A 72,089-nucleotide genomic window follows, 5' to 3' on the forward strand; every position below is an offset into this window, starting at 1 on the left:
CACACATTTTCATCCCAGTGACAAGCATGTCCATCTTGTCAGACTTTACTGATAAATATTTTGATGGGAGAATAATTGATAGATTAATGTTGCAAATGGGAATATTTAAGCCTAAAGCATGTTATTGTTTATTTAATTTGTGTTTGGTTTATCAAAACCTAACTGAGTCTGGTGCCAGTGAATAAAAAAACAAATTAAAAAACAGAAGGAAAACAAAGCAGAACAAACTATAAAACACAAAGCTCCCAAACGAGTCAAAAATCCTGCAAGTTAAAAAATGACTCTCTATAGGAGAAAGAAATGACAAGTTCAGAGACAAAGAACACCTTGTGTGTGTTTCTCTGTGACGACAACAGCTTCTGACAAAGCTGAAATATTCTGTGCACTGCAGTGAGAAAGGGCTGCAACAAAACTAGTGTTTCTGGAATGATTCCATTGACCATTTTTACTTTCAGTTTAGAATTTGAGAATTGTGCAGTATTCCTGTTATTGACCAAATGCTGTCAGTAGAAACAGCACTTTTACTTGGCTGTGTATGGGTTAAAATGCAGATTAAAAAAGTTGTAATAATATAATATTCAAATAAACTAATAAAGTGAAGCTTGCAGCCATTAAATGGTACATTAAAACCCATGTTGGGTTTTAGCTCAAAGCACGGTACCCAAGCAGAGCTTCTAGCACATTTTCTATTTATAGAGTGATTCAGATCATCTGCAAAATTAACATGTGGCATTGAACATGAGCTAAATAATTCCATTTGTATTCTTCTTCTACTTCAGTTCGGAGTTTCAAGAGCTCAGCTGTCATGTAAAGAGGCAGGGTACACCCTGTACAGGTTTCCACTGTGTCACAGGACCAACACATAGACAACCATTCACACTCATACTGGCCCAGTTAGACTCACCAGTTTACCTTTATACTGAGGGAGAAAGCCAGAGGGAACCCATGAAGGCAAAAGTCCACATAGAAAGGTCATATATTCTCGCTGTGAGCTGACAGTGCTAACCACTGCACCACTGTTCCTCCTACAAACAGTACTGCAAAAGTGAGCATATTGAATATTTTTAGTCAAGAGTATCAGGTGCTAACTGTAAAAGTACAAAAAAGTAGATGCATAAAATGTTTATTCACCATTGTATCTGCAAACAGTGCACATCCTAAACAATGCTAAACATCTTCTGAATGTCTAACCACGTTTATAATAATAATAATAATAATGGATTGGATTTATATAGCGCTATTCAAGGCACCCAAAGCGCTTTACAATGCCACTATTCATTCACTCTCACATTCACACACTGGTGGAGGCAGCTACAGTTGTAGCCACAGCTGCCCTGGGGCAGACTGACAGAAGCGAGGCTGCCATATCGCGCCATCTGCCCCTCTGGCCAACACCAGTAGGCGGTAGGGTAAAGTGTCTTGCCAAGGACACAACAACCAGGAGCACGTAACGTTACGTTACGTGATCGAACCGGCAACCTTCTGGTTATAGATGCGCTTCCCAATCTCCTGAGCCACGGTCACCCTATTAAGAGTTTCCAATTATGATGGTTTAAAACAGTCATATCCTGAGAATTCTCACAGGATAAGCGGTGAGTGTGCTGTGAAGTGATGAGTAGATATCAGAAGTAATTATGCTCCTGAGAAAACAGTCTGGCAAAAAGACTCAGTCATGAATCCATCCAAAATGACCTTGTAGCCTTCCGCCAGGAACTGATGTTTTAAACATCTAGATCCTAACTGACATCACCCTGGTTTGTTTGAACTTCTCTCACCTGCTGTTACAACAACCATCTGTGCTGCTCATCGCTGTAGGAAAAGCTGTTAGCTGGCTGACAAAATGGATGCAGTAATTCAAACAAAAAAGTAGAAACTTCTGCACATTTACTTGGATGATTTCAGGTCCACAAAAGTACATTTCTATAAAGCTAGCTCAAATCTGAGTAGTCTAGAGCAACTGATTAATACTATTTTATATTTAATGAAATTGCACGCATTTAGGCTCATCTGCGTTATATCGATGAAATCAGAGTGAGAATGTGATTAGGAGCACATGCACCAGTTTAAATTATGTGTGAGTACTATTCACGCACTGGTGCTATTTGGAGAAAGAGACGAGCAGAAGTGCCCAACTTTTGCAGATAGATGGGGTAAATTTCTGTCATAGTCAGCAACGCTGTTATTTTTGGCATCTTAGAATCAAAGCTATTTAACAAGTCAACAATTTCGTCTTTTTCTTCATGAGAAAATAACATTTGTGTGGAAAACAATCCCCTGCAGAGCAGCACCCTGGGAAACCATACAACTAAACCAGTATGAACATTTCCACAGGCCTGGAGGTGAAATGAGCTCTTATGCAGCAATTACCAGAATTATAGCTATATCAGTGGACTACCAATGCACCGATGTTATACCAGTGGTATAACATGTCATAGTACCTGAACAGAATAGCTGCTTCATAGTAGTATGAACAGTTCAATATATTTTCTATTAATTTAGTGGCTCATAGTAACCAGGAATATCTTCTATATACTGATATTTAAGGAAAAATAAGATGATTCCTCTACCAGCATACACATTCAGACACAAGTGTTGATTAGAAGAGAATAACATTTATTATCTGTTCTTTCACTGAATAACAATTCAATAAGCAGTGGAAGTATCGGTACAGACTGAAAACACTCAGCAATGCTGAAAAAAGATTTCAGTTTGTAATTTTAAAAAAGGCATGAAATATAGTGACAATAATGGACAATGGAAAACGAGAAGCTAAATTTCCTCAAGACCCGTCTAAGTTTCTGCTCTCAATAAGTGTATTTATGGCTTTCAAAAAATCTGCAAATGTGCCCCCACACTTCTAAGAATTTTCGACAATGTCCAGTAACAACAGAGGTGTTTTGACAGCTTGTCAAATTTCTCCCAGTGGGAATATCTATTAAAAGTCTGCGGTGTGGAATTTTTCTCATGTTTAAAACAAGCAACACTGTTGAAGCTCAGCATTACCTTTACTTCACAGGATGCCTTGAATTGCTCTCCGCATGAATATAAATGTAGAATATGGTGACACATATATTAACCTGTCGAGGTTCTTCCACTTAGGTGTGATGTTGGCATCATAACTTTCTTTTTGTATAGGTACAGTTTTTTTCGCGCATACTTTTGTTTATTTTATTTGTACTTTTTTCTAACTTTATTTAGCTGGATTCAAAATTGTCCTTGTTAAACTAGTGCTGCTCATATTAGCAGGTGTGTTACCTGGACCTTTTTTCTGTTCTTTCTTATTTCTTTCCTCTCATGTATTTCACGCCTGTCACACTCCCTGATGCTTGAATGACATTACTTTAAGTTCACACCAGGTGACTCTGAATTGAATAATCTTTGTGTGCAGTCAAAGTGACATAAAATCAGGTTCTCCATAGTCTCAGTGGTTACTATAGTCAAGTGTAACCACTGATTGCCCCAAGAGGCCATCCTGCTCTATCCACTGCTAACAAAACATGCCTGGAAATAATTTTCAGTGTAATGGAAAATGTGGAACAGAGTGTTTGGACAGAGTTTTGAATGAAAGTTCACAGAACAGGAGTGCTTCATCATGCTAGCATTTGTTAAGCAGCTACATTTTCCCCCACAGCCCATATGAACATGGACAGCTCCTGGTGAGAGAAAAATAACATGCAAACCACACACGGTTAGTGACTGAATAGACTGAATAGTCTTCAGTATCATGACATGAAATACACTAAGTGTCCCACAACACACAGTTGCTATTATAAGTAAATAGGAGCTGTATGTTTTTAGATCATCAAAGATCATCAAAGAAAGGGAACCAGAGGTTGTAGATAAAAGATGCCACGATGTAACCCACCAGTTAATGAATTCCTTCTGTGAAGCCTCAAGCTGAGCATTTTCACTGTTGCCATCTTGGTATTTTGAAACTAAACATAGCAAGCCAGTGTATATCAGTGGGAAACTGAAGGAAGCTGCATGCTCATATAGTAGTGACTTGTGAATCACAAGCCCACCTTAAAGCAAACCCTGAATTAGTGTTTTTCTTTTACCCTAATTGGAAACATAATTTACAAAATAAACAGCATGATGTGTTCAATAAGCATAACCTAATCAGAAAAATGTTAATTTAAGTCATTTTCTATTATTCTTCTATAATATGATCAGACTTATTCTTACAATCTGGTTGTCATTAGAGAGGATGCAGGTTTAAGGCACTTCTGCATTGGTTGCTATAAGTATACATACATATATATTAAAAAATAATGTCTATGAAGAGAACTTGCTGCTGCATTAGCTCATTAGTGCTTAGCTGTTTTGTGCAGTCATTCACATGGACATTAAAACATACCTGACACGTGTGTGTGTGTGTGTGTGTGTGTGTGTGTGTGTGTGTGTGTGTGTGTGTGTGTGTGTGTGTGTGTGTGTGTGTGTGTGTGTGTGTGTGTGTGTCACATGGCTAACTGTAAGAGCGAGGCCAGCTGCTAGCTTTGCGGTTAACATTAGCCAAGTTAGCCACGTATTACTGCTATTACTGTTATTGTTCATTTACAAATTGAATGTGGGACGAACTAGAAAGCATCCTGACCTCCCATAATAGTTTCATAACATTTCATTGGCTGGTGATTGCATCAGTGTGTTAACATGTTGAGCTTTCACTTTCAAATTCAGTTCAATTCAGTTCCGCCAGCAACGACATCATACATTCAGAAAGAGGCGAGAGCTTTGAAGCCTTCCTTGCTCGTCTTGCTTTGGTCTGCTTCTACAGAAATGTCATTGCTGTTTGCTGCTGCAGTTCTCTCTAACTACTGCCTCTAAGTTTGCATCAATGTTGCTGCATAGGATGTGTGAGCTTCTACAGTCAACAACTATGTCCATAACTGTATAACCATGTACCAAAAATCATAAACAGAAGTAACTGATTAGCAGACATCAGAAATCCAATTATATATTCTTCTGACTCATAACATTATGTGGCCAAAATAATAACCTAACACATGAATTATCTAAAATGGTTAGTGATTCATTCTTAGTAAGGCTCCATCTATAGTCTGCTGAAGAAGGCCCAGAGTAATGAAGAAACAGGGACTGGAGGATCAGATTGATATCTTTATTACCTGTCTTTTACCTAGTAATTTACTGTCGCTGAAAAATCACAGAGGGGCTCAGTGTATTAACAGGTTGACTTACTGGATTTCTGTCCTTCAAAGATGAGTCTGCAATTCTATTTCGGAAAACTCCTCAGGAGACAGACGGAGCATACGTTTCACGTGTTAGAGCAACACAGCGAGGGAGGGATGAGAATGAGGTTTCTTGGACTGTTATTTTACATACAAATGGGAAAAATTACCTAATACTGTGTCCTTACAGAAGCTGTTCAGCCCCAAATTTTCTTCCCTTACTATTCTTTTTTTCACCTTGTTATTTTAAGTCATGGGCCCAATTTGATTTTTATTGAGCTGAAAGAGTAAAACAGCTGTATAATAACCTAGATTTTCTTTTAATGTAAAGGAGTACAGCTACACTGTAACCATTCCCACTTTGAACCGATGATAAAAAGTCTATACTTATCTTTAAAAACTGCAAGGAAGCTGGACTAAGCAGAAAGATCACAATCTTTTTGCTGTGACACAACAGTACTTACCACTGCATCGCTGAGTCACCCTCAACTGATACTGTAGCTAAATAAAAACGAATGTATAGTAAAATTACTCAGAACATTTCCTTTGTCTTAACATCATTTCCACAGTCACCTTTGAATCCAGAGACCAAATCTGACCAAATTTGATCTTCAAATCTTTAAACCTTTCTGTCAGCGTTCTGCATCTATTTGAAAGATTGGTTATGTAAAACATCACAAAGGGCAGGATGACGAAACCTTTAATTTTTACATGACAGAAAGCTGTCTACATCACTTTTATTTAACGTCAAGAAAACTTTATTGCCCCCGCAAATCGTAAGTCTTCCCGTGCCCTTCAATGGCCTTTGCTCTCAATTTTGATTACATAGTTATCAAAAAGTCTAATACCCTTTAGGTCTTTGAAAATGCTGCTGCATCATGTCGAGGTCTTCACCTAAATTCATTTTTCACTCCAGCATCCTGACCAGTAATTAACAGTCTATGGGTGGTCCTTAGTGAAGTTGCAGAGAGAAAGAGCACCGAAGGCCTTGGAGGCGTTTTGAAGGTACATCTCTACATGTAAATCACGTGTAAACTTAGTGTACAGAAACCTTGAACATGAAAGCCTGCAAAGCGCTTGTGGTATGAACTCCTGAAAGACTCCAAAACTAAAGACCAGGATTATAAATACTGAACACTGTAGATAGTTTTTAAAGTTTGAAGCAGCCCAGACATGTTCCCTGATAGATGCTGCATCTTATTTAGCATGATTATGCAGAGCTAAATTAGCATTCCCAGTACATTTAGCAGTACTTGTAGCACTACAGTGCCTAAACATTAGCAACTAACAATATATTGTTTAATGGTGGGATGCCACAAGGATGTTCATCAGGTGAGCAAAATGTGGTGACATTAAAAAAGAGCTTTCTAATGTGTGTAATATGTATTCATGTAGTTTTGATGCACAAACCACACCGTGATTTCCTGGGATGATGAACCCATAACTAACAACAGCTTTAACTATAAAAGAGATGCCAAGAGGAAACAGCTTTAAGCAGAAAACCTCAGAATTGCTTATCAGGCAATCCATGACAACTTTTTGTTATGGGTTGTTAAACTTTTGACTGCCTAAAAGGGGTTATTTTACTACCCCAATTCCATAACAGTTGGTACATTGTGTAAAATCTACATAAAAAAGATCTTATTCACAATAGAGCATAGAAAACATGTCAAAGACATTTTACAATTTCATGAAAAAGAATTTGTGCATTTGTATTTGATGGCAGCAACACATTGCAAAAAAAGTTCAGATGGGAAGCCAAAAAAAGCAGGAAAAATAAGTGGTACAAAAAAAAAGAGAAACAGCTGGTGGCGCATTTAGCAACTAATTACGTTAATCTGAACAGGTCAGTAACCTGATTGGGTATAAAAAAAAGGGCATCTCAAAGAGGCACAGTGTCTCAGAAGTAATGATGAGCAGAGGTTTACCAGTCTGCAAAAAACTGTCAACAAATTGTGGAATAATTTCACAATAATGGTCCTCAATGTAAAATTGCACATGTCATTATCAACAGTACATGGTAATATCATCAAAACATTTCTGCACAGCTGGCTTTAAGCATTCAAACAGTGATTCACTTCATGTTCTTAAAATAGAGTTTGTGAGAAATAATATTTGATAGATTTGTTTGAATGGGAAGCTTTTGTATTTTGCTGTATGAGCCTCGGATTGAACATCAAACGCTGTTATTCAGCTGTGATCTGAAACGAATGCAATTAATCCTGGATCGATCAAACCTTCATTTGGTCAGGGCTAGGTAGTTTGTAATATTTGCACTTTGCCATGTTCTCATTTGTGCACTCAGTTCATTTTTGATCAATATGCTATTAAAGACCTTTTCCTGAGGCAGAACCTGTTTTCCTTTGGAGGTGTGGGGCATAATGTTTTGCAAATGCCTGCAGCCGTCAGGTTGAGTGACATAAGGGTTAAAAGAAAATTAGTTTGCATCGAGGTAAGGAAGTGTGGAGAAAAGCACCATGTGTCAAGTAGAAATCATTGATTCCTGTTATGCCTGTCTACTTGGTGGCCTTTTGCTTGTGGCCAGTGAAAAATTAGTCACCCTGAGGTGAAAATGGTTGGTTTCAGGGTGCGGCAATGGACTGAGATCAGTACTAAGTGAAATGCTGTGTATCAGAAACAAATGATGCTTGTTCTTTCTTCCCTCAAGTAGGCATGATTGAAACCTGAACAAAGTTCACGCATGTGGGTGGAATAAGTAGAAGACAATTAAAAATTAAACTTGCTACACTTTCTCATTTCCTATCAGCATGTTTTATGCTAATAATTCCCTTTTCAGCCAAACCGGTCAGAATGGGCTGTGCTTAAAATAGAAACTACTTTCCAAATTATACACATCTATTCAATTTCAACTCTAATATTACAATAATAATAAATTAGTCATTGTACCATTTATCAACCATTTGCATTAGTGCTGATGAATTATTAAGATCTTGAGAATACGTTTCCCAAAGGAACATGTAATACCAGTTTATGATTCATTTTCATTCAAAGGGGTCCTTGATTGTACCAGGGGTCGGTGTGGCGAAGCAATATAATGCAAGATAATGCAATATTTAATTTATCCCTTTAGGTTAAGGTGTAATGGAATGAAAGAATGCAGGTTACCTGAAGCTGTAATTTCCAACGAGAGGTATTACAGAGGGGAAGTGAAAGACATACACAGATACAGCTATGATATACACTCAAATATCCAAATTTTAAGTCTGTCTTAAGACCTTAAAATATAAAAGTCATTCTAGAAGTTAGTCTCGCCACTCAGCAACCATTATGGCAATGCAATTGCAATTACTTCTTCCTCATCTACATGTTTTCTGTTCAGTCGTCAGAATCCCCAGTCAATCACAGCACTTACAAAAAAAAACATTGTCAGCTCAGCTTTACCCCAAATAAGGTATGAAAAGCATTTTTGCCCATTATGTGCAAAGTTACAACCATGTCAATAATTTTCTGCCTCAGTCAGTGAACAAACATCAACCAATGTCATGTTCAGGACACTGTTAGCCAAGAAAACATGACCAAGCTACACTACATTTTTAATATGACAACAAGAAACCTCAACTGTTTCCATGCGTCAGTGCAACAACAGATCAGGCAGGTGGAGGCAGGCCAACCACGGTGGTCTCAAGAGATTACTCCTAAAGATTTCTATCCAGGACTGGACTGAGTGGAGTCTTAATATCCCAGAAACTTGGTATACAGTAGATGGATGCCTACTAGTGCAATTACACCACATGACACATAAATACTTTACTGTTATTTAGAAAAGAAAATGTTGTCATTTTTGGCATTTGAGGTGTGGCCCATACAAGGCAAAAACCATAACTGATTTAAATTTGGCCATCCCTTGTTTTAGCCTTTAAAACTGAATGCTTTGATATCTCTGAGAAACCTCTGCCCGCTCCCTTTTTTCCATTCGTGCTGGAAAAGTGTGCATTTTTGTAATTTTTTTTCATTCAAAAATCCCTCACACACTTGGGGACTGCATCTTCTGATAGCATGTTCTCTAAAGCATACTAGTCAGACCATCTTTTTCAAGTCCCCAACATTTGCCCTACTACCAAACACAGCAAAAGAGCCTGTCTCATCACTTTGGAGAAAAACAGGGTTTTGTAGCACTCCTGTGGTTGGCGGGTAAATTTTCCAAGGGGAGACAGTGAATGTGATTGAGGTGTCAGCAGCTGGCATCTTTGGATTACAGAGATTGTAGGAGCAGCAGGTGGTGGCACAGTCGGTAATGGAAGTCTCATTTTCCTTGATGTAGAAAGGCGAGACCACAGCCTGATAGCCCTCGGCTTGAAAAGGCCAGTTCCTCTGGTTGAGGATTCTGTAAGTAATAGAAATACTGTGCCTCCAAAATCAAAACAAGACTAGCATGTCCACGAATTTTAAAATACAGCTAAGACATGCTTTTTTTAAGGTGCTGCTTAAATACACATGAATATGGTCCTGGTCATTGTAGAGCTTGAATTTTATAAACACTATAAAATCCTGTTTTGATCCCTCTCCAAATGTCAAGCCATGTGCAATAGAAAGCAGAAGAAATTAGGTTTTTAAAAGTTGACAAACAGCTAACCTGCTAAGTCTACACCTCACAGCTGAAACTGTATATGCAGTATATTTTCTCAAGATTTAAAAGGAAAGAAAAAAACCCTATTTATTCCCAGCCTCTAAACTAAGCCTGCCATGGCCCAAAATCTTTTTTTTATTTGATTTTTATTTTCATTAAAGCTTGCATTAATTACAGAATCTTTCTAACATCAGTTTTACATAGTGAACTTGAAAAAGCCATACCTTAAAGCTAATGTTTCTTTTGCAGAGGAACTGTATAGACTTTATACTGGTTTCCATCCATCCATCCATCCATCCATTTGCTTCCACTTATCCTTTTCAGGGTCGTGGGGGGCACTGGAGCCTATCCCAGCTGTCATAGGGCGAAAGGCGGGGTACACCCTGGACAGGTCGCCAGTCTGTTGCAGGGCCAACACACAGGGACAGACAACCATTCGCGCTCACATTCACTCGCACATTCACACCTACTGGCAATTTGGATTATCCAATTAACCTATCCCCACAAGCTGCATGTTTATACTGATTTATTATAACAAATATTTTTTGATATTTATAGGAAATTTTATAGTTCATACCTGATACTGTATAAGGTCCATATGCTAAGATTGCGATGTTTGTTGCTGTATTTACTTATGAAGACACTCCTTTGTAGCACCACACAATAATCACATCAGTAAAGGTTTGTTGGTTAGAAACCGATTCATGCATGTTACTGTATCCCCCTGCTTTAGTAAGGAAGCTATGCTAACGGAAACACTGACATATTTTTTAATTTGATTTTATTTATATAGCACAACAACAGTCACCTCAAGGTGCTTTGTATTGCATGGTAAAGACCCTACAATAATACAGAGAAAACCCCAACAATCATAAAACCCCTATTATCAAGTACTTAGTGACAGTAGGAAGGAAAAACTCCCTTCTAACAGGAAGAAACCTCCCACAGGTCAGGCCCGTTTGCTGTGAGCGACTGGGGGTGATGCAAAGAAGATTAAAAAAAAAACATGTTGTGGAAAAGAACCAGAGATTAATAATATCTAATGAAAGGTCAGTGCTTTTTGGGGGGAGGCGATCGTGGCTCAAGAGTTGGTAGTTCGTCTTGTAATCAGAAGGTTGGCGGTTTGAGCCCCGGCTCGGACAGTCTCAGTCGTTGTGTCCTTGGGCAAGACACTTCACCTACCGCCTACTGGTGATGGCCAGAGGGGCCGATGGCGCGATATGGCAGCCTCGCCTCTGTCAGTCTGCCCCAGGGCAGCTGTGGCTACAACTGTAGCTTGCCTTCACCAGTGTATGAATGTGAGAGTGAATGAATAGTGGTATTGTAAAGCGCTTTGAGGGGTCCCGAAAAGCGCTATATAAATGCAATCCATTATTATTCATTATTATTTTACCAAACACAAGGAAATGGACAAATGCCCAAATCTAACATCAGTATCTATTAAATGTCAACTGTTATCAAGGCTGATGATTTTGTAAATGTGATCATTTTATGCTTTCTTCTGAAACTATAAACCACTATAACACTCCATGTTTTATTATTCTAATCTGTAACTCATATTGGATTTGTTGTGTTTTCAACAAACACTCAGCTTTTTAACACTGTTATCTTTCTCCAACATGAAGAGCATGAAGAGCTGCTCTTCATCTGCAGTTTTCTATTCCCTGTAATTACAGATGGGAAAGCTCATAAAATCAACAAGCTGTTATCTGTAGTACACAAATATTTCACCAATGTGAATATGTGTGTAACAATGATGGTGTGAAAAATTAAGAGAAATTGAAAACTGAGACGTGTTTATACTTGTCCGTGTCCTTGCCTCCGAGAACACGTGCTTGTGATCCCTGTATCTGTCTGTTGTAAGACTTGGGGCTCATATTTTATTATACTCATTAAAGTGTCCACCTTTGCATGTTTTTCATTCAATGTATTTCCCCATTCATACTTAACTAATTGTGGACTAACAGATAACCCTGAAGCAATATTAACTGAACAGCAGTCAGCATCCTATTGCTTTCATTTGAGTCTGTGGAGTGGTGCTAAGGTTGTAATGCACTGTTCTGTCAGAATCTTTAGTGTATTATAGATCTGTGTATTGGTTTGTGGTTGTATACTGCAGCATGCACCGGGTTATTACTATAATGACAACAATGTTGACAGTAGTGTGACCAAACTGTGCCACCCTGTATGGTCACAAACGGTTTAAAAGAGGGGCATAGCTACCATGATGTTAATCATTGATTTTTCTGTCTTCAGCTTCATAATCATGGTATTTAGAAACTGGATGTGAGGCAACAGGGTTAGGTCAGACTGTAAAACAGCTCATGGATTGGCTAAATACTTGTCAATGATAAGTCATTAGCTAATGAGCACACTACAGGCAATTGCTACTGTTATTGCTCACCTCAGAGCACTTTCTTGTTGTCTTATAAAAAGCTGTCAGAAAAAAAAAAATCTGTTTTTGTTCATTCCCATGATGCAGAATTTAGGTTTCAGTCTATTGGATCTATTGCGGCCTTTGGCCTGGGAGCTTGAGGGTCCTGCGCTCTGCACTCTTCTGGACAGAGAGCTCGGATGTTGTTCCAGAGATCTGTTGGAGCCACTCACCTAGCTTGGGGGTTTCTGCACCGAGCATGCGGTCAGTCGTGGGCATCTTTCTGATGTACTCGTGGGTTTTTATTGTCTCATCCTGGAGTGTGGCACTGACACTCATTAGTTCCCAGCCTCCTTCCTTCTGCTTAGTTTACAGTATCAGGGTGCTGGACTTGGGATGAAACCCTCCATGAGCTTCCTCGTCTTGATGTTAGTGGCTTGTATCTCCTCCTTTGGCCAGCTTATTATCCCAGAAGGGTACCTGATCATGGGCAGGGCGTAGGTGTTGATAGCCCGGATCTTGTTCTTACCATTCAGCTGACTCCTCAAGACTTGTCTGACCCTTTGCAGGTACTTGGTTGCAGCTTTTCCAGCGACCTCTCCATGGTTCCCATTTGCCTGTGGGATCCCCAGTTACTTGTAACTGTCTTCTATGTCGGAATTGTTGCCTTCTCGTAGTTTGTTCCCCTTAGTTCTGACTACCTTCCCTCTCTCTGTTGTCATCTGATTACACTTCTCCAGTTTGAACGACATTCCGATGTCATTGCTGTATATCCTGGTGTTGTGTTGGAAATCCTTTTTTTTTTTTTTTTGCCATATAGGAACCTTAAATTCTTCAACTATTTGTGTTAAAAAAAAACATGCAGAAATGGTCCTTTTCATGTTCGAGGCTTGTGAGAAAAAATAATCTAAACATTATATTTCTTGCTTGCATTGCGTGTATGCTTATTCTTATCATAAGATATAATGTGTTATCAAAAGTGAACACAACGACAAAAAAGAAATGGAAAAATGCTTTCTTGGTTCTCCATCTGAGGCTTTATTCAAGCGTACTAACGTAGGTACATGAGACACAAAGTCAATAGAAGTAAACAACATATTTGAAGTATTTGAATGTGATAGCTGTATACAAGTATTAACATTGCTCTCAATAATAATATGATACTGTGGGATGAATTTTGGGATTTTTTTTTTATTGGTTCCAAGGAAGCGTGCGTAGTTCACATTTTACTTGTACCCATAGCAACAAGAGGCATGCTTCATAACCTGTTAACTCTCTTGTCTTAAATTTAAATGGACAATATAAACATTGGTACCGTTTTATATGTTTACATAGTAAAAAAGCGTAACCATTTACTGTGACCAGTGTCCTTATAAAGATGAAGACAACACAGTGATGGAAACATCCCTGATTTTGATGCGGCAATCTCTTACACCACCCCGTCAGTTATTTTCTTTGTTATTTATTATAGCTTGTCAAAGTAAGGTAAAGGGTTTTTCTGTGAGGTGTTTAGATTATTTTTCTACCCCCTGCAAGTCTGTATGTGTGTAGGCATGGGACTGCGTGTTTGTGTGCAGCATGTCTGTGAGAATGAGTACACAGGCTTGGATTTTCACACTGGAGGTGCCAATTAGCTCTTGGAGATGACAAGAGAGCATGAGTTGGCTCAGCAGTAACGAGCTGCTCCAACAAAACCTCTCTGCCTGCTTCTTACTTTGTCTCGCCTCTTATCACCTATCCGCTTAGAATCTACGCCTATTTTGCTGCCATCCAGTCGCTTGCTCCATTTCTACTGCTTATTTCCGCTGTCTTTTTTTTTTGCATTGGCCATCGCTTTCACTCCTTCTCTGCCTGGTTGTTCATTTTCTGTGGGCCCCCAGCTGTCTCATTATAGTACTCGGCTTCGAGCAGACTTTTTATTTCTCTTTCTTCTGCTCTGCTGTACCCAACTGCTCTATCTAAAATCTCTCTCTTCATTCAGCCTCGTTCTTTCATGTTTACTTCTTCCTCATCTACATGTTTTCTGTTCAATAATCATTTTAGCCAGTGATTTAAAAACATCTTTATTCAGAACCACTGTGGTACCCAAGGAGCAATTGTTTTGTGTCAAAGGAGAGATCCAAGGCCTACCTGCCATTAATAAATCTTCTGTGTAAAAGGAACCACTTTACTGTGTGAATTCATGCACATAGATGTGAATAATAAGAGTTATGTGCCACACCAAGTATTTACTTGGGGGGAAAATGACCTTTGAGCAATGACTTTTGTTCCTGCCACGTCTTATGTCTTTAACTGTGTTCATATTCTTGACATTCTTTGACCTGTCACTGTGCGGTTGGTTGGGTGTGCTGGTAAGATTTCCACCTGGGCAGCTGTCCAGTAAATCAGTCAGACTCCTTTAAGCCGGGCATATTTTGTCCTCTTGAGCTAGTTTCAGAAAATTCTTACAAGCTATTCAACAAAATGGAAAATTTGAGATGGGCGAGTTCGGGTGGAGATTCTGCAAGTGAGGTACTCTTTTTGATCTTTGATCATGACCAGAGTAGGAGTGGAGATTGAAAATGCAAGAGCAAGCCCAAACTATTGAAGATAAAATATATTTTAAAAGCTGAACAACATACAATAAGGTTTCTCTGCCTTATCTGGTTAAAGGTTGTAATGTCAATAAGTCATTATAACAGTGTGTCTGATTCTAATTACTGATGGTAGCGTCTTATCCCTTGATGTCACGTAATATTGTTTTCATTGCCACCAATGTCTCAGTTATGTACAAGGTCTTCTTTCAGCGTCGATGGCGTGATGCACCACTGCACCGCAACATTGGCCACCTATAAAAAAGCCTGGAAGAATAGATTCGACATACATCGCAGCCTGTGGTTTGTGTCAGATTTGGACCATCATGTTTTACATTTGGTTCCACTGTTTTCCACTTACTGTTTAGATTTTATATTTATGTTTAATTTTTCACAGAAAATTACTTTTTACAGTTATGAAAATGTTGTGGGTGAAAATCCAGCCCTTTCAACCAGTAACTCTTTGAAAAGACAGATGAGGAGTTGGGAGTGACAGTCCTAAGAAAACTAATGCTGCAACCAAAGTCAATCTTTGTGTGTAATCAAGACAAACCACCAGCTTTGACAGAATACCTGGAAATGAGAACAGTTGGTGTTGGTAAACCATAATTTAAACTTTGACACCAGAATCTTGGGTGAACATCCTCACATCAGTGTTATTAAAGTGTACTGATCAGCTACGCAGGTTGCAAACCTCTCAACCGTTGTGCTCCCAGATTAAGTCGTGTTCCTGCACGATTTAAGAGGATAAGTGATTTTGAAAATAGATGAATGAATGTGAGATGTTTTTAAGACTGGAACTGCCATTTGGACATATTTGTTTACTTAGTGCTGTCCCATTCTGTTTAACAGTTAAAAATACGAGTGCTTGTGGCAGGGTGTATAAAGTAGAGAATGTTTTGTTCAGAAAACAGCCTGAGCCAGAAAATTAGTTTCAAGGGCGTGCAAGCTCAGAAACTAGCAACGCAATCAATGAGATGCTGATATTGATTACCAACCCACACAGATTTATTCTTGGTCAATTTGAAGTGTGGACCATTAAAACTACTGTACACTCACTGTACTCACTGCATTACTGTAGTAAAGGTCTGGTGAGTCACTACTTACAGATATAGCAACTCAGACGTCAGCAAAAGGTCAGCTGGCTGACAGCCACTGGGAGTCCCACTTTCTTTCCGGGTGCATCTATTTTCCTCTGTAAACACACCCCTTTCACTCAATTGGAAAGTCTCACCAAGAGATGTTGCTTTTTTTTTTTTTGTCATAAAGCGTTGACTTGGATATGTCTGTGAAGGTTCTCAGTCATCAAGGTCATTGAAGTCTAAGGAGTTTGGAAAGAAATGTGTCTGGACTTGATTTCCTGAAGATGTTTTAAATCTCATAGAAGCTTCTTCATTTTTAAGAACAAATGGTGGAGAGTCCCAGATTTTTAAGCCCTAGTGGGAATGTGCCTAAGAGGGTTGTTGGCCCACTATTGATCCTCTGCCATAATCACAGGCAGTGTTGGATATGTTACTTTAAAAAAGTAATTAATTACTAATTACTTAGTCAATATTGTATTTAAAATACTTATCTAATTACTGTGTCAGAAAAGTAACTTAATTACTAAATAAGTAATTTAACTAAATACTTCTTAAGGCAGCATGGTGGCACGGTGGTTAGCACTGTTGCCGCACCACCAAGGCTGGAGACGGAGCAAACTGGAAGAGCATATGGGAGAAGGACGCAACCCATACCGGCAATGCTCAGTGGCTAGTGGATCTGAGGGCAGACCACAGCGACCTCCCCAAACAGGGTCCAGTAACCATCACAGTGGCAGATATCCAAGAAAGGGTCTCCAGTATGAAGAGTTGGACAGCACCAGGCCCTGACATGGTTCACGCCTACTGGCTGAAGAAGCTGACTGCACTCCACGAGCGCCTGGCAGCACAAATGAACCAGCTGCTAGTTGACGAGAGAGACACCCGGAATGGCTAACCAAAGGCCGGACAGTCCTGATCCTCAAGGCCCCCAGAAGGGACCGGTCCCCTCCAACTACCGACCAATAACCTGCCTCAGCACCACGTGGAAGCTCCTGTCAGGCATCATATCGGCTAAGATGAACAGGCACATGGGTCAATACATGAGCGGGGTATAGAAAGGGATGGGCAAGAATACCAGAGGCGCAAAACACCAGCTACTGGCAGACCAAGCAGTCAGCCGAGACTGCAGGACCAGACTGACCAACCTGTGCACTGTCTGGATTGATTACAAGAAGGTCTATGACTCAATAATAATAATAATAATGGATACTTTATTGATCCCCAATGCCCCACTCTTGGATCCTGGAATGCCTAGAACTATATAAGATCAACATGACCCTGAGAGCCTTCATCAGGAACTCAATGGGGATGTGGCGGGCAACACTGGAGGCCAACCTCGAGCCCATAGCACAAGTCACCATCAAGTGCTACTATCAAGATCTACCAAGGAGATGCTCTGTCCCCACTGCTGTTCTGCATAGGCCTTAACCCCCTCAGTGAGATAATTGACAAGACTGGATACGGATACCGACTACGGAATGGAACAGTTGTCAGGCACCTCCTGTACATGGATGACATCAAGCTGTATGCCAAGAGTGAACGAGACATCGATTCACTGATCCACACTACCAGGCTATACAGCAATGACATCGGAATGTCATTTGGGCTGGAGAAATGTAGTCGGATGGTAACAAAGAGAGGGAAGGTAGTCAGAACGGATGGGATCAAACTACCAGAAGGCAACATTGCAGACATAGAGGACAGTTACAAGTACCTGGGGATCCCACAGGCGAATGGGAAGAGGCCGCTAGGAAAGCTGCAACCACCAAGTACCTGCAGAGGGTCAGGAAAGTCCTGAGGAGTCAGCTGAACGGTAAGAACAAGATCCGGGCTATCAACACCTAAGCCCTGCCCGTGATCAGATACCCTGCTGGGGTAATAGGCTGGCCAAAGGAGGAGATAGAAGCCACTGACATAAAGACAAGAAAGCTCCTTACCATGCATGGAGGGTTTCACCCCAAGTCCAGCACCCTGAGGCTGTACGCTAAGCGGAAGGAAGGAGGCTGGGGACTGGTGAGTGTCAGTTCCACAGTCCAGGATGAGACAACGAACATCCATGAATACATCACGAAAATGGCCCCAACTGACAGCGTGCTCAGTGAATACCTCAGGCAGCAGAAATCCAAGAAAGTGGAGGAAGGCGAGGAACCATCATGGAAGGACAGGCCCCTGCACGGTATGTACCACCGGCAGATAGAGGAGGTGGCTGATATCCAGAAATCCTACCAGTGGCTGGACAAAGCTGGACTGAAAGACAGCACGGAAGCACTAATCATGGCAGCACAGGAACAAGCACTAAGCACAAGATCCATTGAGGCTGGGGTCTATCACACCAGGCAAGACCCCAGGTGCAAGTCAAGTCAAGTCAAGTTTATTTATAGAGCACATTTAAAAACAACCAAGGCTGACCAAAGTGCTGTACAGTAAATACAGATAAAAAATACAATAGAACACAATTTCGTAAAACACCTCGCTGATCAAAATAAAAAATAAATAAACAAATAAATTAAACCTTTCTAAAAGCCAATGAAAAGAGGTGAGTTTTAAGAGCAGTTTTAAAAGTTTCTAGGCTTTTGGAGAATCTGACGTGAGGAGGTAAACTGTTCCACAGTCTGCGTGCAGCCACAGCAAACGCCCTCTCTCCCTTTGTCTTTAATTTATACCTGGGAACATCTAAAAGCATCAGATCGGCTGACCTCAAAGATCTCCTGGGGCGATAAGTACTAAGGAGTTCTGACAGGTAAGAAGGTGCAGTGCCATTTAAAACCTTAAAAGCCAGCAGTAAGATTTTAAAATCAATCCTAAAAGCAACTGGGAGCCAGTGGAGAGAGCAGAGAACCGGAGTGATGTGGTCTCTTTTTTTTGAACCGGTCAACAGGCGAGCGGCAGCGTTCTGCACCAGTTGAAGGCTGTGTATAGATGCCCCAGAGACAATCCAGCACATAACAGCAGGGTGCAAGATGCTAGCAGGCAAGGCATACATGTAACGCGATAACCAAGTGGCATAGTGTACAGGAACATCTGTGCCGAGTATAACCTGGAAGTCCCGAGGTCAAAATTGGAGATGCCCCCAAGGGTGGTGGAGAATGACCGAGCTAAGATCCTGTGGGACTTCCAGATACAGACGGACAAAATGGTGGTGGCTAACCAACCGGACATAGTGGTGGTAGACAAACAGAAGAAGACGGCCGTAGTGATCGATCTAGTGGTTTCGAATGACAGCAGCATCAGGAAGAAGGAGCACGAGAAGCTCGAGAAATACCAAGGGCTCAGAGAAGAGCTCGAGAAGATGTGGAGGGTGAAGGTGACGGTGGTTCCAGTGGTAAGCGGAGCACTAGGTGCAGTGACTCCCAAGCTAGGCGAGTGGCTCCAGCAGATCCCGGGAACAATATCGGAGATCTCTGTCCAGAAGAGCGCAGTCCTAGGAACAGCTAAGATACTGCGCAGGACCCTCAAGCTCCCAGGCTTCTGGTAGAGGACCCGAGCTTGAAGGATTAACCGCCCACAGGGGCGAGTGGGGATTTTTTTATTTTATACATATATATATATATATATATATATATATATATATATATATATATATATATATATATATATATATATATATATATATATAATGGCTGTTGGAGCATAGACGCCATACTTTAAATGTGATGCACTAACAAAGAATTCTGAATCTCACTTATTTCTGAACCCAGAGGTCTGAACCTAGAAGTAAGGTTAATCAGTTAGCAACCTACTTCAAACTTAAAGACAGTGTTTGTTATCATTTAACTGCCTCTCTTTTTTACCTGCTAACCACTACTGCAACTGCTAACCCTGCTCAGGAACTAGGTTACATGGCTTAACAGAGATTTTGATACCCATTAACTCTGACAGGGATTCTAGGTTTGGTCAAACCAGTTACCAAAGAAATGGCTGCGTTGAACCTCCCCTGGTATCCCTGACCAGCAACCTGTATGGCAATATGATGCATCTGAAGAAGACTTCACCACTGTCTTCATCTTTTCTGACTTTCTATAATGTACAATTCACTCTTTATTTCTTTACCATAACATTTGACAGATTTTCATGCATTTTATTTTTTTTTTTTGCTTTCCTTTAATTTGGAAGAAGCAACACACGACTAAGTTCAGTCAAAACTTTCTTCTTGAACTCAGTAAGGTCCCCAGTTTAGGTTATAACTGGGATTATTATTCTACGAAAACATATGATTGAGATTTTGTTTCCTGTTTAATTTCTTTATTATTATTTTTGTTATATACTTTACACTGTGATCCAGAGGAATTTGTTTATTCATGTTTTGTTTTTACTTATTTGAATATTTCCATCCCTTTTTGTTGGTTTGCTGTTCATTTTCTTTGGTACAGAAACTTGAAAAGTAATGGAATACATGCAACATGATCTATGATCTCTGCTGCATTTGGGTCCTCACCTCTACATTCCACTCTGTTTGTTATCATCATGACTTCACTAATATGAATAAAAAGACTAAAGAGAATGAAGTAAGTGAATGAAAAATCCTGCCAGGAGATAAAGTCAGCTAGCTTAAAACCATTTAAAGCACTCAGCAATTTAAGTACAATTACAATACAGTAGTTGGCACATATTTTTCCTTGCTCTCTTCTCACTGTTTCTTTAATTCCTGATGTCATAAAACATATGAGATCAGAAGCCATAGCAAAAAACCTCAAGGGGTTCAATAGATCTGATAAAATGAAAGGGGAATCTAATATCGGCTGTCGTGGTTACCCCTGAATTTGATCTACGGTTGGTCAGAGCAGCAGCAACTGAATCGCATACTCTGGGTCTGTGCGTTTCTTAAAAGTTACCTCATGTTCTGTTCAGTCATAATACATTTATAGAATATGTGACATCATTTTGGAGAGCCGGAGTGCTCCGGCTGGGTTTTGGTTTCCTCTAATATGAAATGTTGAAATAAAGGAATAGATGTTACAGCATCCATTAACAGCTCTTATCGCTGCCCTGTAATTTAGTTTTAACTAATATCCATGAAAATGTGATTAAAGTTTTGTCTTTTTTCTCCAAAGAAGATCAGTTAATTTCACAACTTTTCAGCTTTCCTCTCAAAGTTAAAATGGTTATCATGTTAACCTTAATCAAGTTACATAAGCAAATTATCTAAAATGAAACGCACATGAGGACACGTGTTCATGTTTAGTTAAAAGTTTATTTTTACAGATTTTTTTGCTGCTCTTTTATTTTCATTATCACACACAAAATGTGGACGCTCTGATTAATTACGTTTTTGTTTTTTTGTTTTTACCTTTCAGTGCAGAAAAAAAAGAAAGCCCAAAAAAGAGTTTGTGCTTTGGAGTCTTAAAAGCAACCATAATTTTAAATCTATTTATTCTCAAAACTGTTACTTTAATTTGGAAGCGAAGTGCCAGCCCTCAGCTAAGAAGCAAAAATAAACTCTTCTAATAAGTGATGCTTTCTTATTGCTCTCCAAAATGTAAATTTTCTTCTGCTGGCTAAAACATCAAGGAAAAAGTCAAATGCAGAAAAAGTAAGGGGTTGTTTTTCTTCTCCTTCTTCTCTGTGGTTAAAATTACCTCTTGTCATTTGCTTCTTCACATGCGGTGGCTTTAGACGCTGGCTCCCTCGGTCACAGCTTGATGCCATTACAAGGCAGACAGCTCATCAAGATAAGTGACAAATGCTTGACCAACAGAAGGGAGAAGGGCAAGGTTTAAAATGCCATTTCGGCCTCAAGGCTATAATTGGCATACTGCTTTAAGCAAGCAGCAGTTGTTGTGTTCAAGTGCCACATGGCAGTGGCACGAATCGGCACAATCTTATCTTTTCTATGCTCTGTGACTGATTCCCATGTGGTATACAGATTGTATAATGAAGCTGGACCATGAAAATGCACAGATGTTATTGTGAGCCACACTGCCAGTGGTTGGCAGAACAGCCTGCTGCTTGAATGGTCCTGCAATGTGTTTTTTGTGTGTGGGTGGAGGCATGAGGGAAAGGAAGTGAGATCAGCAGAGGGAGCCTACTGGTTTCAATGTGCCATGGCATGTGTTGGTACAAGGGGAGCTACATTTGTTGATGCAGTGTGTAGACAGGTCTGCTCAGCGGCACTTCAGGATGCAGGCAACCTGTGTGATACCTGATGTTCTTCTGTGTGTATACTACCAATGAATGCGCTACACCTGAAAAATGGGTGCATATCTAAAGGCATAGTTGTTTTTTATATTTTCTGTCATCCCTGTTATGATCATATCATGAACACAGTTCTGACTGCAAGATGCCCTGCACATATTTTGTTTGTGTGAGGCACCCAATCATAAGAAAATTATGGAGGGGAACAGGACTTAAGTCTGTATTGATGGAGCACCAATGTCGAGTATAAGATAAATAAGTTCAATAAGGTGAGATCATTAGAAGGAACATGATTTGTTGATATACAGAATTCAATTAAGGCATTTGGCGATTAGACTCCAATGGCCTATCACTAGAAGGAGGAGATGGAATTCCAGCAGAGATAAGGACTAGGAAAGGACCCCTTGACTCTCGATGCTGGTGGTGGAGATGGAGGCTTGGATGGAGCATGATTAACAAGGAAGAGTCGGGGCTGGGAGGAGGTGGTTCGGACGAAGGTGTCTACAAGGGAGAATAACAGATGAGCAGTGAGATTTAAAGTATGTTGAGTGGAATCTGATTGGCCTGAAAAAGGCGGGCAGAAAGATGATTGGAGTAGACCAGTGGTGTCTCAGTGGGCTTGACACCATGAGAAAGTGGAAGTCAGAGGTGGGACCAAGTCATTGTTTTGCAAGTCTCAAGTAAGTCTCAAGTCTTTATCCTCAAGTCTCAAGTCAAGTCTCAAGTAATGTCAGGCAAGTCAGAGTCGAGTCTCAAGTCACTGGTGTAAAAGTCCGAGTCAAGTCACAAGTCTGAAACTTTGAATTTCAAGTCCTTTCGAGTCTTTAAAAAAAAAACAACGAAAAAATGTTGCAGTTATATGCTAAATGTAAATATTAGACCATGTAATTTTAAAATCTGTGTTTTTCTCAACACATGACAAAATAGTGAACTTAGAAAATATACACAAATTGTGAAATTGCACCTCTATAAAATGCAGCTCAATTAAACCTAGCTCCAAGAATAATTTTCACCGACAGTTCTGAGATAAGCTGCATGTTATTCTTGGATGCGGTTGTAGGACCAGCTTTAAAATCGCATGACAAAAATATACACATTAAAAAAAAAAAACTGTATCACCAACGTAGCCTGGACAACATTTGCTAGTTAGATGAAGTCAGCTATCTCATCTTAGCATATTTATATGCATATTTATAATTATACGCTTCTTGGAGTGAGTGCATACACTCATGAAGTTTAGTAACTTCAGGTCACTGCAACAAGCCCAGGTACAGTTTACCGACGGATGGGTGCAGGACCTTGAAATGCACCGTGTAGAACGAAAGACCATCGTACGTATCATAAGTTTACCAGTCTCACAAATCGTCTTCATAAATACACATTCCTTAACCGTTTATTAATAGGACCTTTGAGCTCAACGGTAATTAATTAGTAGTGGAAATAATTTCTGGTAGCATCACAGAAATGTAGCAGTGACAATAATATTGTATGCTGTAATCGTACTGGGCAATTAGTGATACAAAAAACCTGTTTTATCCTGTGAATAAAAGTATGTGTTTTTGTCAGTGTACCATAATAACAGAAGCGAAACGCAATATTGTGTCAGGACAATTCACTATTTATGCACAATAAATAAAGGAGCATAGCGCGACAATTTCTGTTCAGCGCCAGACTTGCTTGTAACCTATATCACCAATTATGTTATGAAAATGACGTATTAACTACTAAAAACCACTGACCTTCGTGTAAATGCTTGGAGCAGACTAACCTGTGAGCTGGAGGGTTCTGGGATGTTATATTTGATCTTTGAATGGCTGCAATCCAGGCCATCCGTCGCGTCTTTGTTACTTCGGAAACATGGCTTGAACAATTTCTCTTCAACGACGTAATCCGATAACAACCGATCTCTTTACCCGTCGGCTTCCCGTGGCTGTCATGCGACCGGCTATTGCAGTTAATCATACAACGGCTTCTTGACATTTTTGTGTTTCTTTTTATCGCTGTATAACTGATTTTAATTGAAAGCCTGCGTGCGCTAGTACCGCTTGCCACGAGTTCCCAGAATCCTTTGCGGTTCTACCCGTGAATGACGTCACATTTTCAATCTCTATATAATATGTATGTTAGATTTTATATTTGGGGTAAAATATCAAGTCTTTTCAAGTAAACCGGTTCAAGTCCAATTCAAGTCCCAAGTCATTGGTGTAAAAGTCCAAGTCAAGTCACAAGTCTTAGAACATTTTTTCAAGTCAAGTCTAAAGTCATAAAATTAATGACTCGAGTCTGACTCGAGTCCAAGTCATGTGACTCGAGTCCACACCTCTGGTGGAAGTGATGAGAAGCTTAGATTAGTCACCAAACACCTGGAAAGCAGACAGATGTGTAATTACAGACATAAGCACAAGCTTCGTTAATATTCTGATCTATGAAAAATAGTACACTACAAATAGCTATTGTAGTAGAGTCTAAGAATAAAAATACAGTTAGAAATTGGCATATAAATCGCTTCAGAATAACTGACCGATATGTCCACTGAAAGTCTTGTAGACATTAACATCAATGTGTTTTCATTGTTTACATTAGAGTTTTACCCTATTAATCTATACAATCTGCTGATAGATCAGTAATTCATCAAAATAGAGACATGGAGTCAGTAGAATTCCAGTGAATCACAGCTGGTTGGTTAAACTATGATGGTAATGGCTTATGCGTTGTCAGAGACATTTTTTTAATCCCTCTTCTATGCAAAGTAAACATCCACATAAAGGTGCTCGGTGTGGTCTTGTGGTCTTGTCTGAAAGTAGACAAGAAAAGCCTTGCTGGGTCCTCAAGGATTTCTAATACAGAAACAAAACACACCTCAGGAAAAACCCTGGGATTAAATTAGTGCGCTTGAAAAGCCCCACAAAAGGACCTCTTCACACACCCCTAAAATATTTAGACCACATCAAATAGAGCGACCTTCTTTAAAAACCTGCTTCAAAAATGAATTTTTTTTTAAAAATAACTTTGAAATAACTTTCATAACTACCCTGCAAATAATAATTGTTTGCAGGGTAGCATTGATTGGTCATGAAAAGGTCAAGCACATTTTTTTAACTTTTTTCCTAACTGCTATTCTACTGAAAACTATGAAAATGGAATGCTTTCAACTTACAATTTGTATCCTTTTATACTGAACTACCAATATCATTATTTCAGAATGCATTTTTTTAAGTATTTTTTTTCCTGGTATAAAGAAAAATCTTAAAATTCCTCTTTTTGAGACTAGAGGAAGGTTAGCGGGAAGGCTTGAGGATGAGGTTCTCGGGTGCTGGGTTTCTGGCTGGGCCTAGGGGGCTTGGTCCTTGACTGGTGTATTGCCAGGGCTGTGAGTTGGTGCATGCACTGAGACCATGGGCCTGGGAAGCTTTCTGAGCACTGGTCAAACCAGGGGCCCCCTTTTGCTGGCAAGGAGGTTTTTACCATCTTTTGCAGGTGCTCTCTGCTTTTGAGGAGACCATCCTGCAGCCAGGAATCTACCTTTCCTCCCGATCCCTAAGTACTTGCCTCCTCCTGCTCCATCATTCACATGAATGGATGCAGGTGCATCACTGAGGTGCAGGGGAGGTCCTCCTTTTCTGTGCCCTCATGTGCTGGGTGGAGGCTTACGTAATTTTAATATTTTGTTCCAATGTACAGCACTTTGCATCAGCTGTGGTTGCTTTAAAGTGCTTTATAAATAAAGATGATGATGAGGAAGAGGACGAGCTGGCCGTCTGATGAGGTTCTGGGCAAGTGTTTTTTGTATATGTGCATGAGGAAATGCATGCACCCACTATTAGACACTGACATGGAGAAACCTTATAATCACAAGCGTGCTCACACACACAGGTACTCATAGACACATTATCTTGGGCTGCTGCTGCTTCCACAAATATCGGGTATTATTAGTACCGTGTACTGTTCAGTAACATTGTCACTGTTATTTATGCATGTGTTGGTTGTTGCTGTCCCTTTCTCTCTCTATCCCTCTCCTTCTCCACTTTACTTTTTTCATTTTTCCCATCCCCAGTCTTGTCCCTTATCACTGTCATTATCCAAAATAAAGTAATCCTAGAAACTATCTAATAAAACATGACTATCAAGTAGGCCTTTATAACAAATGCTATAATGCTCCATTTGTGAAAGCCAATTGGCATTTCTTGGCCTTTAGTCGACAACTCTGATTTCTACAGTCGAACAGGACAGGGGAAAAAATTCTCTAAAACATTGAAGATAGTAGTGTCCTGTGACTATTACAGACAGTTTCTTTGCAGTGTTTCTTTAAATTGAATATTGTAGTGTTTTATCAAGATCACATGAACTAAGTTGGCTTCAAGCTTTACAGCAGAGTATCTAAAATGCAATCAGTCTACTACATAGTGACAGTGCTCCAGACCTACAAAGAAAGAAAAAACTAAACAAAAGCTGTATTAAAATAATTAAAACAACAATTATTTTTGTTCATTTGTTTGTTTCCTTGTTGACGTCTTAAAAAACAGCTAGAAAAGATGTTTTCAAAAAGAAGACTTCTGTCACTATTCTGGGTCTTATGACCCAGTGTTTTGAGTTTTAGTTCATTTTGATGTTTATAGTATGTTTAAGCTCATTAGGTCTCCTATGTTCATTTGCTTATTAGTTCCCCCTCGTGTTTCCAACCCATGTTAAGTCTCCCCTGCTCTTCATGTGTTTCATGTCTGTGTCTTACGTTGTCAAGTTCTGGTTGTCATGTCTGCGTCTCATTATGTTTCCTATTTTATTTTGAAGAGATCTTGTGTTTTTATATTATGGTTTATGTTTTGAGTCCTTTGTTGTACTGTTTCTTGTTTCCCTAGGTCTGTTATGGTTATCTTAGGTTTAGTTCTTTGGCTTTGTCATATAGCTTCCCTGTGTTCCATGTTATGTCCACTGTGACGTTTTTGTACCATGTTTCAGGTTCCTGTGTTCTGTCTCCCCAGTTGCTGTTAAGTTTGCATGTTTAGGATTCAGTCAGTGTGTTTCCTGTTTTACTTTGAAGGTCCATGTCTCATGTGAGTGTTTCTAGTTTTGCTTCCCTTGTCTCGTCCAGCCTGATTACTCCCAGCTGTGCTCTCCTTCTGTGTCTCATTCCCTCGTTATCCCTCTGTGTATTTAAGCCCTGTGTTTCTCTTTGTCAGTGTTGTAGTCTCCCCCATGCTGTGTGTGATTCTCCCCGTGTCTCCTGGTATACTTTATGATTAGCTTTCCCAGTTTAGTTTTGTATTGCCTGTGTTCTATTTTTCCAGCAATTAAAGCTGTGCTTTTGAGTTCAAGTTCTGTCCCCGTGAGTTTGCGTTTGGGTCCTCTCCTGCCTGCCACACAGCCGAAACATGACAAATTCTACATAACAAGAAGGGGAATTAGATAAGGTGCTTTCATGTAATCACAATATACACCTCCTAGTCGGGTTAATGTTATTACAATTGAAATGGCAAAAATCCAGAACACTGCTGTAATGCTGGTCCTCTTTAATGAAAAAGTAAAAGATAAAGCACAGGCAGAAGAAATTCAGCAACACTCCAGTAACATAATAATAGGGCTCCTTTGTATCTCACCCACCTATTATAATTGTGCATCAGCAAATTATAAAAATAATAATAAATAAATAAATAATGTGTGCATGTATTTGTGTGGCTACGTGTGAAAGGGAGCAAGCGCGGGATAATTTTGCCCATCTGCACTCACACAGTTGGAAATTCTGAGAATCTTTTAATGAGGTGTTTTCAGTCATTTGCGAGCCGAAACATCGGATGTGCTTGGCCATTTATCCTGAGTTCATCTGCGATTCGTTTTAGGCAGCGCTGACAGCTTGTTATCCAGTCAGTTTCCACCTAATCTCATAGCTCACCTCTTATCCATGTGAAATCTTGCTGCATTTAACTCTCATACCCAATTTTTCAGGAAGAGATTACACATAACTCTGAAACATAATTTGAAGTAAGGTTTTAGCTTTGCTTTACTTCAAAAGAAAGCTCTGATTTGGAGTGACTTTAGCCAAGGCCCCAAATTGCAGTTGCATTGCATTTAATTATTATCTAACCTTATCCCACAAATTAAAGTGCTCTGGGAGAAATATCAGTCTCCTGTTCTGCTTTTTGAATTTGATTCATAGTGTAATTTACTTTTACATCAAACATTTTAGCTCTTTTAAGATGGGACTGATTTCCCTCGTTTCAGCTACTCTTCCTTTCCCCCCTTGGTTAAAAGGCTTTTGTTCTTTTTTCCTTTCATGACCTTTTTAATGTTATTTCAAAACAAAGAAGATTGCAGGTTATCATCCCTCAAAGCTTGAGTAGTTTTAGTATGGACAGAAAAACACATGTGCTGCATTAATTTATCTTCAAAGAAACAGATCAAAGCTAAGATTAAAAGCTGGACAATACTCAAAGTCAATGAGAGCTGTCCACAGAGTACCAATACCTTTGGGCTAATCAAGTGATGCCATTACCTGTAGTCAGACCTGAGCCATTTACTGTGCAGTCTGAAAGTCAAAAGAAGTCTTTGTTATTGGTGGTATTGATGCTTTAGGGATTAGCCTTTCCACTCCATTTCTGAAGGAGAGATGGCATATTATCATGATTGGAAGTAAAGAAATTAGTGTGTCTGGTTGCATTAGGTTGCATCAGGAAGGGAATCCAGCATTCAAATCTGTGCCAAATCAGACGTGCAGATCCAGCCACTGTGGTGACACTTTTGCGAGCAGGGAACAGCTGAAAAAAAAAAAAGGTGACTTGGGAAAAATGTGTGTTCCCCAACTGGTTGCGGAGTGGTTGTTGGAAACTGCTGACAACCAATGACTGTAGAAGACACCAACAGCTGAAATTAGCCTGAAAGTGGGTGCTGAACCAAAAATCTCATTTGAATATTTTTGGTCTCCCACAGAATGCTGGCGTCGCCTGCAGTTGAATTTGTGTTCCCAAGAATATGGGTTAATTTTTGGAGTTATTTAAATTCATTTAGTCTAGGTTATAACTGGCACAGAGAGCACTGTACCAAAACTTTTCAGACTTACTATCATCTTTTATGTATTTCAGTTCTCTCGCCTTGTATCACTTCCAGAAAAGAAAAAATGCAACGAATACTGAGGGTCTGACTTTATTGCCTCTGACGCCAGAAGAGTAAAGCAGCTAACATTCAATATTTCTAGGAAATATCTTTCATACTTTTGATTAAATGATTTAAGGTTAAATATTTGGTTGAATGTTTTGTGTTATCACAACTCGGTATTTGTTAGTAGAGATGTTCTTGGCCTTGGGACGTTTGCTACAAGGAGAAAGATATAAATGAAAACTTGTGTGGTATTTTGAACTGTTGAGTTGAAAATGTCCCACGTGCAAAACAGTTTAAGAAGCTACACCATTGTTGAACAGGCTCTATTAATTTCAGATGCATGTCAGCTACAGTGGTGTTTCACCGTATAAAGCAAAACGCTAATATAGACATTTCATGTCATTTTTAATTGAGTAATATTAAAACTTCACCCAGTTTCAAAGGACAAGAATACCACAGGTTATATTAAATTCTATGTATATATGTACATGTGCAACTGATGTTACAGCTACCCCTATCCAAAGCATTTGTATATGCCTGCATGTGTGTATACATAGTCCAAAACTAAAAGATGTCAGAATCACGCACCACCACATCTGCTGTTTTTCAACCGTTTTGACCTTCTGTTCGAAGATTTAACAAATGGCCCAGTTGAGCTCACAGCCTGACACCGTACTGTCCGATGGACCGTGATGCATATTTAACAGGATCCACCAGCCTGCAACATCTCTGCTATAAAACCAAAGTCTTGCTAAGCTATTCAGTCACTCTTAGATGCAAGTCTGAGTGTACTGACAGCCTCTATTATATGCACCACTGGACAATCCGCAGCACTCAGACACTGCTACTAATGATAATGAAGGACGGCACACTCCTGTCTCTATTTTCTTTTAAGCCGGTTGCTGAACATTTTGGAAGTAACACACATTCCTGTTGTTATCAGACCTTTCTAATAATCACTATTTACTCCAAGGTCTTCACAACCACCTTGCAGTTTGTGTGACTGAGTGATTATAATGGTCTACAGAGTTGAGCTAAAATGAGCTTTCCTTCAAAAAAGAAGCCCTCATCAATCGGACCGTGTGGGGAACTGTTACATACCTGAACAAATAAAAAGCCAACAACAAAAGACTTTATAGGATCCCAGGGAGATGAGAGGATTTCAACATTAGTAAGAAAATTGCATCCAGCACGTTGGTAATATTTCACACTCACTTCTGCTACCTTCAAAATGAAGGTATATGTTTGTTGTTTATTTAAAGCTGTAAGAAAAGAGCTTTTTGCAATCAACTGAAAGCATGTTAGTCCAACATACAGGCTTACCAATACTACAGAACCAATAGGGCAAGAGCAAAAGATAAACTGCTGGTAACTCAATGACGGCTCAATAGGTCGAGTGGCATGTCCACTCACTGAAAAGTCAGTAGGTCAGTAGTAGTCAGTAGTAGTTTTTTGAGGAACATGTAGAATATAAAATTCCTCCAGATATGTCGACAAGCATGCATTTAGACTGTGTATTGCAGTGTACATTTCTGCCAAGTAAATTGCTAGCTTTTTAAATGAGAGAAAACTCCTCGACCAAACACATACTTTGTTAGTATTTTAGAATTGGGCTCCTTGTTAATGAATTCATGCTGTGAAGTCAAAGGTACAGCATTTTGCATGGTGTATACTGTAACTTTGCAAACATTCACTATGTCAGACTAGTTTGCAGAGTTTGTGTCATGGACTGGGTTTGTGGCTGTGTTTTTTCACACTTCTGCTGAGTTCCACCTCTGGCCAGAACTCTCATCAACGCATCTGTCACACTCACCTGCTTGTGATCTGGGATATTCAGCCAGCAGATTTTAAGACCAGCACCTGCAACTATTCTTCGCCAGTTTGTCTCCTAACCCACGTTAGTAACAGGCGGACTTTGCTTCTTGTGATTTTTTTGTGTTCTTGTTAACTTACCTCATTGTCCTTGCATTCTAGTAGCCTCTTGGATCCATCATACTCAACCTTTGCAGTACCTTTCATTCACCTGAAATCTCAAACCACTGATTCATGTTCACGGACTCTCGACTCCTCACCTGCCGACCCTCCTGCCACTGCAATCCCGGATTACTGGGCCATTCAGGTTCCGTCTGGACACACTTGGCTAACTCTGCCTCCCCTCTAGGCCTCTCCACCTGCTAGTAAAGTAACCCATGAAGGCCATCTGTTACATCACCTCCCATCTCCATTCCTAAGTATCACTCCTAACCTCTCTCTCCCTCTGTTTCAGAGACCCTCGTTCAAGTTTCATGAGACACGTATTATTATTGCTTTCGGTTGTGTTTACAAATAGTAAACGCAGGAAATAGAAAAGTTTAGCTAACCTCGATTCCTGCTGTGACTGTCTGAATTTGCGTTTGTGTTCACATACTGGCCTCGGCCCACCTTGACAATTGGTTATATTCCAGTTTATTCTGACAAAGCTTACACATAGCTAATTACTACAGAACAACACCAGTTAACATAGCTTTTTCCTTCACTTGTTTATAACTTCTATTCACAGAGTGTGTGTGTGTGTGTGTGTGTGTGTGTGTGTGTGTGTGTGTGTGTGTGTGTGTGTGTGTGTGTGTGTGTGTGTGTGTGTGTGTGTGTGTGTGTGTTTTGAGGGTGGCATTGTAACCAGGAGTTAAACTGTTAAACAGCACATGTGCTGTTGTTTAGAACTGCAGTCCAGCACCATCAGTTAAGAGAAACTAACTCTGATAGGCAGATTAATTGTGTAATACTGGAAGTGAGTTAATTTTTCATGTGCTGCAGTATGGCGTCGATGCTTATTCAATAGTAACAATAATAATAACAACATCCCACAGCCAACTGACAATCTGAACGCAAATCATCTTTTGTTTTTATGCAGGTGATATGTTGATGGTGCAAATAAAGTTTGGGTCACAGTCTAGCAACACAGACTTTTTGAGCAGTTTTTTTCCTTTTTTTAAAAAAATGGCAGGTATTTTCAAATTCTTCTTTTTCAAACAGCTCGATAAATATGCCAAAATATGTACTTATATTGACATTTAGATAGCAGACACATTTTGTGACAAACCATTTCTCTCCCAGGAAGCGAAAGAAAACTTTAAACTGCCACACTGACAGATGGGGAGTGACGCAACATACTATAGAATGGGAAAGGAAAATAAGAGGTTATTTTCAAAGGTAAGGACTGCTCAGCATGTAAAATTTGATCAACTGGAAATTTAAATCTGACATGTAATATCTTAATTTAATGTAGAGTTTTAAAAGTGGATATTGGATCTATATATGATGTGCTGCTGAATTATACTTTTGTCAAATGTGTTATAAAACAAATTGAAGAATATTAATTGTATGTTTATAATTTTATGAAAATAAGCCACACAGCTCATCAAACAGCTGCTTATATATTTTTTAATTCACTTGGCTGAATTATACTGAAGTACCAACACAAGTCATCTGATCACAGCCTACACATAGAAAAAATTCTAAACAAGTTTTTATTTTACTTATTTTCAGTGACTGAAAATAAGTGGTTTCATGTCATTGAGCTTATGGTTCCCCAATTGCTGAATCCCCCTTTAACCAATGGTCACCACTTCTTTAAATTGGTAACTGTTGTTGTATATTCCAAAAATAAAAATATACTTTTAACTGACTCGAATTTCTGGCACTAACTACCATGAGAATCAAATGTCTAGTTAACTAGTCATGCACACTCCTATTACATACAAAAAAGTGTTTTATGTGGCCACTCGGGCTATAAATCTGCTATAGAAATGCCAGTACTGGTTCTCTTTTGCACCCTGTAAGTTCTCTTGTTGATATTTCACTGCACTTTATAAACTGGCAAAATTATGTTGAAGTAGCTCATAGGTTGCACTGTAGCCATTATTTTCACACAGCTATGGCTGGATTATTTTAATGCCAATTTAAACTTGTGATGGTTCTCAGGCAAGTTCTAAATCCTCTTTTCTATGATATCAAAATAGATGCATGCTGTTTATTTGGGATTAACATCAGACACACAGAAAACTAATGAAAGTTTAACTGCGGAGAATTTTCTCTCTGTTTCAACTTCAAGGAGCTGACAAAGACGTTCTGTAGTAAAGTTTTATCTTATCCAAATGTGGCTGACGCTGACACTCATACATTTTCCATGATGTGATTATGTGACTCTGCTATTATGATTCTGCAATGTGGATATGTGCACAGTCATGAAATGAAATGATGAAATAACTGGTTTAAAAAACATTTAATATATGTATGTAAATCTATAGAATGCTCAGTAATTAATCTGTAATTAATATTTTGTGAGGAAAACCATACATGTATTTCAACAAATATGTTTTAATACGAGTTTATAAATGGCTTTTTTCAGCCAAAATTCAAGTGCCTGCAACTCAGGCACTGACTGTATAGTTTTAATGAAATATTAGGCTGATGTTGTTGGAGATGAAATATGGATCCCAGGGCTCTGGTTAAAGATTATTCAACAGATAAATATTTAATGTGGAAGATTACAGTGTGGCTGGGAGCTGAAGGTGACTACGTTTGCCACTGGAGATGCAATATGCACCAACAAACAGCCTTGACATGTTTTATGTAGGTGTCAGACAATGTTAGAATATTTGTATTCTGTCAAACTACCAGACCCGTTGTACTTTTTTTTCAGTAATGCTGTTTACCAAGTGGCTACAGGTCTTTTACGAAAGGAGTATTAAGCGCTTGTTGTAGTGTTTGACCATTTTAAAAGTTGCTGTTGTGAAATTGTGTGTTACATTAGCCAAAACGTACTTGTAAAAAATAATGTCAGTGTGGATAGAGAAGATTAAAAAATGTTATTTAATCCTGTTACAAGCTCTGCTTTTGCTTGAAAAAAAATACCTTCTCTTCAGATAGTTATTAATCAAAAGATTTGAATAGAAATGATAAGGTGCAGCTGTAGTGTAAAAATAAATGACTTCTATAATAAATTTGCTTTTAAAAATCATTGGCTCTTAACTTATAATGATAGAAGAATTTCTCCAGCCTGACATGTCACTTTTCCCACACTTAATGAAATTACATATACCGTATACCACTACATATCAGCTGGGATGTTTTCCTCCACCGCTTTCCACTGTGTGGTTAAAGCTGTTGTTTTCTGATGGTGATTTGATGATGATTTGTGATGTGGTTGAATAATTACTAAGTTTTCTGTTTCTGTTTTCACAGTCATGTCATATTATTGATATTAGAGTTTGCGTTATTGCACTAAGGTCTCTGGTGGAAGTTGCCACTACATTTATAATCTAGCAGGCAGAGCAAATTTTCAAATATCTCTACAAGTGGCTGGCATTGTGCAAACAATTAGCTATGCATGCTAGCACAATAATTGTCTCATCAACTCACAGTGCACCCAGACACCCTGTATATTCATTTTGGCTACCCAAACAAATCCCATACGCCGATTATGCAATTAAATGAATATTGCATCTTATTCAGTGAAGTGGATAAGATCATTAGGAGGGGACCATGATAAGGAAATCCATTGTAGAAAAGAATTTGCAATAAAGACACTAGCACTTCTGACAGATGGTATGACTTATTTAAAAAAACAAACAAAAAAACCCAAGTTGCTCTGAGTAACCGCCCAGTAGCCACCTGGATATAAACAGACCCTGTCTCTGCTGCCTAATGAGGGTCCTCCTTTTGTGGCTTGCCTGTACTAGCACTGACCCTTAGCATCCAAAGCCCAATGGACTGATTCACCTTCAAATGCTAATTACTGCTGATGTACCTGGTTGAGTCATTAAAAAAGCACATCATTTTGATATGGTTAAGTGACTAGGCCAAGCCAATTGGCTTTTGTTTGTATTGCTGGAACACTGTCATTGTCCATCCATGAGTCAGAGGTTTAGAAACAAAAGTATCAAATATTCAATCTGTGTCTCTCTGTGTCCAAGGCTGTGTGTCGTTATGATTTGGACACAGCCTTGGACAGACACAGATTGAAAATGAGCTATTCTCAATTACTTAAACATTAACCCCTTACATAAATAAAAGATCTAAAATTCGAACAAGTAGCCTACAATCAAAAGACAGCTGGTCTGTGACAACCAAGCTCTCTCTGATTTTTCTGAACTGGCTTGTTGCTGAGCAAAATGTATATTTATGTTACATGGTCAGTTTTAAGATACTTGCAAAAGCTTTCATACCTTTAACATGCTGACAATTGATGACAGACAACTGATCAGGAAATCTCCTAAGAACAATTTAATACTTCAGGTATCCATTGTATCTTCCATTTGTAGCCACTCCAAAGCCACGGTCTAATGGATGATTTTTTTTACATCATTTGACTTTATTTATTTATTTTTTTAAAAAAACTTCTACTTCTACTTAATGTAGTGTTTATGATCTTTAAAAATGAAACATTATCTTCCTGCATCGTATAGTGCATCGACTGGTGTGTTAAATCACTGATCCCAGCAGTATCTGACAGAACAACAGGATCTGACACATTAAAAGGACAACATGTTGTGAGGACATCAACCAGTGAAAGTCTGCATAAAGAGGTTGGTTGCATATCACAAGACTTTAAGCATGAAACGAGAAGTTTGGATATCATCCGGGGCTGTTTTTAAACTTACTTTTCTAAGAGTTTAATAGGTTTGTTTTTTTTAAAAACCAAAAGGCAACAAACTTATGAATGTATTTTTTTCTTTTATTTTCTACATTTGTGAAGTTTTGCAAAAGTACAGCAGTGATCTTGCTGATCTTTTGAAGTAGTAATTAAAAAAAGTTTACGGTAAAGAAGGGTTAAATAAATTAAAGCATAATTTTTAAGACCAGATGTTATACACTGGGTAACATAATAATAACTCTAATTAAAAAAGTTTAATTACATCAGTCTCAGATATTAAAAAAGCATTTTAACTGAATTTAACTGAATACATAAAGTTGCTTAAAGGATATTAAGCTATTAAAATGTATTTAAAGCCTTTTTGATGTCAGTATGTAATGATGTGAGAGTCCATAAAAATTCACACTTTACTAGTTACTAACCCTCCCAAAAAAGAAAATGAAGTAAATAAATTTTTAAAAAAATCTACTTTGCAACTTCTCCAAGCTCCAGTAGAACTTTTTAATAAGGTGCTAAACAAATCTGTTGAAGTCACTTTGTGACATGTAAACACTGTGGGGGAAAAAATAGAGCCTCTTCATACACCTCCTGCTTTTCTCTTCCTCCATGCTCTTTTATCCATCTGGTGTTATGGCAAGCCATCTCTGCTGCATGAGCTGCTTCTTTCAACCCGCAGCAGCCTTTCATCTCGCCTGGAAAAGTGAGTGCTCCCATGTTTATCCCTGATTCAAGGAGTATGAAGAGTAAGGGTATAGTAGAGGGTATAAGGGGAGGAGGATGCACGGCAGCAGACAAAGAGTTGGGTAGATCTGAAGGCAGTCTTTAACTGACAAAGGCCCCAGCTTACTGCGTATCTGTGACTTTAAGGATTAGCGACTGCAGACAGTGCTCTGCCTGCACTTGTTAATCTCTCCTCTCCCGACGTCACTCACTCAACCTCATTCGCTCCGTCTCTCTCTCTCTTTCTCGCCAGATGCTTCCTCTGCCCCAACTTTAATTAGTTTTAGCGCGGATTGAAGGAAAAGTTGGTTCCCTCTTCAGGTGATAAAACACTAACTGCCACTGAGCTTAGTCAGGGTTAACAGAGTTGAGGTCAAGTGTGGCCTCTGGGACCGTTTGATCGGGCTGCAGGACTGAGAAGCAAACTGGGGGCCAAAAAAAGTACAAAAAATAAAAACCGATAGAGACAAGAATTGGATGACTTTCATTTATGTCCTCATTATTGTATTTCTATGGGATTGTAAACTGAAGGAACAGAAAGCACCTAGAACATTTTCGTTATATATTATAACAATAAAAAAAAGTATTTTCCTGACTCTCCTAAAGCAGTAAAACTTGTGTTCTTGAAGCTTAAAATCAATGTGACTGTTGTGCTTTTATTGTAGGAAATATGTTTAACTTATTGCTTCACTTTGAAGGTCCAGCTTAACAAGATGACTAATGGCTTAGTGATGAAATAGCCATCTGGACAAAGCTGCCTATTCATTAATTATGAAAAGGAACACTAATCAGAAATAATGGCCTTCTTAATTACTGTCCCAACAACAAAGCAATAGAACAGGTGACCAAAAGCAGCTTGGCACCTGGACATCGCAGCACATACAGTTTGCACAAATAAACTGCAAATTGACATAATGAGGTTGACAAACTGTCAGCCATTAATAAATGGTGCTGAAAATTGAGATAATTGTCTAACAGGTGTCCTCAGGGCGCTGCATTTCATATTATCAAAGTGCCACTTTCTTGGAGAAAACTGGCATTATCAAGTGGATCTCATTTAGGTACCCCATGTGGCGTAGCCACCCCAGGCTCTTTCAGTGCTTTAGTTTCATTTTTATATTTCACACAGGACAAGCAGCAGCAACACCCCACTGCAACAAGTAAATAACACCTGAATCACAGCAATTAATTAAGTCTCATATTTTAATTTGTGACCGTGAACATCGGCGGAAACATGTTTTTGTGTTGATAGTATTAAAGCAATTACAACACTGGCCATGTTCATCGTTTCCCTCTGGAGGCCTGGGCAGCCAAGTGCTGCTGTCTAATGGAGAGAGCAAATTAATCCTTCAAATGCTGGCTGAAGGAATCCAGGACGACTTGAATTCACAGTGGACCTTAAAAAAATGTTCACTCAAAGAGTCCATAAATTTTGGGTTGAAATTGATAAGCATAATGCATCACCCTCTTGAGTTTAATCCTCACAGTTTATCTAAGGCCTACAGCCTCAGCTGAATTAAACAGATATGATAAAACTCAAATTGGCTTTACAGTGTTTATCAAGTAGACGTGAAGAAGACTGTGCTGCATACTGAAACACGTAACATTGTGATCCAACTTACATGAAAATGGTTATTTACAAATGTACATTAACCTTTTATTGGTATTATATAATGGGAGTGTGATGATCCCTGATCCCTTTTAATATTTAGTATTTGTCTCAAGTACAATTAAATGCCTAAACTATATAAACTGAAAATAAAATTATAGGTTCAGTACTGACATCTCATAGTAATGTTTCTTGCTCAAAGCTCCTGGGCAACTACGGCCTTTCTCTGTGAAGTTTGCACATTCCCTCCATGCTGGTTCCTCTGTTGGGTTACCTGGGTAATCTAGATCAGCCAATGCATGGATGTGAGGGTGCTTGGTGGTCTGTCTGTGTTAAAGGGAAATTATGGTTCAGTGGTGGCAGTCTGTTGGCAGTCCGTGGGCAGCTGCGTACTGTCCCTCTTACAGAGAACATCTGTTGTCAGATGGGAGCAGTGTATTTGACAGGAGCAGATTTACACTGGTTGCAAAGCACTCTCCATAAGTTCTCTGTAGGTAAATACTATGCAAACAAACATGGTGCCATAAATTATACATTAGCCCCACGGTGGACTCTCGGCTTGTCCATTATGTACCCCACCAGTCTTCTGGCTTCAACACAGGAACTTCATGACCACGTGAATGACATAATAGTGGGTACATGCAGTTTTTTTGGTCCTGTCTATGGAACAGAACACAAAAAGTAGAAAAGACGATAAAAATAAACTAAATAAAAATATAAATTAAGTAGCAATTGCTTTTTTTAGGTAGATATGTTATATATGCAGGATACCAGGTGCAAGGGACGTAAAGCCAGGAACAATGGAGGTGGGTTCAAATGGTTTTGTCATTGTATAGATGGGGAGAGAGATGGAGTAGGAGTAGTGTTGTGGAGGTGAAGAGAGTGCCAGACAGGATCATGAGCTTGAAGCTGGAAATCGATGGGGTGATGTTGAATGTTGTCAGAGCGTATGCCCAACAGGTTGGATGTCAATTAGAAGAGAAAGAAGGATTCTGGATCAAGTGGTAGAGTGTCCCCAGGGGGGAGAGAGGGGTGATTGAAGCAGACTTCAATAGATATGCAACAGAGGTGATGAGGAGGTGGTAGGTAGGTATGGTGTTAAGGAGAGAAATGGAGAAGCGGGGATGGTAGTGGAGTTTGTGAAAAGGGTGGAAATGCCTGTGGTGAACACATATTTCAGAAAGAGGGAGGAGCATTGAGTGACATATAAGAGTGGATGAAGGTGCACATGGGGGGGAACTTTAGATTATGAAGAAGGTGCAATCTGACAGAGATAGGAGACTGCAAGGTGAATGCAGGGGAGTATGTAACCAGGCAGCATCGGATGGTGGTCGTTAGGATGACTTTAGAAATCAAGAAGAATGTGTGAAGGCAAAAGTGAGGATTGAATGGTGGAAACTGAAGAAGGAAGAATGTTGTGCAGGCTTCTGGGAGGAGTTGAAACACGCTCTGGGTTGCAGGGAGGACAGAGAAAAACTGCTTGGTATATCCTCTGGAAAGAGGACAAGGGTATTTGGTGATAGAATGAGGAAGTACAGGAAATAATTCAAAGGAACAGCTTAGGAAAGAAAAAGTGGGACAGGCTGGAAGATGAACAAAGTAGATATACCAGAGAATAGATATAGTATATATAGTATACTGTATATATTCTATTAGTATATACACAATATATACTAGATAGAAATACTGGGAATGGAGAAAATGACTAAGGATAGAAATGGAAATGTTCAAACAAGATGACAATATCCTCTGTCATGAGAGCAGGGAGCAGGTGGAGGTATGCTCTGGAGAGAAGACGAATTAAAGTCATTAGAAGTAAGACAGGATGCACGTGTGAATGAGAAAGAGATGATCCAAAGCAACAGAAACTACACACAGAAAAGAGTGCAGGCAGGGTGGAGTGGTTGGAGATGAGTGTCAGGGGTGATTTGTGACAAAAGGATAGCAGCAAGAATGAAAAGAAGTGTTTACAAGATGGTGGTGATGTATAGTTTGGAGAGATATTAGAACAAATAAGTTGAAGATGATAAGATTTCTGGGGGGTGGAGTCAAGGAGAATCGACAGGATTATAAATGGGTACATCAGAGGGACAGCTAGGTAGAGAGCTGAGATGGTGACAATAGATATATTGTAAGTTCAAATGTATTGAAACCCAGACTTTGTATTTGCTATGTGTAGACTTACATATATATATATATATATATATATATATATATATATATATATATATATATATATATATATATATATATATATATATATATATATAGATATAGATATATATAGATAGATATAGATATATATAGATAGATATATATAGATATATATATATATAGAGATATATATAGATAGATATATATATATATAGATATATATATATATAGAGATATATATATAGATATATAGAGATATAGATATATATATAGAGATATAGATATAAATATATAGATATAGATATATATATAGATATATATATAGTGCTCAGTGAATACCTCAGGCAGCAGAAACCCAAGAAAGAGGAGGGAGACGAGGAACCATCATGGAAGGACAGGCCCCTGCACGGTATGTACCACCGGCAGATAGAGGAGGTGGCTGATATCCAGAAATCCTACCAGTGGCTGGACAAAGCTGGACTGAAAGACAGCACAGAGGCACTAATCATGGCAGCACAAGATCCATAGAGGCTGGTGTCTATCACACCAGGCAAGACCCCAGGTGCAGGCTGTGTAAAGATGCCCCAGAGACAATCCAGCACATAACAGCAGGGTGCAAGATGCTAGCAGGCAAGGCATACATGGAACGCCATAACCAAGTGGCCGGCATAGTGTACAGGAACATCTGTGCCGAGTATAACCTGGAAGTCCCGAGGTCAAAATGGGAGATGCCCCCAAGGGTGGTGGAGAATGACCGAGCTAAGATCCTGTGGGACTTCCAGATACAGACGGACAAAATGGTGGTGGCTAACCAACCGGACATAGTGGTGGTAGACAAACAGAAGAAGACGGCCGTAGTGATCGATGTAGCGGTTCCGAATGACAGCAATATCAGGAAGAAGGAACACGAGAAGCTGGAGAAATACCAAGGGCTCAGAGAAGAGCTCGAGAGGATGTGGAGGGTGAAGGTAACGGTGGTCCCCGTGGTAATCGGAGCACTAGGTGCGGTGACTCCCAAGCTAGGCGAGTGGCTCCAGCAGATCCCGGGAACAACATCGGAGATCTCTGTCCAGAAGAGCACAGTCCTGGGAACAGCTAAGATACTGCGCAGGACCCTCAAGCTCCCAGGCCTCTGGTAGAGGACCCGAGCTTGAAGGATAAATCGCCCGCAGGGGCGTGCTGGGTGTTTTTATATATATATATATATAGTAATTTATAAAAAATAGTCAAAGGGGAAAAAACAACAAAAAAACAGAAATAATTTGAAATATAGCTGCAGTGTGTGACATGACACCTGATTGCAGGCCACCTATTGTTCAGTTAGGTTAAAGACAAGATTTTCATAGGTTTATTTGTTCAAGTCATAGGTTCCAACTAGAAGTAGCCAGTATCTATCTGAACCAACCCGAAAAAACTAACTAAAAGAGGAAATGACATGTAAGTGACACACGTGGCATGAGACCTGTTTACAGTGCCTGTTTATTATTATGTTAAAGAGAAGATTAACTCATTCACTGCCATTGACGTCTATAGCCGTCAATTGCAGTGAATGAGTCAATGGGTTTAACTCATTCACTGCCAATGGCTGGCAGTGAATGAGTTAAGCATAGGGTAGTGCTTTGCTAAACAGGCACAACTTTGCTTACCGTTTTTAATTGTCAACCCAAGATTAGCTAGTAATTACTAAAATGAGGTTAAGTAAACTCATCGACCGAGGTGATTGATGTGGTAACACACTGCCTCTCAGCTCCTGAATGTGTCCTCCTGGCAGATGTTTTCCCATTTGAGCTGTGCACATTATCTTTATGTTGGTATAAATGGACTTGCACAAGGGCAAAATGTTGGGCCTGTGATCATTTTCATAACTTAAATGGAAACATCTGGAGGTGTTACGGTAACAGACCTATTATAAACAGGTAGTTTAGAGCACCGCTGAGTACTACTAAGCGAGCATTAGTGCTGTGTAACAACATCATTACTTTATCCATTATGCTGCTTTCCTCTTTCAACACTTGACCAGAATGAAATGATGGATGTCCTTGCCTTGGGTGATTTTTTTTTTCTTCTTTTGGCTGAGTATGTTCTTAATCTGAATAACAAAAGAAACAAAAAGAACCACACACGTACACACACTTATTTTGTAATGTCACATCTAGCGATTTCACCTTATATGTCTAGCAAAGGTTTGTGGAGAAAAGCATGAGACAATTTCAGCATAGTTATTTCTGCATTCAGCGACTAAGCCATTCAATCAATCTGTGTCCCCCTGCCCAGTGCACACCTAATTGAGTGTCACTTTGAATATCACAGCTTGCTATCTGCTTATAAGAAGACGCCTAGACAATGAGGGAGTGTAGAATTGGGTGTCATCTTACTCCTGAATCTTGCGCACCATCAATCTTGATTTTACACCCTAAAGCATGATGAAGGGAGAGACTGAATGTGCTAATGATGATTTTTAGTGTTTTTTTCACCACTGTGTTGTCAGAGTTGAGCTTTGCTTCATAGTAACTAACCCGGTTGTTTACCTCTTGTTTGTGTGACATGTTCCAAGACACAAGGCATATGGCCACAAATGCATTTAGACAAAATCATGACTCATTCATGCAATGTCTCTTAATGTTAACACTGAACTCTTTGTGACTTTCGTGCTCACTCCGGCTACATTAACATTGCTTTTGTCTCTAGCTAAATGCATTAGCATCCGCATAATGCACTCACAGCATGGGTGATTTCTCAACCAGATTAAGCATCTTTATATCCTGATCACATATCTCTGAAATAATGAATTATGTATTGAAGAATTTTAAATAGTACCAGTGAAAGAAAAATGGATGGAACCAGAATAATTGGAGTTTTTCTGTGCAGAAGCTAAGGTGTATATCATTATGTTTACCTGCGTTGACATTATCTATCAGTTAACTAATGCATACTTACGTATTACATTATTGCTGTATTGTCAAATTTACACAAACAACTGTTTGAATAAAATTAGGTTTTTACAGATGGTGTTTTGTTCAGGCTTAATAAATAATTCTATTTTGCAATTCTTATTCAAAATTAATCATGTGCAAACCATTTAGCCTGTTTCTCGAAATGACATGATTACAAATGCTAATAAATGTGTTCCTTTCAAATTTCTCACAAACTTTTGGTTTCAGTAAAAACTACTGGTTTGAAAGCTAACCAGTAGTAAACTTACCACAAACTGTCTGTTAGTTGATCACATCAAACAGTGTTCATAATATTTTGCCAAATGCAAAGCAGAGACATGCAGGTGAGACAAACACATTAATAAGTTAGGTGAGATGTTGTAGACCCAGGAATTGCTGGATTGGTGGAATAAAATTCCTCACAATAAAATTGAAGAAATATAAATATAACAGTCCTTGATCCACTGGTTAAACAATGAATTACATATTTTCTTCTCAAAGATAAATGTTATATGTGTTAGTGATTAAGAAAAGTTAGACCTTTTCCCTGGGTGCCTTTTTAAGAAGGTGAAGCATGCATATTTTTGGGTAATGTGACTGGAACACTTTCATTTCTCATTAATGCCTTTTTTCCTCGGGGTGGGGGAAGAAGGGGAATTGATATGTGACAGCTTGCCTACATTTGCTGTTACTCACACATATTTATTCTGCATGTTTGTCACAAGAAGACTTTGTGGCTCCAATGATGTTTGCGCCATTACACTCTCTAACACAGGGGTGGGCAATTCCAGGCCCCGAGGGCGGGTGTCCTGCAGGTTTTAGATCTCACCTTGGGTCAACACACCTGAATCACATGATTAGTTCGTTACCAGGCCTCTGGAGAACTTCAGGACATGTTGAGGAGCTAATTTAGCCATTTAAATCAGCTGTGTTGGTTCAAGGACACATCTAAAACCTGCAGGGACACCGGCCCCCGAGGCCTGGAGTTACCCACCCCTGCTATAACATATGGTGTGACTGACTCCATATTCTCATACTAGTTTCCCAATTAGCTAAAGTTTGTTAGGTTGTCTTGACTTACATCTAGTTCACTGCAATGTTAAAAGTATGTATGCCACACAAACAAAAAAGCAAATTAGTGAAGTGTGTTCATGGTAACATTAAACTTTCATGTTATGGGTTACATTAGATAAGAACTATAATTCTCAGCCAGTAGATTTAAAGACAGCTTACAGAGTGAGTTTAAGTGCTTTGGGTTGTCTTGGAATCTGTAGCAACATAAACATTTGCACAGAGATGCATGACTGGTCAAATGGTTAAAATAAAATGTGAGGCATGTACACTACTTAGCTTAGCTAATGTTCAATGTTCAACTCCAGTCCTCAAGAGCTACTGTCCTGCAGCTTTTAGATCCCCCCCTACAACAAAGGGACTCATCCCATCCAACACAGGTGAATCAAATGATTGGATTACTTCTTCAGCATACCATCAAGTTTGGCAAAGGCCTGATAACAAGCCTTTGATTTGATACAGGTGTGTTGGAACAAGTATGCGTCTAAAAGCTGCAGGGCAGTAGCTCTCAAGGACTGGAGTTGGACAGCCCTGGCTTAGCTGCTCATTTCAAACGAGTTGTTATTTTTCTTTCAAAAAAAGGTTATATTTCGCATCTCGGAGAAGAACTACTCCAGAACTATGACTAAGCCCATCAAGTTTCCAATATATCAGCTCTTCAAGCACTGCCAACCAGCTCTGGTGCAAAGTGCTTCCTGTGACTGAAAATTTAGTAACAATGGTGCATTAATCGGGAGAAATGACAGCATTTAGATAATTTATCAATTCGGTGTAACTAGTGTCTCCCCAGCACCACAGGTATAACATAATGACTCCTTTTCTTGTTGTGCAATTCTGTCTGTCACATAGTACAAATCACATGAGGTAATGAATGCTCAGTTGTGCAACCACAACAAGGAGAGGACATGTTGTGGTTGCATTGTTTTGCTTTAGCTGTCATTGTGGAAGGTGGAAAAACTGGACTAACTGTGGAAACTGTACCTGACATAAGACAGAAAATACAGTCCCATTATCAGAGAAAGCAATGAAGAGGAAGAGTGTGATTTTCCAACTTTTTCCAACAAGGAGTAATTTGCAAATTAAAAGCGACCTGGTTTGCAAAAGTTGGGTAGAGGAAAAGATGGGAGGGAAAGCTGTCTATTTCTAACATACTGTGTTCACAGGCAAAATCTAATGCGACCAGAAGACCATATAATTGAGGTTAAGCTTGTGTTAGGTGGCTAAGAAAGGAAAGCATATAAACCATAGGTCTGTGTGATAAGCATGGATGCCACTACTGAGAACAGTTTAAGTACTGTTAATGAAATTTGTCAAAGGTCGTGGAAACTGTCAGGTGTGGCCTTCAAACAATGTAAGAATAATTGGTTACTGTGGTAACAAGTTAGCAAATGTCCTCCTGTGTGTATGTTTTGTACTGTGATACTAAAATATGAGATAAAAAAGACAAACTGCTCAATTTTTCTGTTCCATCTTAGTTTCCTTAAGTCAGCCCACTGATATACAGTCCCTAATCTGTAACAGTTACATGTATGTTTTACAAAACTAAACTAAACAGAAAAATATATTTATAGAATTTAATTCCCACAGAAACTTTGCAACCAGCAAAAAAAAATATATAACTGAAGTCCAGTGAGGTGCAGCACGATTTGTTAGCAGTGATCCATGAAGGATTTCATTCACTATAACATTCCAAATAATGAGTTATAGGTCAATCCATATGGTTTCATGTTCACATCTCATGCCTGGATAGTTGAATTTCATTTACAGGTGATATGCTAGATTCAAGACTTTTGTGTTCTATATGCCAGCTGAAATTTGATTATCAAGTATAAACTGCCATGTTATAGTGAAAGATTTCTGCAATCATTTGATTAACTGATCATCGCCAAGAGTAACCTGCAGTATAACACCAGATGTTCTTTCAGTTTGATGTTCTGGAGCATTCAGGCGTGCTAAAGCAATGCCACAATCTTCCCAGGAGTGGACGTCCCACAAATTCACCCAAGGTCAGACCATCCAATGCTAGGAGAGACTGCAAAAAACCCAAGTGCAACATCTCAGACTTTTCAGGCTTCAGTTAACATGTTAAATGTTGAAGCTTGTGACAGAACAGTTACAAAAAGACTGAACAAGAATGGCTATATGGGAAGGCTTTCCACAAGAAAACGTTAAAGTTAAAGTTGCATCTGAATGGGCCAAAACACTTCTAGAACATTGTTCTGACTTGCAAGACCAAGATGGAAATGTGTGGCCATAATGCACAGGACCCTGCGCCCTGTGAAAACCAAACACAACTTCTCAGTATAAGCATCTCATACCAACTGAGGGGTGATGATTTGGGTTTGTTTTGCAATGGCAGGACTTGGGAACCTTCATGAACTCCTCACAAAAGGTTGTATCTGTTCATCTGGACCTTTTCAGTGGGATAAATTTTTCGTCACTCATCCAAAAGACTTCAGTCTCAGCTAACTGCAGGTTTCCAACCTTATGAACAGTACAAATAAACACTTATAAACAGTGCATATTAATGATCAAGGAACTTACCTCACAGCCCACTGTTCATTCAGTGGGCTAGTTTCAGTCATTGTGCAAATGTACTATAATGTATACTTTACTTTATTGATCCCCGTGGGGAAATTCCTCTCTGCATTTAACCCATTCACTCAGTGAAGCAGTGGGCAGCCACTGGGTGCCCGGGGAGCAGTGTGTAGGGACGGTACCTTGCTCAGGTAAGGGGAAAAGGGGACATGGGCCCATCCTCCCGCAGGCTAGATATAGTCGGGCTCACCTCTACGCATGGCTTCGACTCTGGAACCAGTCTCCTGGAGAGGGGCTGGACTCTGTCTCAGTCTGGAGTTGCCCCTGGTGAGAGGCGGCGAGCTGGAATGGGTATTCTTATATCCCCTCGGCTTGCTGCTGGTACGTTGGGGTTTTTCCCGGTGGATGAGAGGGTTTGTTCCCTGCGCCTTAGGATCGGGGAACGGGCCCTGACTGTCATCTGCGCTTATGCGCCGAGTGGCAGTTCGGAGTACCCAGCCTTCTTAGAGTCCCTGGGTGGGGTGCTGGAAGGTGCTCCACCTGGAGACTGTTGTCCTACTGGGAGACTTCAATGCTCACGTGGGTAACGACAGCGAGACCTGGACGGGCATGATTGGGAGGAACGGCCTCCCTGATCTCAACCCGAGCGGTGTTTTGTTATTGGACTTCTGTGCAAATCAAAGTTTGGCCATAACGAACACCTTGTTCGAACATAAGAGTGTCCGTAATTGCACGTGGCACCAGGACGCTCTAGGCCGCAGGTCGATGATCGATTTTGTAATCGTATCACCAGACCTGCGACCATATGTTCTGGACACTCGGGTAAAGAGAGGGGCTGAGCTGTCAACTGATCACCACCTGGTGGTGAGTTGGATCAGGTGGTGGGGGAGGACGCTGGACAGACCTGGTGCACCTAAACGTGTAGTGAAGGTGTGCTGGTACCGTCTAGCAGAGGCCCCAGTCCGCGAGATCTTGAACGCACACCTCCGGCAGAGCTACAACAGCATTCCGAGGGAGACTGGGGACATTGAGTCCGAATGGACTATGTTCAGCATCTCCATTGCCGAAGCTGCTGCATTGAGCTGCGGCCGCAGGGTGGTTGGTGCCTGCCGTGGTGGTAAGGGAGGTCTGGGCTTCTCTGCTTAGGCTGCTGCCCCCGTGACCCATCCCCGGATAAAGCAGATGAAGATGGATGGATGGATGGACTTGAATTGCCTGAGGTGACACCTAGCAGACAGCTAGCACCTTTAGCTACTGTTTCCAACACCCATCAGAAAAAAATAACTTTCTTTTTTCTTACTTGCTCTGTAAGTTACTTTAAGCATATTCATTACAGGACAAGATTTGTTCACACAAATATCTCAACCATAAGGAATGACACAACAAGTAAATTAAGAAGCTAGCTGTAAACATACTTTATGTGCATGCACTGCATAACATTACTCACATGAGTTTTAACATTTTGCTAATTAAAACCATATCTTTTAAGCCATCGTTCACTTAGTCACTGGAATGAGTGACCTTCATCAGTCTCACCCACACATGGGCATTTGATAAGATCTGATTAACTTAAAAGTGCCTATAATTAATTCAGCAGCACTTGGAGGGGAAGTAGTCCTGTTAAAGCCAAATCTTCTGCACCATTTAACCGGGTAATGGCAGAGATTTTTATGTTTTTATTAAAGGGCGACCTTGGCTTTCAAGGTGCTGGCAGCTGATGTGCTGAACTGAGAAAAGGAGTGACCAAATAGTGGGTAGTGTCATCTTAATTTTGATGGAGCTGATGATTCATAAAATTTGTGTCACCTCACTTCATTAAATCTAAGTTGGACAATATGCACACAACAAACAAAGTACGACTCTCCACTACTCTGCCTTGTACAATACATGATAGTTAGAACCGCTGAAGTGTTTTAATAGGGCCAAGGATGCACTTTTACAAGGTGCTGCCCCCCAATAAATATTTGTGTGAGGGACACATCACTTGGATTCAGATGTTGTTAAATCATCTGCAGCACTTTATTGAATCATACAGAGGCCTTTATGAGGCAGTCTGGCCCCAATTACCAGTCTTTTAAAGCGTCTTGAAAATATTTAATTTGCATTCAACAGAAAGAATGCATCTCTCTGTGGTGAATAACAACTCTGATTGTAATCTGTTACAGATTAACTGTGCTTTACAAAGCAGGGTTGACCTTAGAGGAGTGCAGGGAGGATCTTAAGAGAAGCGTTTATGATAATTTTGTTACCGAGGCTTCCTTTTTCTGAAAAAGTGGCGATTCCTTGCTCGGCAAGACAGGCTTCAAAAGCGAATAAAAACGTATACATTCCTATTATAGATTACATAACTTTAAAATATGAAATTCACACTTTTTTCACTACAGAACAGCTGTGCAGGTGTGAATTATTCAGGTGATATCTCAGTGGCTTTGTGTTCATGTTTTATATAGTCTATAGCACTTATGTTCATATTCAACTTGGTTTTTATTAATATGAACATTTTGAAAATAAAGCAAAGAAAAATCTTCTAATAAAGTCCAGCATTTAATAAAATATGTATGTATATACATTATTGTTTAAATTGTTCACATTACTATTTCTAACGTGACCAACTCTGCAACGTTACACCCGTCTTGAAATGTTCAATAGAAACACACAAGTTGTTACTTTATCTTTCTCATCTCTGCTATCTAGTCCTTATTGCATGGTACAATGCACCTAAATGCTGAACAACATGAATAAATCATATTTATGGACAATGAACAAGACAAATGTTTGAGTGACTATGCTGACTCGCACCCACAATAATCCCTCCATCATACAGATCAGTGCTCTCTCATCCATGTATATCATTCAGTGGTTGAGCTGATTAGGGGTCAGATAAATACTACAGCAGCTCGTTGTGCACTCGCTATGATTGTGATGAAATTGTTGGATATAGTTTTTTTATATATATATATTGATGCTTTTATGTGATAGATGATTATGTAATTAACCATATCACCACAGAGGAAGTGCAAATATCCACGGTGTGCTTACTGATGCAGTTACATTTCTGAGGAAATCTTATGTATGCATCTGGGAGGGACTGATACATTTATAACTTGAGGTCTGGATCAGGATTAAATTCTGTCTTTCATTCCTACTCGATTCATTAATCTTTTTTTTACATTAAGGCATCCTTATGCCATCATGACAATAGAAAGATGACTGTAAATGAGAGAGAAGACAAGGGGAATGACATGCAACAAAGGTCCCCAGACAGACTCAAATATGGGATAATACAATCCGTGATCAGAGTCTTAATTCGTAAGCCACAGGGACACACTAAGCTTTTTTTTTTTTTTTTAAATCAAGTAGCTTTGATCTTGCCCAAAGACATAAAACGACTGTGTGTAAATTAGGCCTACGATTTTAATCTCTATGACTTTATCTTACCACTGTTTCACTCTAGTGTCATATCCCTGATACCTGTACAATATGCATTTTTTAAATATATATATACGACAATGCTGTGTGCTTCATGACTGAAACAGTGAAATAAATTTTTTTTACCAAAGGCCACAGAGTTCTCTCCGATCTACCAAATGGTGAAACTGTGAAATCTGAGGTCAAATTTGCCCTTTTAATCATACAAAAGGTTTCCGCTCTCGCATAAGCAGCAATAATCATGATCTTGTATAATATTTCTACAGCTTTGCTTAGCTCTTTTCTAGGCCCCATTATTTACTGTTCCTACAACAGCTTTACAAGACTTTACAGACAGCATCTTTCCACCAAGTTGGCCACAGGGAAATGGCCAAGTCTTTCATGGTGAGAAAAAGTTAAGATGACTTTAGCGCTGCCAAGCAGACATGTGGCTCTGGCTTCCAAGATCACGCTGACAGTTTCTGGTCCTTTGGGAATTTGGACAAGAGCAAGCAGCATATCTGTGGGCAAGTGGAGGAGGACTAAACCTCTGGAGAAAACAGACGCTTTAGGGTGAGTGGTGGATGAAGCTGTCATCCTAGCTTGATAATTCCTGTTTGCTTTTTATTTGTGGGAGTTTAAAAGGGGCAAAAAGTCCCTCTTTCTATGGCACAAAACTGTTACGCAAACCCTATTAAGCTTTGATTGCAATGCTAGCATAGGCTAATTGGGATCAGCTACTGTAAATGTATGAGCTGTAGATAGACTATATGATTTTCAGACGCATCACATAAACATTGCTGTACAGCTTTGACACTCAAGAGTCTCACAGTCAGACATACAAGCAAACTGCAGTACTCACTTCAAAATAAGAAGTATGACTTTCTTATACTTGCCTGCTTGGCTTGTTAGCAAGCTTTCAATGACCTGGGGCTATTAATAAGAGAGGCTCCCCAGTAGGCCCAGCTCGGGGTCTCCTGTGTCTGTCTACCTGCCATCTTACGCATGAGTCTCTCGACATGATGCCTCGGTAGATGTGCTCCCCTGAGTTGCACTGACAGGTCATCTTTCACTGGCAGCCACTTGAGTGTCAGCTGGAAATCAATTGCCGAAGACGCAGAATGCCTCATGCGTGGTGACACGGGCTCCAGAGCGACTCACTGTGTTCCAAAGCCCTGTTTCATCAAAGTCTGTCCAGCCAGTTGGTGGATGGCTGAATGAGTGAGTTATTGGGAAACATCAGTCCTCTTGTGTGTATGCGCGCACATAAGTATGAGTTGATTTACAGCCATAAGAGTCATTTTAAACCAGAATATATGTGAACGTTTCAGGAGTGCATTAAGAAGAGGGGCATGGGGAGAGAGATACTATAGTGAGAACGCTGTCAGGAAGCAAATTAGGCATAAGCTGACATCTATGCAGTGCAGTAAACACCTGGTCGGGAAGAGTGCCGCATATTCAAAACTGCAATATAGGACAGAGCTTAGGTGTTGCTTTGGCTTAAAAAGAAGCTGTTTTATTCAAGACGTCAGCTCCAGGTGTATTAAACACACAAGATTCAGTTTGGTATTTGCAGTATCCCAGACAGCACACTGAGAAATGTCACGTGCCAGAGGCAGTTCAAACTTTTACCAACTGAAGATTTCCCCCCCCCCCCCCATGTACCAAAATCTGTCAGTCTTGACCCATTACGTCCTCAGAGACTTCAGTGTCTCCAGTCCTCCCTCCCGGGCCCCTCTGCCAGGAAGAACATGAGGGTCAGTGTGCTGCTACATTCACACGGATCAGTATAACTGAGTGAGGTGCCTTGGGTTATTGTCATTGTGAGTAATATCATTCGGAGGTGAATTCACTAGAGATGTTTTATGGATGGGGCTCTTTGCTTCCCCCAGAATTGTTTCTCACATTGAAAGACTCCTTTTTTAAAAACAAAGATTACCTTCTTTACATGAGTAGCAAAATGAATCTCCCATAAATCCATCCATTTTCACCAAGGAACCCAAAATGCATGTAATTGGACAGTAAAAGTAGACCAGTCACAGGAAGAAAGAAAGATCCCTGCAAGCCAATAGATGTCACAGCCAGGTTTTTCTACAATATGAAAGCTTCATGTGAGTTCTTTATTCAGCTCTGAATAAGAAATCTGCTTTTGTTTTAATAATAGGAAGAATATAATAACTTTTACATGTCCCAACATGCTAACACAGTCAAATATATGATCTTATGTTTGTTTTTACATACATGCATACTAATAAATACACATTTGAAACGAAATACAGACAAAAAATTGGGCAAAGGTTAAAAAAACAACTATAAAATGATAAATGTTTGAGTAGGGAGTTGTTTGGAACAGTCTTCCTCACTAGTTCAGGCCAGTTGTCTGTTCCAAAGTTTAGTAGCTACTACTTCAAAAATTATAATCACCTCTGGTTTTGGTACAGTTTATAGAACCCGATCAGATGATGGGAGAGATCAAAGCCTAGAATAAGATCTCAGCAGGAGACTGGCCATGTAGGGATTTATATATTATTAATACAATTTTAACATGAGTTCTAAGCCAGTGACGGGAAGCAAGAAAAGAGGGGATGTTTGAACCTAGCTGCCATGTTCTGGACCAGCTGAACATGGGTTAGGAAAGACTGAGAAATACACATGAAAAGTTTTGATTTTTGTGATGTTTCTTAGATGAAAGAAAAAGGACCAGATGAGCTTGGAGATGTGAGATTCAAATCCTGGTCAAAAATAATACCATGATTTTTTAGCAGATTATTTGGTATTCCCAGCAAGGGTGCAGATGTAGTGGCTGACCTCCTTAGAGCAGCCGTCACGCCGAATGCGAAACTTTTGTGTTTTACACAAAGGACCCACTGCACCAAAAACTGGAGTGAAAAATCTTCCACTCATCTTGTAAACTGTGGTCAGCCAGAATAGAAAACTGGCATATGTAGCAACCGGGTGTCAGGAGCCAGTGACCCAGTGTTTTGAGTTTACTTTGTATTAGAGCTGGGTGATATAAGATTTTTTCATATCACGATATGTTTTTTTCATTTCAGGCGATAACAATATATATCACGATATAAGCCAAATAACTAAATTTGTAAGATTTAAATGTGCCGTTGCTCACAAGTAAAATGTGAAATAATCAGCAGCTTGTATTGATTTAAATATTTATTTCCCATAATAAGTTAAACAGGGCAGATGTACTTAAGGAAAATGAGACTTCAGTTTCAAATAAATAAAGGCAAATATTGCAAACTACACAAAAGGCAGCCGCTAAAGCGTTTAAGTTTGAAAATAGAACAAACAGACTACTAAATTGTCACTTCCACTTAGAAACAAAATATTAATTCTAAAAATAAATCTTAGGTTTTTTTTACAGAAGAACAGACAAAATTGACTAACTTTAGTCAATATCAAATAAACTGAGAACTAAAAGGAAATTCTCACTCTCCTTGTTGTATAGCTTAGCTTTTCCAACAGTTTTAAAATAAAGATGCTAACAGAACATTCTTTAAATCCTAGGTACACATCCAAGGTGACATACATACATACATAAAAAACTTTAGTCTGACAAAAGCCTGCAGGTTGTGGGACAGGAAGACAAGTCTATCCACTGCTTCAGGCTTTAAAGCGGCCCTGTGGCAAGTCACAATATTACCCCCTGTACTAAATACCCTCTAGGAGGGGCTGCTGGTTTTATCTTATATTTAAAATTTCAATTTCAATTTTATTTCTATAGCACATTTAAAAGTCACAGGTACAACAAAGTGCTTCACAGACGAGCCATACTTGCAGGTTTACAGCAAAAGAAAACAATTAACAACAAAGAAATACAGTTATAGGATGGTAATATTGCAACAAGCACGAACCGGAAAGAAATTAAGCTAAGTAGTTTGAAAGGCGAGCTTAAACAAATGGGTTTTTAACCGTGATTTGAAAGATTGAATAGTTTCCGACGCACGGACATCAACCGGCAGGCTGTTCCAGAGTTTTGGTGCAGCAAAAGCAAAGGCACGATCCCCCTTCGTCTTTAGTCGAGACATTGGTTGCATTAGGAGCCCCTGATTAGAGGATCTGAGTGCCCTTGTAGGGATATATAAATTAAGAAGGTCAATCAAATAACTGGGTGCCAAGTTATTTAAGATTTTAAAAGTGTATAGAAGAATTTTAAAAACAATACGGTATTTGACAGGAAGCCAGTGGAGGTTAGCTAGAATAGGAGTGATATGATCCTGTCTTCTAGTGCCGCTTAAAAGGCGTGCTGCGGCATTCTGGACTAATAAAAAGGTGACAGAGGCTGGTGTTATCAACATCATTGTTATATTTGACGTTTTAATCACTTGTTCTTTTTGTCTTGAATTGCCCCATTTGGTGGAATCATAATTTAATGTTCTTTATAGGAAAAAGAGCTGAGGTTCTGTATTAGCCAATTGGGATCCTGATAGAACCCCAGAATTCTAAATTTTATTTAGCACATTTTCTCAACTTGATTTACACTGAAGAGTGACTGAATATTTGCCTATTATGCATGCCAACAGCAACTATTACCTCAAATAAATAGGCTGACATGAAGAATATTCTTTCTGATGTTTATTTTTTAACAATAACCATTGAAGTGATTTAGATCTCTAGCTTTTAATATATTTACATGGGCTCAAAAACACAATTAAAAGAGGCATTTTTAATTTTATTCTGCTTCCCAACTTACCGATAGCTGAGTGAAGTCTATGTCCGAAGCACTGCAGCCGGGTCCAGTTATTCAGGGATGTGGCCTTTACTATATTTGTCCCACTATCAGTTGTGATGCAGACTTGTTTGTCTTCACTCAGTCCCCAGGATGCAAGCGCTTCTGACAGTCCTAATGCAATTACTTCACCCATGTGGTCGTCGGGAAGGTAGGCAGTTTGAAGACATTTGCTTTTCAGATTCCAGTCTTGGTCGATATAGTGGGCAGTAAGGCTAAGGTAAGGTTCTGGCGTGCGACTTGACCACATGTTGGATGTAGTAGCGAAGAACGATACAGTTTGTAGCTCCTTCTCAGCAGCCTCACGGCACTCTCTATATAGCTTTGGAAGCGCTGTCTGAGAGAAATGTTTACGTCCAGGGAGTTGGTAACGAGAATCCAGTACCTTAATTAGCTGCTTGAATCCTTCATTTTCGACAGTGTTTATTGGTAGCATGTCTTTAGCAAGACAGTAGGCTATGGCATTCGTTATGTCGCTATGTCTCTTAGCTTTTTTGTCATATGGTAAGACGCTGGAGAAAGCCGACTCAATTGACTGTTGCTTCTTCGCAGGGATTCCCCTGGTTGTTTTCGATGACAAATTAGCACTTTCAGTCAGAGATTGAGTGTGCTCTAGTGGGTGGCACTGCTTCAGGTGATGAAAAAGGTTTGTTGTATTTCCAGACTTGGTGGGAACATGCTTTCGGCACAACTTACAGTGCGTGCTACTCTGTTTTTTGTCGGACTTCAAATAGCCGAAATATCTCCACACTACGGAACTTTTCTGGCCCTTCTTTTCGACTATCTCTTCGGCATTCGAGCCGTCATCTGTGTTCTCTTCCGTTCTCTCGGTTGATTTTTCTCTATTTGGTACACTCATTTTCTCCATTACCCGGTCGACACGGCGGTTAGCTGCTTCGCAAACAAATACACATGTGCGGCTTGGCACTTGTGCTGTACGTAACAAGTCACGTGACGTGGTTCGGCTCTGCGCTACTTAATTTGGATTGGCTGTTCTTTTTTTCTTTTTTTTTTTAAAGAGGAAGAGAGAGAGATGAGGTCTATCGCGATAGTTGTATTTTCCTATCGAGAAGACGTTATATGGCAATACATATCGTTATCGTTTTATCGCCCAGCTCTACTTTGTATTTTTGATTTTCTTATGTTTAGATTGGAATAATGTTCAGTTCTTGTACTATTATTTAGTTAGGGATTAGTTGAGTTTTAGTCTAGGTGTGTCTCCGTGTTGGTGAGTCTTTTCCTGTCTTCTGTGTTGGTCTGTCTTGTCCCCATTGTTTAACGTTTAGTTATGCCTGTGTTTGCGTCTCCCTAATCTATTCTCATGTGTCTCTCCCTGTGTTCCGTGTTTCCCCAGTCTGTCATGTCTTTCTTGTCTCCGTGTTTTATGTTGTCAAACTTGTGTGTTGTTGTCTCCATGTTTCCTGTTTTATTTTGAAAGTCTTGTTTTTCCATATTCAGTGTGTTTAGTTTTGCTTCCCCTGTGGCGTCAGGTTACTTTGTGTCAGCTGTGTTTCTCCAGGTGTTTCTACTTCCCTCATTACCCTTCTATTTAAGTCCTCTGTCTTCCTATGTTTAGTGTTGGGTCGTCTGTTTGTTCTGCTTTATGTTTCTCCAGGTCTCAGGTTTATGCTCATGTTTTTTCACCTCATAGTTTCATATGCACCTGTCTAGATTGTTTCTTGTCACAGTTTTCATATTTAATCTTTTTTTTTTTTTTTTTTTGCCTGTCCTGTTTGGCTCTTTTGCCATCAGAATTGTTGTCTAAAGGCGAGGAAAGATGCCCAACGGATTTACTTTACCAAATTGACCATCCCAGCCTTGCCGTAATGGTCCATTTGATTCACCTTTTATTGTTTATTTTATTTTCATTTGCTGAATACGGGACAGACTTGACTGGGGGAAAGAAGGGGAGAAAGAAAGAGGGAAAGAGAAACAGCTGAGAAGAGGGACGGGGGAGAAGGGCAAAAGACAAAAACCAACAGAATAAGCAGAGAAAAAAATGCATATATCGATCACCTGGATCACCTGTTGAGAAAGAAAAAAGAAAACAAGCAGAAGAAAACGAGAGTAATAGAATAAACAACATCACAATGATATATGGGAATATGACAGTAACTACTAAATATTAAACATTATTGTGCAGCACGTAAGATCAACAGCACACAGTGTGCTTTGAGGTAGGAGCCAAAAAGGGTGTAGTTTGTGTGTGTGATCACCCGTGTGTACACCTGTGAGCATGGACGCGCTTGTTTTTTTAAAAGGTTCCTTCATGTAATGATCTGCTAGAGGGTGTGGGGGGGCCACAGCCCCGTCCTCCAGGGCATGAAGCAGGTATGGAGGAGATCAAAACTCCAGACATCCAGAGGCCCCCAGAACACAAGAGACCAAGGAAGACCAACAGAGGGGCAGCTGAGGAGAGCCCCAGATGAGGGGTCACTCAGCAGCCGCGGACAGAAGCCAGGGGGGGTTGCAGTGACGCGCCCGTGAGCTCCGCCGGCAGCCAGCTGTGCCTGAGTGACCGAGCCCCAGGCCGAGGGGCCGGGGGCACCCCACCTCCGGAGTGGCCCGAGCGAGCACCAGGCTCCAGGCCCCGATAAGCGGCCACCAAGGAGTGAGCCGGTGTGTACCTGGACGCCCATCCCCGGACACAAAGAACCACCAATGCACCGATGTCTGAGGGAGTCCGCCACCGGCAGGGGAAGTGGTGGTGGGGGGGAGATAGACCTCCAAACCTTGGAGGGTCTGAGATGTCCCCAGAGAGGTGGCGTCTGATACCCAACCTGACATATAGACACAGACATACAGGCACACACAGATACAAACATCCATTCCCACCCTCATGCTCTCATATGCACTTGCTCCACACTCAACCAACGTGGAGACAGACATAAAGAGACGCTGTACACACGATCACACTCCCCAAGTGTACTCTACAAACCGGGTCTAGGTACCCTTGCCCCTGGAGGGGGAACTGCACCCAGACCCAGGTGGTGTGACCCTTTTCCCTGCGGTGGGGAGAAGCAGACCGCCCCGACTCCACAGCAGCAGGGAGGCCCCACATTCCAGACCCCAGTCGGACGGCCAACTCCTCCTCCTAGCCCCCCCGCTCCAGCAGGCCGCAGAGAACGGGGGTGAGAGAAGACTCCAAACCTCCCTCCACCCGCTCATTGTAGTGTTGATGCATGTGTGTTCTAAGGTGCATTTAAAACCCAGGAGGGCATGGAGCTACCTTAATTTTTCCCAGTGTAGCTTTTAGTTTCGTTTTTCCCTCCTGCTCGCTTTGCTTTTTTTCTGCCTATGATATCAACCACAATAAAGCCTCGCTTTTCGTTTAAACCTTCATCACTCTCTCCCGTATCTGCGTTTTGTTTCACGCCTCAAACACATCAGCCATCCCGGCCGTCACACCGGTTCAATTAGTTCTACGATTTAAATATATTTAGTGGATTTTATACTGTATAGTTGTGTAAACACGTGTGGGATGATACATCTGTATATGCAGTTTGTCCTCAGGTCTCTTTTCCAAATCTCACTGAGGAATATATCTATGATTTTCTGAATAAATCATGCTAAACAAATACGAACTAGAACAGACATGTGTCACATAATGGGAAGGCAGTTCTCTCTCAGGGTAGAAAATATGTGAAATTTCTTGCTGGGTCGTGAGTTGTCTCCCCACCTCATGTCTGTGGGGATGGAATAATACACAGTGAAATGAGATGCGGAGTACTGTTGTTTTGATCGCATGATACTGCAAATCTACTCATCCTCAAGCAATGTACAAAAACTATACCAAGTGTGCGACTGCAGAGCCATTTGCCCAGTCCTGGTAGGCTGCTGCTGTGAAATGAAATCTATAAAGCACCGCTGTGCCTGAAGCAGTAAGGCATTTTCAAAACACACTACTGGCTTTGTCACAGAGGTCTGGATATGATTTAAGTGACGCACTTTCAAGCTTTTGTGGAGGAGGCAGGTGTGTGTCTGTGTACATAAAGAGAATAAGAATGAGTGGTCACAGGAAATTCTTTTTGCGTGGGGCCATAGCTCCATACAGGTGAATCATCTGGAAATAGGCCTTCACTTGAATAAGCACTGAGCAGTAAAATTCAAAGATGAATGCTCACATAGAACCTTTCCCTCATCGTTTCAGCTCCCCCATAATGTTGTTAAAAGAAATATTAGAAAATGTGTGAGAAAGATTTGTGCTGAATTTTAGTCTTCAGAAAAATCTGAAATCATTGTGACCAAAAGGTCAGTGAAACGTCAAATTGAGATTTTTTTCACAGTGAGAAGACTAAGGCTGAGAAACCAAGAGACACTACACATTCAATTCAATTTTATTTATATAGCACAAAATCAAAACAGCAGTCACCTCAAGGATGTTTATACTGGAGGCTAAAGACTCTACAATATTACAGAGAACATCCCAAAAATCAACCCAACCCCTTTGAGCAAGCACTTGGCAACAGTGGGAATGAAAAACTCCCTTTTAACAGGAGGAAACCTCCAACAGAACCAGGCTCAGAAAGGGGCGGGGCCATCTGCTGTGACTGGTTGGTTCATAGGTTAACAACTTGCCAACCAAGCTTACCTGGTTTAGCTTCCTTTTTTGCTCTCATTGGGGCCATAATTTACTAAATTTTCATCATGTTGTGGTAAATATGAATTGAAAGTAGGAACTGATGCATAACTGGTCCATATCCTCATCAGAAAAATGTCTTTAGGCACCACATGCTGTCTGTTTTAAAGAATGCAGGTTTACTTATCAAAGCACATTATAAAGCCTATAAGTAATGCTATAGACATGTTTGTGGTTTCCAGTGATTTTACATTTTATTCATTGAGCTTAAAGTTTCAACATTTACCTGTTATCAAGATATAATCTGTGAAGACAGTTGCAGTAAAACTACTGTGACTAAATGTTGAGCTTCAGGTTCATTGACACCTGAGTTAAATGACTCATTCTTACAAGGTTTTTATTTACCCTCTACTCACTGTTCTTATTAAGTGAAAATACAAATAATTGCTGTTTTCTGATGAATTTCAGATGTTGCTGTAGAGTTTTCACACTTATCGCCCTGCAGGAGACAGACTTTGACTAACAGCCAACCTCTGTTCAGTTTTCAGAGACTGGTAAATCTTTTGCCTGCAAGGTAGTTACTTCAATAACAAAGACGGTTATTACTGTGAAGCTGTTGTGACCTGGACTTTTTTGTTGCTTTTTTTGAACTTTGCTCTCTTTTTAAAAAATGTTTCTTGTTTTGATTAAATTGATTCATCTGTTTTTGTGATTATAGTTTCCTGCGTTCTCTCTTGAGAATTTTTTAGCAGCTTGTTTACTGTTCTTTAAACCTTCCTATGTAGCCTGCGTTTGGATTTTCCACCACACCGCCCTCCCCTGAGATATGCTCTGTACATGTGAATATGGTGAGTTCTTTATAAATGCCATCCAAGAACAAAACCTCCATATCTTGGAGCTTAAAACTTTTCACAATGAATAGAAATTCTGTCCTGTTATCCTGTGCTCACCTAAGATGCAAGATTTAAAAGCCATGAAAACAAAACTTGCCACTTTTCTAGTAGCAAAAAATGTTAATGTAGACACTGGGCACACTTCCATATAATGCTCAAGTCAGAAAGAGAAAGAGCTGTTTACCTCATACCTGCATTTAATTACATTACAGAGTTTCTCTAATCTACATTTAAACAGGATTAGAGCCATTGAAAATGGAGATTGTGTTTTTCACTGCACAGCGGTCTTTAAAACTTGAGAGGAAACACATTAAATACCCAGAAAGCTTTTTGATTCTTACTTTTTAATAAGCACAGGTTGGACATCCTCCAAGCTGACTGGCACAAGGACATAACTCCATATCAGCTGCTTCACTTATAATCCACAAGCACTGACTGGCTACCAGGTGGCCGCTAACATCAGTAATTACACCTGCGTACACTGTGTTAAAATGCTCATCGGTCTTACTTCTACACTGCTGTCACAACTGTGTCACCACTGGTTGCCACCACTTTCACCAAGACCTGTGTTTCAGTATGGCTGACTTTAATAAAATCATTTTTTGGTTTATGTCTAGGATTAGTTCTCTCAGCATAATCCTTCCAGCTGCTCACATTTTTTTGACAGCTTCCTCAAATACCTGAGGCTTTCCTATCAAACTTAACAGTAAAACTGTTAACACCCAATTATCTGCAGAGGTGTTCTTTTTTTCTTGCTGTCATTTTAATCTCAAACTAGGAGCAAATGTACAACTCATGCAGTACAGTTTATTCCTGAGGAACAAACATGTGATTTAAGCCTATCTGAATGTACAAAAACCTAGTTTCCATCATAATTATAATCAATATTATTGTTGTTGTTTTTCAATAAAACTGAATTTTCTGGCAATTATTGCATGGTTCAGGCTTTAAAAGTTCAAGAGTTGGTCCTCAGATAGAGAGTAAAACATATACTGAGGCTCCAGTCAGCTCTGCTTTGGCCAATTTGTATTCACTGAATGCTGTGGAGGTTGGCAGGTAGCTCACCGTTAGTATCAACATTTACAGTGATTAAAGGGTGTAATTTCTCATTAGTGTTACATAAGTGACAGACAGCCTAATTGGCAGTCTCTCTTAAAACAGGACTCTGTAAACGGCTGCTCGTATCAATTACATACGAGTGGACACGACTTCAAAGAGCTGCCAAGTGAGCAAGAAAAGCTCAAAGTGTGCATTTTTTCAGGCCAGAACTGTGGTGCAATAGAGCATCTGAGACTGATGCTGAAGAAATGTAATGGTGATTTACATCTTTGCATCATAAATTTGTGCTGAGTACAGGCTGGATACAGCTTATCCTTGACGTGTTAACAGCTGTCATTTTTAAACTCCATACAGGCCATACCCACATGAGATAAGGTTAGTAATCCTACTTTGTGAGGCAGGCCCTGGGTCTATACGGTACATAGAAAAAGCAATTCATTGGATTAATTATTTATCCTTAATTATATTTTAAAATATCTGATATGACAGAAGCTTTAATGGAAATCTGCTCCAATATTTCAATTTGATGAGAATCTGCTTACTAAATGGTTTGAACTTACAACTGAACCATCGTCTGAGGATAATCAGTGGCTTCTCTGTGAACACGTTTGGCATCTCCTTCTGATAATTTTTTGTATGTAATACAAAATTAAAGGGTAAAGTTGAGGATATTCTGACAATTTCTGATTATCAACAAGTCGCATGAATATCCTGTGGTGTCCAAACTTAATATTTAAATTTCTTTATGCGGTTATATAAAAAAAAGTATTAATAGGTGGGTTAACATATTACTGAGTTTGGTCTTCTTTATTGGATTTGTTAAAAATAACAATAAGATATTAGCTTGTATTTTAAAAAACGTAAACCCCAGCTAATACAAACAGATATACTGACTGATGTTAGGTATTTTCACATGTATCATATTAGCATTGACAGTAAAACAAGGTTATAGCTGAACTCTATTGTTATATTATTTTAGTAAGGACTCAAATAACTACACATAACAAATGTCAAAATCTGTTTCTGCTTCATGTGTCTGGGGAAAAAATACCAGCTAATATATTTTAGATTTTTTTAAATTCAGCGAGTAGCGTTATCAGTATTGATTTTAAAATTCCTAAAGAAGTCAGAACGGAGGCCGACAACTAGGAGACACACTAAATTTGTCTTTTCATTGTATGGTTTAGCAGCCTCAAGGAACAGAGACAGAAAACAAGTTCATATGACACATCACACTGTACGTAAGACAACACAGAAACAGCCGAGGGAGTCTCTGTCTTCCAAATTTTCATTCCTTCCTCACTCAGTATTGTCTGAAACTCCCAGGGAAATTACTGCTGACTTCCTCTGTGTGTGTAAGTGCTTATTATGTTTGTCTAACTACTTAATCCACTGTAGTGCATAGTACTTATTTCTTGACAATTCATTCTCCCACAGACTGTTGGCATATGGATGGCAAGTGATATTCCCAGATCCCAAACACCTGCGGGCTGTTGCACCAGCTATGCATCATATGTATACATAAGTTTAATGTGTTTATTTTAGATATTACTTTACATGTGTCACGTTCAGCCCAGCTCTTTACATATTTCAGTCTGCGCATCACTTTAGGTAGATAACACATCTGCAGACTGAACAGGTAAGCGCACAGCAAGTTCAGCTTCAAGTTAACACACTAACTAATATGCAGTGCACTTAAAAGGAAAGTTCATGCTCAGATACTTGCTAATGGTGAAGGGAGACTGAGCAGTCCATTACTGAGTACAGGGACAGGCCCATGTATTTATTTGCTGCAAGGCCATCTCTATTTACAGTCATGGCCGTTCTGCATTTGTTGGTTTGGTTACACACCTTTGTTTCTAGTTTCCTGTGTCCTCCTGCCATCAGTGTCCCCCTGTTTAAGTTTTGATGTTTTTCAATGTTAGTTATTTGTCTTTTGGTTCCCTCTGTTTTTGTCATGGTGTAAGGATTTTTTTCTCCTTCTTCTCTCTTTCCTCTGCTCTCAGGTGGAGTTCGGGCCAGCTCTACTTTGGGCTCCACCTGGTGGTGAAATCCACTCTTCAGTTGACACACCTGTTCTGTATTTAAGGACCAGCTCGGGCTTACACTCCTTGCCAGGTTGGAGTCATATTGGTTTGTGGTAATAAGGTTCTCTGGTGCTTGTTTGAATACCTAAAAAAAACCCTCTTTGCCTCTCAGTAATTCTCTCAGTTGGCTGAAGCACCAGAATAAAAACACACCTGTAATCTTGAGGTGGGCTGTCCCTGCAGAAAGAAGAACGGTGTTTTTCCTTACCTGAAATTCACCTGCCTGCGTGTCTTCCACTACTTCCTTTGCTTGCTGGAAAAACACCTGTTCTGGAAAAAAAACTCAAAATCTGAACTCACATCAAAATCACAGCAACATATCCGTCAGTACAGCTCTGGCCAAACTCTTCCTCTTTCCTTGGTAGCAGATTATTCCTGTTCAGTGAACACACACTCACGTGATGTTCTTGCTGCTCCAGATTGAACTGACTACCTGTGAAAGAAACTTTTCAAAAGCGGAGCACTGCGGTCTGGGTCCTGCTTCAGGTTTATTTTTTTAAAGTTTCCATTATTGGTTTACAGTTTTACTTTTTGTTTTTTTACTTCCAGCTTTTACTCCCTTCCTACTTCCATTGTCTGCCCCACTCTAACTGTTTCTACCTAGGCCTTGTTTCCAAATCTTCCCCTCTGTCTTTATGGGTCGGTCTATTCAGTCATGGCCATTGGTTATGTTCATGTTCCTTTGCTTTTGCCCTCCTGTCCAGTTCCAAGTCTGTTCTTGTTAAAATGTATTTTCTTGTAGACTTTCTTTGGGATTTCCTACAACCAGCCTGCAGTACTTTTACTTTTTTATTTTTATGTCTATTTTTTATTTCTCTATAGTTTTACTCCTTGACTTTCTGTCTGTAGTGTGGTCTACATTTTGGTCTGCTTAAGAAATTTTCCAAAATAAATTCAATAAATAAATTAGTTCATGACCAACTATTTAGGCTTTTGGCTAAATGTCTCACACAACTATTGAGATTTCATGTTCTGCGCCGTAACACTTACATAATTATATGCAAGAGCAAAATTAAGGATTCATTAGTTTGCTTTGACAACAGCATGTTTGCTGATGGCTATCAGATAAATGTATCTTTGGGTACTCAATTATTTCCACAGGCGTTACCACAGGAGATAGATCCACACAGTTTGATCTGGCAAAGGGTTTACGCTGGGTGGTTGTATCGATTAGTATCTGTGAATGTTGTTTATTTGTTTTTGTTTTTTAAAACAACACTAGTCAGTAATATTTTGATTTTTTTGCCACAATCTTGATTTGAATTTTGCCTGACAGTATTACTCAAAGCTTTCTAGAAAGAAACAGTCACAGGGATAGCATTTGTGTCACATATAAAACCTTTTCAAATTGCCTTTATTAGAAAATAGTCTTTCTCTACACAAATCACATTTTTTGACATTTTAGGAACAATTTTTAGATTTTTTCATGGATTTTTCAAGCCATGAAATGTTGCTTAATTTGGTCCATCCATTCTCTTCCACTTATCCTTATCAGGATTGTGGGCCATCTGGAGCCTATCGTAGCTACCAGCAGCATGGTGCCGTGGTGTGTAGCACTGTTGTCTCACAACATGAAGGTCCTGAGTTTGATTCCACCACCTGGTTGGGGTCTTTCTGTGTGGCGCATCCATGTTCTCCCTGTGTCTAAATCGAATGCGAATGCTTGTCTGTCTCTCTGTTGTCAGATTCTTGGCTAGTCAAGTCTCACCTGTTTCCATGCATTCTTTACAGTGCTGACCTCTTATGGCCATACTAGGCTATTGTCACTGGAAACTCTGCTTGTCTTGGTTCTCATTGGAAACTGTAGCATGTCTCTATTTCATGTGTGTATTTCTCTTCCATTATCTGTTAGCAATGGATGGAGCTTGTCAAGTTCAGAAGTAAGCAGCTTTTTTCTGGTTGTTTGTGCATGTGAATTGTGGATAAACCTCCAGTCTTTGACAGGAGACTGATGGGAGACCGGCGTGTGAGGCAAGCTGCTGCTGGCTCTGCTTTCACTGCTCTGACATCAGTTACGAGCAGCATTTTGTGAGGAAATAATAAGAGGTTCATGGTGGTTTACGCTGTGCGCACTAGGGAAAGTTCTAACAAAAGTGTTGTAAATAAGTGCCTAAAATACCTTTGTAAGCAGTTCATACCATTTTTCCTTTTCCTCTGTAGCTTGATCACACTGGGTGGAAAACGTATGTGAACTTCAGGTCACTCCACATCCTTTGGGGGCTTGGCCTTTGGGTGAGCCACTCAGGAACAGTCAGCACGGTCTTAAAGCAGCTTCAGCATTGTCTTGGCGGTTTGCTTCAGGTAATTGAGGTGCTGAAAGGTGAACTGTCACTCAGTCTCAAGTTGCTGCACTCTGAAACAAGTTATTTTTTTCAAGGACCTTTCTGCATTTTGCTCCATTCATCCTTGTGACCACTTCCCGCTCCCTGCCACTCAGAGCACACCCACAACATCATGTTGGCACCTTAATGTTTCACAGTAGAGATGGCATTAGCAGGCGATGAGCAGTGCCTGGTGTTCAACAAAGGGCTTAAAGTTTTCCTCAAAGATTTCACTTTTTCTTTCGTTAGATCAGAGAATATTTTCTGCCACATGGTCTTTGAGTTTTTACATTTGGCAAACTCCACACGGGCTGCCAAAAAAAGGCAGATTGATGCTGAGACAGCCATCTAGGAGACTCTTCCATCTCTGCTTCCTCTGTTTTATGCAAACAGATAAGTAAAAAAGAAAAGCATGTTACTGTCTCTGCTGATGCTTTGAACACTTTTGTAAATAACTGATATTAGTTTGTGATTTTTAATACATTTGCAAGCACATATTTAAAATGTGTCACTGTTGTAGAAAACTTTGTACTGGCACACTAGTCAAACACATGAGAATCAAGATGGACATGTCTTCACCAGTTAACCGACTTAAATGATTATTAATAGGCTTCCACTTAGGTATAGCTGAGTGTTTCAGATATTTTGCGCATCAAAATAATGCTCCACCGAAAAACAAAACAACATTGCTCCTCTCAGCTTTCCAGCAATTGTTGAGTTCATTGAGTGTAGATAGCTGGGCAAAAATGGGAGTCAAAATAGTGTCTATGAGAGCTGAATATTTTGTGAAACCACAGTTAGTGTTTGTCGTAAGCAGACAGGAATTTTCCAGCTTTTGCAGACGATCTTTTGCAGCTGCCACACTGTGTGCGCTGTCATCTGCCTGTCATCCTTGAGGGAGCCAGTGGCTGGCACCTCCACCAGTGGGGGCATGATGGGTTACAGTTGCTTTGACACCGAGAAAATATCTGTGTGTGCGCATTTGCAAATGTGTGAGTGCTACTGCATGTGAATATCCTCCTTCACACCGCCTTTGGCAAGTTTCTTTGTAGCTTCAAACATTCAAATCAACTATGTTAATTCTGAATTTCAGCCAAATTGAAATGAATATTAACATTTTACATGCGCACATACAGCACAGCTATAATATATGACAGGACAGAATGCTGCATTAAATCTATTATTTCAGAACCTGTCTCCTGCATGTACACGCTGTCATTTCAAATCTATGACAGGCAGAAATGTAGCACCTGCATGTGACATTTCTGAAGCATATTTCCAGGAGAGTAGGTGTTGGATGCCAGCGGCACTTCTCTCCAATGACATCCTTCCTACTACAAAATCCAAAACCTTCTGGCCACATTTCTATGCAGAGCAACTGATTGGCAGCAAGCCGAGGCATTTCGAAAATGTGTTAGTCTTAGCAAATTGCCTGGAGTGAGGCTACGTGGCAGTAACTGTTTAATCAAGACCTCTCTTTCCCTCACCATCCCCTCAGCACCATCTCTAATTCCTGTCTGTCCCTGCTCTCTTACAGCAAACCTGTGATTGGCGTGTGGGTGTTTTGGTTTCAGCAAGCTTTGGGTGTGAATTGTAATGGGTAATACTGTGCAATGAAGCTAAAATGAACCTTGTCATGTGTTTGTTGGCCTGAACTATGCCCAGTAAATTATTTTAGTTACTTAGTTTCATATTTACTGTGTGCATGAAGCCATCTCACATTCAGTTTGATAGAAGATAATCCACATATTCCCACCTGTGTCACATTTGTTGCAATAGGCAACGAGTGTCGTATCACTTCAGTTTGCTCTCTACTGGGAACTTTGGGTTATCTTTCATCTGAATCGTCTAGGTTGGTTTTTTTCTGTATCTACAGTGCTGATGCCCGTTTTTGCATAATTGTCACAATTAAATGTTTCAGATCATCAAACAAATTTTAAGTAATCATGAGTTAACTGTGATCAACCACAGTTCAGTTTCACTAGCCACACCCAGGCCAGAATCAAGAAATCCTTTGAAGAGAGCATGTCTGACAAAGTTAAGTGAGCTAGAAAAGCAACACATCAGGCCACAATCTAGAAAAAGTCCTAACCTACATATAATGAAATAAAAGTGCAAAGTAAAACCAAAGTTCTTGTTTTTTAAAAGTCGTTAAATTTGTATGCTGCACAGTCCTTCCACCCTGGAAATAGAGTGTCCATCAAGGGAATTATTAAAAGCCACAAATTACCATGACATTCATGTCCATGATGAGTGTATGACTGTTAATATGTGTAAATTGGAGCCAGCCGGGTGCTACAGTGAAGATGCAAGTGAAGGTGAACGAGTTTAAATACCTTGGGTCAAGAGAGGGTAGTCAGGGTGGACGAGGTGGAGGCAAGTGTCCAGGGTGATTTGAGACAGAAGGAGAACACAAACATGTTTTTCTGGACGCTTGCAGATTTGCATAGAAGACAAACGTCTCTGCACACACTCTACGACTGCTAGCTGAGTGCTAGTAAAATTCAAAAAAGTGTGACGCAAACTGGAAGTGGTTTACCATCAAAGTAAAAACTGTGCCTCAGCCATGCAACCATACTTTTTGAAGTTTTGCTACCACTTGCAGAGTGTTTGCAGACAAATCGGCATGCCACATGCAAACTGTGGAAAACCATGGCAATTTTATAATAATCACACTACAGTTTTCAGCAATTTATTGTAGGATTGTGGATGTTGCTGGGGAAGAATAGAAATTCTTCCAGTAAAAGGCTTTTGTGACTGGGACTTCGCTTTCACATTGACTGCATCAACTTCTGGGCAACCGTGTACAGGTTGGGGAAAACACACTCTCACTCATGACTGGTGGTTGCTAAGTTATTACAGACCGGTCTCTAGGCTTTTGTGAATGGCATCTTATTATCTCGACCCTGCACTGTCACATGTCTGAAATCGTGGACATTATTTACTGCCAAACATAATTTACTGCAGAAAGGAGGCTCCAGGTTTATATCACCCAGTCAGCCTTTCTGTGAGTGAGCTTGTATGTTCACTTTTGTATTGCATATGCAGGTTCCCTCTGACTCCCACACAGGTTAAATGGTGATTCTGAATTAGCCATGAAAGTCCGGTGTGTAGAGGAAAGAGCTGTATGAAGGGTAAATGCATGGATTTTAAATGTGCCCTCTGATGTAAAGTACTTTGATGGGTTAATAAATGCCTGTCAAATAAAATGGTAAACCGAATATCTCCATCATGCCAAACTTACTTACTGTATTTTTTTCATTTTGGTATTATTGCTAGCGTCTAGATTAATATATGTAAGCTGTTAAATATCTATTATAATATCTAAGGCATACAGGGTTTTTTTTCCTGTCAAACAATTTGATTGGAATAAATTGGAATAATTATAAATCTATTATCATTAAATCATACCAATTAATGCATATTGTTTGCTAATGCCTTGATGTGTAAGCTGGTGTGTAAGGAAAACTGATGTACCACACTGAGTAGTTACATTGTGTCATTACCGAGCAGATAAAAATATGAATCAAAATCATATTCTCAATTTATTGAAATACTTTTCAGTAGCTTATCAAAGAAGATTAAAAAAGACCATGCTAATTATAGTAGCGTGGTCATATGCTGAGGCCGACTGTGACAAATTTTATTCTCATTCGCTTCTTCTTTCACTCCAGATGATAATTGGTTTAAGCTGCTCCTCTTTATCTGTAATATTTCGCCATTTAAAAAAATGCCAAAACATCAAAACAGGCAGAGAAGGCTTATATTTTTATTTGACCCATTTGGACAAATTTTTTTCAAGCTTTGAACTGCCTCGAGGTGGAGATAGGTGCTTTAAGCCTTCATAATGAGAGCCAGGAGGGCTCTGTGCAGCTTCTGTGAGTCGCTTGAAATGTGGTTTTTAGTCAGACTCGACCAGGTGTTACTACCAACTGTCATGGATTAAACACTGTAAAACATGTGTGTCATGCTGGCTTTAATACACAAGGTGACGCATTGAGCAACAGGGGTTTTTTTTTCTTAATTTGCATGTTATTTGTTTTTTATGAACGATCCAAAAATATACTGTTCTTTAAATTATCCAAAATAGAATCACAAATAGAATCTACAGCATTTCAATTGCACTTCTTTGATTTTAATGTCTCTCTACTGAATGTATTTCTAGGGTTCCCCAGTTTAAATTTTAATTTAACAAGCATTAAAGTGACAATAAATGACAATATATGATTTTTAAACACACTATATGTCATGGTCCTGGGTCGTTGACCCAGCGTTTTGTTTTGTGATTATTTCCCTCTGTCTAGTTATTCTGTGTCCTCCCCCCTTGTGTCCGGTTCGGGTTCTAGATTTCCTGTTTTGTTCTGAAAGTCTGTGTCTGTTGTCATTGTGTTCAGCTTGTGTCCTCCAGTCATCATGTGTATTCAGATCAGCTGTTCTTCCCTCCTGTGTGCGATTACCTGATTACCTTGTGTGTGTATATTTAGTGGGTGTCGGTCTGTGTTTGTTGTCGGCTCGTCTGCGTTCATCCATGTATCACTGCGTTAATCTACATTCATCTGCGTTCTATGGTGTTCCTGTCTCTGCGTCTCTCTGCCCCGCACCCCTTTGTATGGTCCCAGGTTTGTCACTTAGTTTCTCCCAGTTTAGGTTTCCGTTTGTAATTACTCGTGCTTCATTGCCTGTTTTTGCCACTACCACCCTGTAAATAAAACGTCACTCGTATCATCAGTTTGCTGCATTTTGGGTCCTCCTTTTCCTCCACACCACACGGCTCCCTCCGCCAGCCGTGACACTATAACTGATATCTGTGAATGTGTGTGTGTGAATGGGTGAATGACTGAATGTAGTGTGAAGCGCTTTGGGGTCCTTAGGGACTAGAAAAGCGCTATACAAATGCAGGCCATTTACCATTTATTTACCATATCTTTATTATATAGTGTGATTTAGCATTGAAAGCAAATACAAATAAAAATACTTACACTGAAAAAGTTTTAAAAGTTTTAAAAAGCTTTGTTCTCACCTTTGTATTGCAAACTCGTCACTTCTTGTCTCATTATTTAGTTTAGTGAGTGGCATTTATTTCACTTCTTCTGCATGCTTGTTGTTTGTGCTGTACAAAATAGTACCAAGACCCTCAAGGGTTGGTTAGCTAATTAACTTTTCCAACTTTTGCTTTAATGATAGGTGTTATAAATATGTATGAAGTGTTACTTCACATTCCTAATGTGTTTGCAGCATTACAAAGGGTGGTGCATAATCTGTTTGTGTGGATGTATAAATGGGGTGATATTCAAAACTCAAAGGATAAAACTTATATTCTTTTAATTTGTTACATTTATGTGTGATTTTTCATTCAATCAACGGTGAAGGAGCTTCATTTCAATTCTTTTCAAACAAATCTCTCTACTGCATAAAAAGGTGACACACAACAGTGAACAGTGAATAGAGAGACTGATTATACAAGGTTTTTACAAACTGGATTTACGAGACTAATTGTCTATGTAACAAGTTTTGTTAATAACAAAAGAAATCAAAGAGCTAAAAATAATCAGGTGTTTATAAAGACATACATCACCTCCACAGGGGTATCTACCTAAATAGTCATTGCACACGTGCTATGGTATATGCATAGACACACACACACACACACAGACTTCACACTCTTCCACCTATCTGTTACCCTCAGATTTTGGCAGGAACGTCTGCGCCTCATGAGACATTAGCTTGTGATGCAACTGATACAGAATTACTCGCTACATTTGCTGGGAAGCGGCAGGTGTTGTTGTCCTCTCAGTAAGCAGATGATGTTTGATCGGTCTTAGTTAATGTTGTGTCAACATTTTCTGCAAAGGTCATATCCCTCTTTGAAAATATAATGTAAAGTTGAAACCATTTATGCTTGGAATACGGGGAAGAAAAGTTTCTTTATTTATTTATGTGAAAGAAAATGCACAATGCATCTGTTTCCAAAACTTCTGTCATATATACCTTACAGCTATGTTAGCATACAAAATTAAACATATTTAAATACTTAACATAAAATGATGTCATCACTGGCATTACTATTCATATTGTTTAGATTTTAAATTTCAGGTGGATTCAAACCCAGGACCTTCTTGCTATGGAACAATAGTGCTAATGGCCACAACACTATGCTGCTTGTATTGATGTTGTTGGTTTTAAAAACTGATAGAGTGGAGTTGTAAACATGATGGAAATGTGTTCCTGGCTTTAAATTCAAATGAATAAAATACAGTAGTAGTAAAATAATGCACTGTGTATTATTTTAATAGAGTTTAAATAAATTAATTGAAA

At 39.7% G+C, this 72,089-nt stretch overlaps 1 protein-coding gene across 1 annotated transcript; it reads right to left on the bottom strand.

Annotated features, from left to right (window-relative positions):
* Nucleotides 1–22,287: 22,287 nt before the first annotated feature.
* Nucleotides 22,288–55,694, bottom strand: LOC146651582 (E3 SUMO-protein ligase ZBED1-like). The gene is made up of 2 exons (XM_085384525.1): nucleotides 54,800–55,694; nucleotides 22,288–22,436 (listed from the first exon to the last, which is right to left on the bottom strand). Exons 1-2 carry the CDS (start codon nucleotides 55,692–55,694, stop codon nucleotides 22,288–22,290), a joined length of 1,044 nt encoding a protein of 347 aa, XP_085240651.1.
* Nucleotides 55,695–72,089: the final 16,395 nt, after the last annotated feature.

Source organism: Rhamphochromis longiceps, linkage group LG16 (genome assembly GCF_057381845.1).
Source record: "Rhamphochromis longiceps isolate RC_006_pf linkage group LG16, R_longiceps_female_GT1.1, whole genome shotgun sequence".
Taxonomy (NCBI): Eukaryota; Metazoa; Chordata; class Actinopteri; order Cichliformes; family Cichlidae; genus Rhamphochromis; species Rhamphochromis longiceps.

Excerpts from the sequence above, each read along its gene's own strand:
- LOC146651582 (XM_085384525.1), bottom strand. The coding sequence starts at position 55,694 with ATGAGTGTACCAAATAGAGAAAAATCAACCGAGAGAACGGAAGAGAAC. Across the intron at positions 22,437-54,799 it reads TAGACTTCACTCAGCTATCG|ACACCTTCGTCCGAACCACC; the intron begins GTAAGTTGGGAA and ends TCTCCCTTGTAG.